At 37.4% G+C, this 71097-nt stretch overlaps 1 protein-coding gene across 1 annotated transcript; it reads left to right on the forward strand.

Moving 5' to 3' along the window:
* The first annotated feature begins 14822 nt into the window (after positions 1–14822).
* Positions 14823–49505, forward strand: RAB21 (RAB21, member RAS oncogene family). The gene is made up of 7 exons (XM_024257281.3): positions 14823–15258; positions 29564–29623; positions 30362–30469; positions 33714–33777; positions 41818–41872; positions 42354–42442; positions 45334–49505. Exons 1-7 carry the CDS (start codon positions 15094–15096, stop codon positions 45474–45476), a joined length of 684 nt encoding a protein of 227 aa, XP_024113049.1. The 5' UTR covers positions 14823–15093; the 3' UTR covers positions 45477–49505.
* The last annotated feature ends 21592 nt before the right edge of the window (positions 49506–71097 follow it).

Raw genomic sequence — 71097 nt, forward strand, 5'->3', positions numbered from 1 at the left:
GCCAGGGCAGGGGGAGGGCATTATTCTGCTTTCTACAATAACCCAACCATCAGAGTGAAAGTCTCAAGGGAAATTAAATTATATATAGTATATTTAATATATTAAATTATATATTTATTAATAAATAGATCAACAAATACATCTATTAATAAATATTATATCAATAAATATCTATTAATAAATATTATATCAATAAATACATCTATTAATAAATATATCCATAGATATCTAGTAATAAATATTCTATCACTATATCTATTAATAAATATTTTATTAATAAATATATTCATTAACAAATATATTAATAAATGTCTTTAAAATGTTGAATTATATTTATAATATAAATATATATTTATATTTCTATATAATTTAATATATGTATGTATATATTAAATTATATATATAATACATATGTATTATATATTAAATTATATATATAATACATATGTATGTATATATTAAATTATATATATTTTGTCACCCAGGCTGGAGTTCAGTGGCACACTCTCAGCTCACTGCAACTTCTGTTTCCTGGGTTCAAGCAATTCTCCTGCCTCAGCCTCCTGAGTATCTGGGGCTACAGGCCTGTGCCACTATGCCTGGCTAATTTTTGTATTTTTAGTAGAGACGGGGTTTGACCATGTTGGCTAGGCTGGTCTTGAACTCCAGAACTCAGGTATTCTGCCCACCTCAGCCTCCCCAGGTGCTGGGATTACAGGCATGAGCCACCACACCTGACTAAATAGATATATTTTTAACTGAATGAAAATGAAAATATGCCATGTTGAAATTTTTGGATGCACCTAAAACAGTGCTTAGAAATATATAGCATTAAGTACTTATAATAGGAAAGAATAAAGATCTCAAGTCAGTCATCTAATTTTCCATGTTAAGAAACTGGAGAAAGAAGAGCAAATTAAACCCAAAGCAAGCAGGAAGTAGGAAATAATAAACAGCAGAAATCCATGAAATTGAGAATTGAAAAATAGTGGAGAAAATCAATGAAACCAAAGTGGACTCTTAGAAAAATAATTAAAATTGATAAATCTCTAACTTGACTGACCAAGAAACTGAGAATTCTTGATAAATCTCTAACTTGACTGACCAAGAAACTGAGAATACTTAATAACCAATATCAAGAATAAAAGAGGTAAGATCTCTACAGACCCACAGACACTAAAGGATAATAAGGGTATGCTATGAACAACTCTAATTAGGACCAGAAGTAGACTGAGGAAAGTTTGTAATAGTGGTAAAGGAAAATAAGACAGGAAGCTGAAGCCAGAGGAATATAGGGACTGACAGCCCTGAGAATGAAGTTAGTAACCATGAATTTGTATTGATGCACAAAATTCAGGTGGCTTAGAAAATTGTTCCAGAAGTTCACTTTAAGGTTGGTGTTTTGTGATGATGCACTGGAAATATAAGGATATATGAAAATGAAATGTGCTGGTAAGAGTTTAGATACTCAATGCGGAGTCTGAACCTGATTGTGAGCAGCATGGGAGTATGAGGCAGCTAGAAGTCAGGGAGAGGGAGAGAGGCCGAGAGAGGACTGGTGGATGGACTGGGGAGGGAGGTTGCGCTTGGAAGTTCAAGGAAATGGAAGTTTGTACAAAAACCAAAAAAAAACAAAAAAAAAAAAGTGAAAATGAAGTCATAAGAATAATACCTTTAGCCATTTATTTTGCACCTACTGTGTTTCAGTCATTATTCTATACATGGGATACAATGGGAAGCAAAACAGGCAGATCTCGACTAGTTCAGGAACTTACAGCTTTAGTACTGATAAATAAGTAATTATAATACTCAATAATACATGCTAGGAAGTACTTAGAAAGGGGTATAGGAGAATGGTAAGATTTTGTTTTGTTTTGTTTTAGAGATAAGGTCTTGCTCTGTCACCCAGGCTGGAATGCAATGGCATGATCGTAGCTCACTGTGGCCTCAAACTCTTAAGCTCAAGTGATCCTTCCACCTAAGCCTTGCAGGTAGTTGGGACTACAGATGCATGCCACCATGCCTAGCTGATTTTATTTTTTTAAAAATTTTTGGTAGAGATAGTGGGGGGTCTCACTATGTTGCGCAGGCTGGTCTTAAACTCCTGGCCTCAAGTGATCCTCTTGCCTTGGCCTCCCAAAATGCTGGGATTACAGTGCAAGCTACTGCACCTGGCCTAACAACAGCTGGATTTTAATTAAAATCTTTTCCAAGTAGGAATGAGTAACCAATAGGAGAAAACATTCAAATAAGTGGTACTGAATGCTATAATTCTCAGTGTACACTAGTATTAATACTTACAAACTTCCCATCCGACTACAGCTATCCCAAAGCTCTTCAATCTCAACATCACAAATCTGTAAGAATCCTCAGCCAAATTATTTCACCAGGGCAAAGCAATTTCTTTATTAAAGAGGCTTTTAAATTTCTCTACACAGACTGATTTCTCAAGAAGATGGAAAAGTATAGTCATTCAGGCCCATCTCAAATAGACAAATATCTCTAGAATTTGCAGTTTCATATGACTAGCGGCATTTAGTTTTTAAAAATCGACATACTGCAGACAGACTCATTGAGACTGTTACCATTCTGAACTGAAAATTTTTAGTAATTAAAAAATTGCTGTTCACTTTGGGAGGCCGAGGTGGGCGGATCACCTGAGGCTGGGGGTTCGAGACCAGCCTGACCAACATGGAGAAACCCCATCTCTACTAAAAATACAAAGTTAGCCGGGCTTGGTGGTACATGCCTGTAATCCCAGCTACTTGGGAGGCTGAGGCAGGAGAATCGCTTGAACTTGGGAGGCGGAGGTTGCAGTGAGCCGAGGTTGCAGTGAGCCGAGATTGCACCATTGCACTCCAGCCCAGGCAACAAGAGTGAAAATCCGTCTCAAAAAAAAAAAAAAAAAAAATTGCTGTTATACATCCTATTACCAATCATCTCAAACATACATTTCCATCTGATATAATTAGGTAAGCTTCATGCCATGGTTATTTCAAAATACAATTTCTAAAGGCAAAATAAAATACAATTGGCCCACCATTTGTGGGTTCTGCACCTGTGGATTCAACCAACTGAGGATAGAAAATATTCAAGAAAGAAAATGTCTGTACTCCACATGTACGGACTTTTTTCCTTGTCATTATTCCTTAAACGATGTAGTATAACAACTATTTACATAGCATTTACAATGTATTAGGTATTATAAGTAATCTACAGATGACTTAAAGTATACAGGAGGTTGGGAGGCTGAGGTCGGTGGATCACCTGAAGTCAGGAGTTTGAGACCAGCCTGGCCAATGTGGTGAAACCCCGTCTCTACTAAAAATACAAAAATCAGCCAGGCATGGTGGTGAGCGCCTGTAATCCCAGCTACTCGGGAGGCTGAGGCAGAAGAATCACTCGAACCCAGGAGGCAGAGGTTACAGTGAGGCGAGATCACGCCACTGCACTCCAGCCTGGGCAACAAGAGTGAAACTCGGATGTGCATAGGGTATATGCAAATACTACACCATTTTATATAACAGAGTTGAGCATTCATGGATTTTGGTATCCATGAGGAACCCTGGAACAAATCCCCCATGAATGCCGAGGAACAACTTTACATATTTATGACTAAACAACATTTTCGGTTTTTTTACTTGCCTTCCCTTTTTAACTCTTGAGAGTGTATATTTTTAGTAGAAACTGGTGGAGAGATCTGAGAATCTGAACATTGGACTTAAATTACTTCTTTGACAAACATATGTAAAGTTTCTTGGGACACTTTTAGTTAACTTAGGGAAAAATGGCTTGTGAACTGTATCTTCTCCCCTTTTCCACCCAAGAGTCATAGGATTTTGGAATATTCTTGTTTTCTACAACTCAGAAGAAAATCTCCCCATGATTTCCTTCTTTTTAATGTTGAAGGACACCTAAATTTTGAATTATGCTGGCAGCTTTAAATGTATGCTGGCCAACTTGGTAAATTTTATTGAGCTGCTAGTGCCTCTCTGTGGCCAGTGACTACAATTACAGCTCAGTTTATTGCCAGTGAGGAGCATTTGAAAGATTGCTTCAGATGTACAAATAGTGGCTTTGGAAGCTGCAAAGGCCAGGCATGGTGGCATTCACCTGTAATCCCAGCTACTCAGGAGGCCGAAGCAGGAGAATCACTTGAGCCCAGGAGTTCTAGCCAGCCTGGACAACATAGTGAGACCTCCATCTCTATTAAGAAAAAAAAAAAAAGCTGCAAAGAACCTAGGGGAATGAGATTAGAACTGACCCAAAGCTGTGGGGACCTGGGCTACACCGGGGAGGGTAGATAGCTAAGCAGGGACTGGATTCTGATTGAAAGGAGAAAGGGGTGTGCATGCTGGGCAGATATCAAACATGATCACTACACATATTGTAATTGTTGCTGTGTTGCCTCCCACACTGGAATATGAGCTCCATGATGGCAGAGACATCTTGCCAGGCACTCAACAACAAAGGTTGTTGAATGATTGAGCAATAAAGGAATAAATGGGATTCATTCATAGAAATTACACATTAGTTGACAGCTGCTATTCTATTACCCTTATTAGAGGCTTAAAATGGAAAATGCTTTGAGTAAATTTTTTTTTTTTGAGATGGAGCCTTGCTCTGTTGCCCAAGCTGGAGTGCAGTAGTGCAACCTCGGCTCATGGCAACCTCTACCTCCTGGTTCAAGCTATTCTCCTGCCTCAGCCTTCCGAGTAGCTGGGATTACAGACACGCACAACCACGCCTGGCTATTTTTTGTATTTTTAGTGGAGATGGGATTTCACCATGTTGGCCAGGCTGGTCTCAAACTTCTGACCTCATGTGATCCACTTGCCTGGGCCTCCCAAAGTGCTGGGATTACAGACATAAGCCACCACACCCGGCTGCTTTGAGTAAATTTTATTTAACAATGCTCCATATGCCCAAGAGTATTTCTCAAACCTCATTTTCGATACACAGTATTTTATAGGCTTAGCTCCATTCATTCCTTTGTTTCAGTTAACACATACTAATTGAGCACTGCATTCCAGGAACTGGAGTTACAAAAATGTGACAGACACAGTTCTAGCCCATATCAGACAAAATCCGTGCCTTGCTGGCAAACCCCCAATTTCAGCTCCCTCCACTCTGGCAGCTGCAGGAATCGTGTTTTGTTTTGTTTTTCTTCAGGTTCCTTTCTCTCTCCTGTTGTACTCCTGTTTTTCTACACTTTAGCTCCTAATGCTCAACTTATTCTTTTTTGAAATGATGCATATTATAGTATACTAACCCAAATTCCTTGAAATTTCTTGTACTTGTAGAAAAGTGATATAGAAACAGTGCATCTGTAAGTACTAGAATTTCTCTAAGTAGTTATAAAAGTGTTTTTGAATTCTCCTTTTGTCTCTGAGGAAAAATCTAATTAGAATAAGAATGTATTTTCTGTAACAGTTGCTAAAAGGAACCAATGTTCAATGGAGGATTAAAAATGCCTTGGGGATACAAGATAATTCTACGTGGAGAAATGAAGCTGAGAAAATACTTAAATGACTATGTGAAAGACATGCATAGATAATACTGACAAAGTTGGAAATAGTTTCTTCGAGCTTTTGAGTTTCTTATTCTTTTACTACTTGTTCAGCCCTACTCTCTGTTTGCCTCCATAACTTAATATAACCAGTGGATTTATAATTATGATGGGCTGTAAAAACATATACACTTCATTAGGCTAAAGTAGGGTTTCTTGACCTTGGCAACGTTGACATTTTGCGCTGGGGCACTTGTTGTGGGGCACTGTCTTGTGCATTGTCAAATGTTTAAATGCATCTCTAGCCTCTTCCCACTAAATGCCAGTAGGCAAAATATCACCAGATATTACAAAATATTCCCTGAGGAGCATAATTACCCCTGATTAAGAACTAGTAGACTAAACCAACCATCTTTAGTTAAGTTCCTGAGCAAGTTTATTTCAACTCCTACCACTCAGTTGAAACCGTTCAAATCAAAATTTCCAATTGCTCTCTTGTAGCTAAACCAGTAGATACTTAAGATACATAAAGACCAGTTCATACTTAACTTCACCTCTCCAGACATTTCATGATTCCCTTTTTCTTAAAATGTTCTCTTCTCTCCTTGACATTAACTTTCCCAGTTTTCCTCTAATTTCTTTGTGTATCTCTTTGCAGCTCCTGTTCCTCTACCCATCTCTTAAAAGTCATTGTTCTCAAGTGCTCTGTCCTAGGCCCTCTGACCCTCTCACTTTATACACTCTCCCTGGGTGATCTCCTCTACCCCTATGGAAGCTATTTCTCTCTGTGCATTGATGATGTCTTTGTCCTTTTCTCAAGCCCGGATCGCTCTCCTAAGCTGTTGGTTCATAAAACCAATTGCTTACTAGATATTTATACTTGAGAATACCTCAGGCACTTCAAAATCAAAATGTACAAAACCAAAAAAGCACAATCAAAAAATGTTTTTTTCCTCCTGTGTTTTCTATTCCAGTGAAAGTCATCACCATTTACCAGTTGACTAAACCAAAACTGCAGGATTCATTTTTTATTCCTCCCTGTCTCTAACTTTCTCACTTTTCGTAACCATTGTTCCCCAAGTCTTGTTAACTCTACCTTCCAAGTCAGTGCTTTACAAACTTTACCATAAATAAGAATCACAAGGAGGGCTTGTGAAAGAAAAGGTTCTTCTTGGATTCAGTTCCAGCAATTCTGATTTAGTGGGGGTGGGGGATGGCAGAATTGTATTTCTAACAAGCTTCTAACTGCTGCTGTTGCCCTGAAGACTGCATTTTATGTCACACTGTCCTAAAAGACTTCTCATTGTTCCTATAGTAAAGCCCAAGCATGACTTTTAAGGTTGTATAGAATCTTATTTACCTCTTTACATTCATCTCTCACCACTCCTCTGACTTGCAATCTATATTCCAGCCTCACTTACTTTTAGTTCTCTCATCTCACCCCTGGTACTTGTCTGCCCTGAAATTTGAAAACCTATCAGTTTGCTTGTCTGATTCCTCCTCCTCCTTCAATGTTTAGGTCATTTTTTAATTCTAATAGTCTAGAAATTCAGGTAGATGAGTTTTCTTAAGAAAAAAATTTTACTTTTCTAAAATTAAACTTAATTGTTTGGTTACTATTCTACTGGGTAATATAAACCACATCTCAATGTGAGTAATCTTAATAAATTCCATCTCCCCCACATCTTGCCCAGGTTTTATCTATGTTTGAGATGACCTATGAAGTTTCAAGATGCTAGGTAGTGGGATCTCAGTTATCACCATCCAAATATGCTGGCATCCACCATCTATCCATAGTCTCTTACTTGGCCTTCAAGTGTTGCTGCATCCTTTTTGTTCCACCAGCGAAGTCCTTTAACGTAGGGTGACCAACCATCCTAGTTTGTCTGTGAATGAAGGGAAGGGTTTCCCAGGATGCAGGAAATTCAATGTTTAAATCAGGAAAGTCTTGTTCAGCTTGTAAGAAACATTTGAAGACTCTGTGTAGTGCTGGCATTGAGGAAACTGTGTAAGCCTATTTCAGGCTTTCTGTCTAGATACTCCATGAAGCCCTCTCTACTCTATGCCTCGTGGTCCATATTAGACATAAGTGAGCTTCACAAAGCTTGTTACCTTCTTGGGTTTCGTTGAGGAAGGGAGAAATATGTTTCCTTTGGTCTTGGATTCCTCAAAACTACTTGAGATGTTATCATTATGAATATATTGGGCTTCAAATAACAGACTACCCTGCTATAGTAAATTATTATATAAGTTAGATGTTTGTTTTCTCCAATACAGAATCTAGAGACAGGCAATGCAGGATTAAGAAGCCAACCCAAGACTATCTTTCTGCTCTGCTGTCCTTAGCGTGTGATTTTTACCTCATAGTTGCAATATAACTGCTGTAATTCCAAGGTTATGAATGCAAGTATTTCTTTTTTTATTTCTATAGTAGAGAAAGGTAAGGCAGAAGAGTTTGGAATGCTTGAGCAACATACAGTACCTCCCACAAGAACATTAGCGATGTCTAACTCTATTGCTTTTCCTATAATTCTCTTTCGCTAATACTTATCAGTCAAGTGATGACTCTGATGGTTTATGTATTTATGTTTTATGTTTTTTTTTTTTGTTAAAAAAAACAAAAAACAGGTGGTTTGGGCTTTGGAAAATCAAAATCCAAAAACTAACAGCTAATATCCTATCAGAATCTTCCCCTCTCCTTTTTATTTAGAGACAAGGTCTCATTCTGCTGCCCAGGCTGGAGTGTAGTTGGTGTAATCATGGCTCACTGTAACCTCAAACTCCTGGGCTCAAGCAATCCTCCTACCCCAGCCTCCTGAATCACTAGGATTACAGATTTGAGCCACCACGACTGGCCACAATCTCCCTTGATACATAGGATGCCTCATGGTACATAGAAATATTAGGGGCAAATACCCACAGGTTAAAATATCAAAATATTGTCTCACCACAATTCATGCAACAAAGTCTTTAAAAAGTTTTTGCAGGGACAAGTTTTCACTATGTTGCCCAGGCTGGTCTCAAACTCCTGCGCTCAAGCAATCCTCCTGCCTCAGCCTCCCAAAGTGCTGTGATTACATGTGTAAGCCACCATGCCTGGCCAACAACAAATGTTTATTGAGTGACCACTGTATGTTGGGCACAGTGCTAGGCCCTGAAGACACAATAGCATACCAGATATCAAGGCATCTAATAGAGCTCATAAACATGGAAACAAATAAATATTAGGAGTATGATAAAAAGTATGAAGAAATCTAAATCACTTTAGAAAGTATGCTGAGGGCAATCTCCTTGAGGAAGTGATATTCAAGGTAATATCTGAAGAATATTGAGATTGAGCTAGCCACATAAGAGGAGGCACATAAGAGGAATAGAATGGAGGCCTGTAAGCCTGGAGCATAGTGATGAAAGGGAAGAGTGGTATGAGATGAAGGAGGAAAGCAGGCAACATCTTGATTACGTGGGGAATTCCTAGGTCATGGTAAGGAACTTGAGTTTTGTTTTCACTTGTTTTTTCTAATCTCTCTGGTTACTGTTTTGAGAATAGATTGCAGTAGGTGGTGGGGCCAATTGGAGGCAGGGAGATAAGTTGGAAGGCTACTGCAGTAGCCCAGGAAAAACCTGACAGTGACTTGGACTAGAGTGGTGGTGGAAATGGAGAGTTGATGGATTCATGACAGTGGCTTGGACTAGAGTGGTGGTGGAAATGGAGAGTTGATGGATTCAAGGTCTATTTTGAAGGTAGAATTGCCTGGATGTGGGGACATGGTAATAGGAGAAGATGTAAGGAATAAGAGAAAATAAAAAGATGTTGACTGGGTCTTAACTTCAGCAAATAGATGAATGATGTGACTGTTTACTTAGATGGGAAAAACCAGGGGAGAAGCAGCTTTTGGAGGAAATTTGAAGGATCCATTTTAAGCATATTGTATTTGAGATGTCTACTTGACACCTAAGTGAAAATGGTAAGTGAGCAATTGCTTATACACATGTGGTACTCGGGAGACAGATTAGAGGTGAAAGATAATCAATTTAAAAGTTGTTAATATACAGAGGATATTTCAAGTCATGGGACTGGATGAGATCACCCAGGGAGATAATTTTACTGGAGAGACCTAAGTCTGGCATCCAACTAACATTTAAAAGTTAAGAATGGGTAAAAGACCAAGAAAAGAAATGGAAAAGAATTACGCAATGAAGGAGGAGAAAAGAAGAAGACTGCAATGAGCTGGAAGCGAATAGAGGAGCATGTGCCATGAAAAAGAGAGTGGTCAGGCTGAGTCAAATCTGCTGAAATATTAAGAAAATGAAAGATAAAGAAGTATGTCTTGATCTGACTTATCTTCTCCTGGAATGACTGGGTTAGTTGCTACTCCTATGTGGTTTCGTAGTTCCATGTACATGTTCTATAGTATCACCCACCATACTTTATTGTACTGTTTCAATTACCTGTGGCTCTCATTAGATTGTAAGCTCCATGAAGACAGAAGCCATGTCTGATTGAATTACATTTGTAGTACAGTGTCTGGCATATAGTAGAACCTGAATATATATTTTTTCAATGGTAAATGAATGAGTGAAGGATGAATGAACCAGAGATATACAAAGGCCATTGACAATCCTCCATCCCAAATGAAAAATAAGAATTATCTGACTCCTTGACTCTAGCTATTTCATCAAAATTCAACAATTGAGGTCTCTACATGGTTATATGATCATATTGGGATTCATGATTTTGGTCTTTTTTTTTTTTTTTCCTTGCAGATGGAGTCTTGCTTTATCATCCAGGCTGGAGTACAGTGGCATGAACATAGCTCACTGTAGTTTTGAACTTCTAGGCTCAAGTGGTCCTCCCACATAGCTGGGACTATACGTGCATGCCACTATGCCTACTTAATTTATTTTCTAAAATTTATTGTAGGGCCAGGCACAGCAGCTCACTTCTGTAATTCCAGCACTTTGGGAGGCTGAGGCAGGCGGATCACTTGAGCCCAGGAGTTCAAGACCGGTCTGGGCAACATAGTGAAACCCCAACTCTACAAACACAAACAAATTAGCCAGGCATGTTGGTGTATACCTGTAGTACTAGCTACTCAGGAGGATGAGGGGGGAGGATCACTTGAGCATGGGAGGTCGAGGCTGCAGTGAGCCAAGATTGTGCCACTGCACTCCAGCCTGGGCAACAGAGTGAGACTCTGCCTCAAAACAAAAAATATTGTAGAGACAGGATCTTGCTATGTTGCTCAGGATGGTCTCGAACTCCTGGCTTCAAGCGATCCTCCTGCCTCAGCCTTCCAAAGTGCTGAGATTACAGGCATGAGCCACCATGCCCAGCCCAGGACATTGGTCTTAATTCACAAACGTAATGCAAGAACAGGGGGAGAATGGAAGAGTCATTCCAAAAACTAGATCTCATATACATTATAAGCAGTCCATAAACTCAACTTTATAACCACCACAAAACTGGTGAGGTTGTTCTTTCCCTCCTACAGAAATAAAGCTGCATTTTACCTCTGTGCAACAATTTTTCCCCATTTGATATTGTGCTACATGTTCATTGTTAACTTGATTTCACCTGTATAATTATTCCTGTTTTTTATTGGGGGAAGAGGAGCTACATGAATTTGCACCCTATCATGCCTCAGTCCTCACCATTCAGGAACATGTTTTGAGTTATGCACTCACTGAAGTGTCCTCACATTTTTGCAGCTCTTCTCTAAGGAGGAACTGGAGTTCTAGATTTTTTTGTGGCAGTCCCTGTTAAGTTTATACAGACCAATCATAGTTGACTCTAAGACTGACCTAAATTCTTAAGGGCGTAGAATCTATCCCAGAATTGGCCTGAATCTCTTTCAATGCTTCGACTGTTATGGGCTACTTGTTTTCTCACAACATACTTAAGTATGTTTCCTATGGCTGCTGTAACAAATGATCACAAACTTGGTAGCTTAATACAACACACATTTATTCTCTTTTAGTTCTGGAGGTCAGGAATCAAAATTAGTTTCACTAGACTAAAATCAGCATATCTGCAGGGCTGAACCCCCTCCAGAGGCTCTAGGGGCTCCTTGTCTTTTCCAGCTCTGGTGGCAGTAAGCATTCCTTGGCTTATGGCTACATTGCTCCGTAATCTGCCTCTATGGTCACACTGCCTTCTCCTCTTCTGGGTGTGAAGCATCTCTTTCTGCTTTTCTCTTATAAGGATATCTGTGATTGCAGTTAGGGCCCATCCAGATAATCTCCCCATCTCAAGATCCTTAACTTAAATCAAAAATACCTGTTTCCCAAATAAGGTAACATCTACAGGCTCCAGAATCTAGGAGCTGATATCTTTAGGGGCCGTTATCAGCCTATCACAATTTACATCTGTATTTACCCACTCTGTGCTCAAAAGTATGCCAACCTACTTATTGTAACCCATGAAAACTTGCACTGCCTTCTTAAATGCCAACGTAAGTTAAATGTAAAAACTTATTTTAACTTCAAAAATTATTTTGGCTGAGTGTGGTGGCTTATACCTGTAATTCCAGCACTTTGGGAAGCTGAGGCTGGAGGATTGCTTGAGCCCAGGAGTTCAAGACCAGCCTGGGCAACATAGCAAGACACACGAGATACCGTGTCTACAAAAAAAATTAAAAAATTAACCAGGTATGGTGGCACACACCTGTAGTCTCAGCTACTCGGGAGGCTGAGGTGGGAGGATTGCTGGAGCCCAGGAGGTTGAGGTTGCAGTGAGCTGTGATTGTGGCACTGCACTCCAGCCTGGGCAGCAGAGTGAGATCCTGTCTCACAAAAAAATTATTTTGTTTTACAATAAAAAATTTTTTAATTGCTTTGATTTAATGATAAATGCAAAGTAATGCATTTAGTTTCTAAGATGACCAAGCTGTTAAATGATCAAATGCACACAATTTGAAAAGTTGTTGAAAGGATTGGCGGTATCGAAAAGAAGAAAGGAGAAGGCTTAAAGGAAGAACACACAGCTTTCTTCATATGTTTATAGGGAATAGGGATTCGATATATAATGTATAAATAGAAACAGAAATAATTAATTGCAGGTGAAGAGAGGCAGATTTCAATCCAATGTGAGGAAGTGCTCAGAAAGAACAATGGAAGGTGCTCTCTCAAAATGAAAGTTCTTTCCTAGTTCTGGAAGTGTCTATAAATGTGCAAAGACCCTAAGGGGAGGAATGTGGAGGAGAGAGGTAGAAAATATATCTTTAGATACAATCATGAGGATATTTTATAAAACATAGAGTCTCTTTAATGGTTGGTCCTAAACAAATCTAAAATATTATCCTTCTCCAATTCGCTTTTCAAATGATAGCCAGAGTGGTCAAATCTGATTATATCAGTCATCTTACGAAAATCCTTCATTTGCTTAAAGACCCTTTCAGTATTGATCCCCAACTTCCTCATGGTCTCTTCTGGAGTTTTTTTTCCTCCCTAAATTCTAGTCACATTTACAGTTGCTCAACTTTAGATGCTCCTTCCTATCTGAAGCCATTGAACATGATGTTATCTCTGTTTGCAGAGCTCTCCTGTCCTTCCTGACTAGGTTACTCTTACCCAAAGATAACTTCCTCCAGGGAAAGCTTCTCTAGCATGCTAAATCAGTTGGGTTCCCATATATGCTTGCAAGATACTCTGAACTGTTTCATCAAGATGAAAGCATTTATTGTATAATTGACTATGTCTGTCTTCCCTGATAAAATGTAAGCTCTGTGAGGACAGAGACATTTTATCTCGTTGATCACAGTGCCTGGCATATGGTGGGCACATTTAAATATTTGTTGAATGAATTAACCCACTCTTTTTTTTTTTGAGACGGAGTCTTCCTCTGTCGCCAGCCTAGAGTGCAGTGGCGCGATGTCGGCTCACTGCCACCTCTGCGTCCCCGGTTCAAGGGCTTCCCCTGCCTCAGCCTCCCGGGTAGCTGGGATTACAGGCTTGCGTGCCCAGCTAATTTTTTGTATTTTAGTAGAGATGGGGTTTCACCAAGTTGGCCAGGATGGTCTCGATTTCCTGACCTTGTGCTCCGCCCGCCTCGGCCTCCCAAAGTGCTGGGATTACAGGCACGAGCCACCACGCCCGGCCTCTTTTTTTTTTTTTTTTTTTTTTTTAACCTGGTTTGAAGTGTGAAAGAAGTTTGATTTTTTAAAAAATGTTTACCTGACACCAGGTTTCCAGCAAATTTTCAGAAATATTAGTATGATTTCTTGGAGGAGTATGGTTTCTTGGAGGCAGGCCGGGCGTGGTGGCTCACACCTGTAATCCCAGCACTTTGGAAGGCCGAGGCAGGTGGATCACTTGAGGTCAGAGTTCAAGACCAGCCTGGCCAACATGGTGAAACCCCGTCTCCACTAAAAATACAAAAAGTAGCAGGGCGCGGTGGTGGGCGCCTATGGTCCCAGCTTCTCGGGAGGCTGAGGCAGGAGAATCACTTGAACCAGGAGGCAGAGACTGCAGTGAGCCGAGATCACGCCACTGCACTCCAGTCTGGGCGACAGAGCGAGACTCTATCTCAAAACGAACAATAAAAACAAACAAAAAAGAATGGGGATGCAGATGAGAAAAAACAAGTAATCATCGAACAAGCCACCTCAAGGTGGAGTACCATGGAATGTCAGAGGCTTCATGAAAGACAGAAAAACTGAAGAGCACTTGGGGTTAGGAATTCAAAGGTGGGCAGGTCTCATACAGACCTTGCCCTCAACAAACCTATAGCCTAATGAGAGTCGATAAACACTTAGCAAAGTATTAATAATATCCATGGAGTGTGTAAAGCCCTGGTAAAGGAGGTATACTGGTGGTAAGAAATACCTAATTTTGTGGGGTGGGGGAATGCAAAGATGGGGGAAGGATTGGGTGGGCAGGGACGCGGTTTAAGCTGAGACTTGAAAGATGATGGAGTAGTTGACCAGGCGGTCAGAAGAACTGGGAGGCGCTATGATTCGGGATCCCACAGAGAGAGATTCAAGGGCACCTTGGCAGATATGGTTTACAGTGACCTCTGGTGTGGGAGATCATTAGCATTGTGAACATGCAAAAACGATGAAGTTCTGCCCTTCATTTCACCAGAGCTGGGCTCGCCTCAAATTCCTGGTTCCTTATTCCCGCAGGCTCCCACCAACTGAAGAGCAGAGGTGGCTCGCAAGCGGCGGGGCTCTGCCCTAGATTGCCAGTAGGCGCTCGACTCACATCCAGCTCCACCCCGGGAGATGCCCCAGAAGCCCCGCCCACGTCCAGGCACGTTCTTCTGGGGCTAGTCGCAGGGGCCGCCCTGGCCCCGGCGCTCACGTGACCCGAGGTGTGACGTAGGAGGAAGCAGACGCCATTAGAGGGAGGCAAAGAGAGATCGTTCTTCGCCTTTCCTCCGGTGCCTGACGTGGTGGGCTGGGGCCCTTCATTCTCGGACTTTCCCTCAGCCCTTCCAGGCCTCGCCCGAGGAGGGCGTGGGGACAGCTCCCGGGTCGGCGGGGCCGGGGCGGTGGGGGCTGAGCCGGCCGTGGCTGTGAAGGCGCTGCCGCGGCTGTCGGGAGGGCGGCGCGACACTCGGGCTCGGGCGGCCGGGAAGCGACGGGATGGCTGCGGCCGGCGGCGGCGGCGGCGGCGGCGGGGCGGCGGCGGCGGGCCGAGCCTACTCGTTCAAGGTGGTGCTGCTGGGGGAAGGCTGCGTGGGGAAGACGTCGCTGGTGCTGCGTTACTGCGAGAACAAGTTTAACGACAAGCACATCACCACTCTGCAGGTGCGGACCTCGGGGAGCGGGAGGGGGCGCCTCAGGGCCCCTACCCCTCCGGGGCTGGGGAAACTTTGCCGCCCCGGTCCCCTGGATCTAGGCTGGCAAATCTCAGACCTGTCATCTCCGCCTTCGGTTTACCTTTCCGAATTCGCCCTGGGGAATCACCAGGTCGGGGCAGCCTGTAGACGCGAGGACAGGCTGTTGGGAGGGAAGTGGAAGGGCCCTGAAAAGTCCCCAGTGTCCCCCGTGGTGGTTGCGCACGTTGTGGTCCCCGTCCGTGGGCTGTTTTTTCCCATTTACTGCACTTCCTGGGTCCCAGGTGTCTTAAGCGTTGCAGTCTCCAAATGTTAGCTCCTTTTCTTTCTTTCAGAATTAGGAACTTAGCTGCGCATTTGATTTTGCGAATTAGGTGATTTGTAACTTCAGCGCTTACTGATGACTAAGTGTTTATGCAAGTTCCATTTTGTCCTGAGTAACAGGAATGGCAAAAGAGCCATCTCTGGAGGTTTTTTGAAATGACCGCTTGACCAGGCGTGTTACGCAGTTTCATTGCAGCCTGCATGGGTCTGACTTGTGGGTCACTCATATTCTGCGAGGTCGATTGACCCACGCTGAAACATCAAGTGAATACTGGCCAACAATTGGTCCCCAGACTAAAAGCCGCTGCTGTTACTCAGTTTCTTTAACTGTAATAAAAGGCCGGGTTTCTTCTACAGGTACATTGGAAAGGTGTTAAAATGTTATCATTGATTGAGAGTGAAGCCAGGCCTTTGAGGGAGTTGTACTCACCCCAACTCTCCCAGAGAAATCAGTTTTGATGTATTAGAAGAAATTTATCCTACTAATTTGACTTACCAATTTGGTCAAAGGCAGTAAAGTCTAGTGGACTTTTGAGCCTGATTGTCCAGGTTCATGTCTCACCTCCGTCCATTTAACTAGCTGTGTCATACTGGGTAAGTTACTTAACCTGTCTGTGCCTGTTTCTTCTGTTAAAATGGCCATAATAGTAGTATCTAGCTCATAGGGTTGTCAGGATAAATATACAGAAAAAGCACTGATGACCTGGTCCAGTGTAAGTTGTCTGTCTTTAATTACTGCCCCAACTTGCACAATAGGTCTTAATTAGTAAATGTGTAGTATGTGAGAACATCGACACTACTTAATAGAATGCGTAATCTCCTAATTGTTGTGACATTGGATGTTTGATGCTATTATTAAACTACTGAGTCTAGAATTTACAAGACGCTCTGGCTCTGATTCCGTGTTCTATTTTTACTCCTCTGATTTTACTCGTATGTAAAGCATATCTGAAAAAGTGAGTGCCAGGAAACCATTTTTAAAAAATCCTTGTACCAGAACACTGACAAAATTTTAATAATGAATTGTTATTGTTCAGTGTCATTAGTGACAGCCTGGTGTTTTAGATCAAGAAAGTTAACTGGACAAATACCTAGGATCGTTTGGAAGTTTAGAGATTTACTTAGGTAAAGTAGTAACAATAGCTAACATTTAGTGAGTTCTTACTGTGCTGATTATTTTACTTGCTTTCTGTCATTTAATTCTTATAACACCCTATGAAGTGGATAGTTTAGTGGATAGCCCCACAACTGAGGAAAAAGGTCTAGTTGAGTAATTTTGCTGGCAGTAATATTACGAGTCAATGGTGCAGGAGTGTCCAAGCTCAAATTTGAACCCCTGTCTGACTTCAGATTTTGAGCAATTAAATCACATTACCTTGGGATATTGGTAAATAACTCATCTAGTGTTTTCCTTTATGCAAAGATCTAAGATAAAAGAAAACTATTGTAATTGAGGTCTTCACGTTTTTTTCAAAAGATAACGTGAGTCCTGCCCTGTCGCCCAGGCTGAAGTGCAGCAATTTCCACTCACTGCAACCTCCACCTCCTGGGTCAGGTGATTCTCCTGTCAACCTCCCAAATAGCTGGGATTACAGGCACGTGCCACCACACCTGGCTAATTTTTTTGTATTTTTAGTAGAAACGGGGTTTCACCATGTTGGCCAGGCAGGTCTCGAACTCCTGACCTCAGGTGATTTGCCCGCCTTGGCCTCCCGAAGTGCTGGGATTACAGGGGTGAGCCACTGCACCTGGCCATACCCTTTCAACTTAAAAATTACACTTTCATTTTAAATTTCTAAAACATTCTTGAAACTAAAAGCAGAGTAAAGGTTTTTAAATATATGAAAAGCCACTGTACTACAGAGGGGAGGACGAAGTTATAGTAGATATCCAGTATTAATATCTGAATTATATTATAGAATTTAGGATTTTGTTGTACACCAATGTATGTAAACAGCAACGTGTCTAATCTCTTTCAGAGATATCAGTTCACCTCATTTCTCTTAACAATTTTTCAGAGGAATTTGATTTATGTGACTTGTAAGACACAATTTATATTCTTTTAATTTCCAAATGGCGAGGAAATCGTGTCAGAAGATATGAGAGGAAGAGTTCACCTTTTTTCTTGTCAACAGAGTACCTATCTCTGTAAACTACTTTGTATTTTATAAAGTACATTCTCATACATTTCAAAGAATTGCAGGATTGACAGGAATTTAAGACAGTTTATGTATGGATCACTATTTTGGTCTTCTAATGTTTAGTCAAGTGATTGTCCCCCCCCTTTTTTTTTTTTTTTAACATCTTGGAGGTGAAATGAACTGGTATTATGGAAAGTGGAAAGTTCACTATGTCCTAAGGTGTCCCATTTCATTTTTAAATTTTTTTTTCTTTTTGAGACACAGTCTCACTCTCACCCAGGCTGGAGTGGAGGGGTGCGATCTCAGCTCATTGCAACCTCTGCCTCCTGGATTCAAGTGGTTCTCCTCCCTCAGCCTCCCGAGTAGCTGGGACTACAGGCTCGTGCCACCATGCCCGGCTAATTTTTGTATGTTTAGTAGAGATGGGGTTTTGCCATGTTGGCCAGGCTGGTCTCGAACTCCTGACCTCAGGTGATCCACCTGCCTCAGCCTCCCAAAGTGCTGGGATTACAGGTGTGAGCCACCACTTCCGGTCCCATTTTATTTTTAGACAGGTCTAATTTCTAATAAGTTTTTCTGTATAGAAAGCCAAAATCTGTTTCCCTGTAGTTTTCAGTCCTAATTCTCCCCTCTGAATCTTGGTGTCTCATATGACATTCCTTCTGATAGTTGAAGATAGCTATCTTGTCTTTTGGGTAAACAACTCTAGCTCCCTTAACTGGATCTCCAGTGACAGTGACATTGTTTTAGATCCTTTCACTTTTTTTTTTTTTTTTTTTTTTGGAGGCACAGTCTTGCTCTAGTGGTGATATCATAGCTGCCTGCAGCCTCCAACTCCTGGGCTCAAGTAATCCTTCCACCTCAGCCTCCAAGTAGCTGGGACCACAGGCGTGCGCCACTATGCCCGGCTAAATTTTTTTTTTTTTTTTTTTGGTAGAGTCGAGGTTTTGCTATGTTGCCCATGCTGTTCTAGAACTCTGAGCTCAAGCAATCCTCCTGCTTGGGCCTCCTGAAATGCTGAAATTACAGGTATGAGCCACTGTGCCTGGCCCTTTCACTATTTTGATATCTCTTCTAGGCACTATTTAATCATTGTCCTTCTTTCCTTAAAGTGTGATTCCTTGAGCTGTAGAAATAATTCCAGGTGTGGTGGTTTGAACTGAACAGAGAAGTGCAGGCTATCACCTCTCCTGTTGAGAATCCTTTACCAACACTGAAGTAGAAAAGATTCTCTGAGCTTTTAGGGAAGCTCTCAGAATTTCTCTTTGATAAATATTGAATTTGCTGTCAACTGAAACATCTTAGTCTTAATTGCTTCAAAAAAAAAGGGCATTATTTGTATCTCTCAAATTCTCTTTTCTTTGGTATTGTAGTTAAGCTTTTTCTTTTGTTTCTAATATACTTGACCCATTAAGGTTGGCTTTGGTAGATTTGCTCCAGTAGTTAAGCCTGTTAATGTCCTTTTTAATTTGGATTCTGTAATTCACGAAACACTGACTGGGCTCCTTTGGGCCAGGCACTGGGTTGGGTCCTGGACATGCAAAGGAGTAAGGTGTGGAATCTACTGTCTGGATTAGCTACTTTTTAACTTTGTCATCTGAAAGTTAGGTAAGAATGCCTTTAATGTTCTCAACAGGTCATTATTAAAGACTTTGAAAGAAAGCAGAGAGAGAGGGCCAAGTACAAAGCTCTGCAGCAAGTTTTACTGTAGTCCAGTGATGCATGACCAGAAGTGCAATTTTGTGTAGACATATAGAATCTTAAGGGCTTTTTCGGGCCATGCATGGGCCGCAGGCCATCCCCTCCTCCTTCCCTTGAGTAAGAAACAGTTGTTAACGGAGTGCTATGCATATTAATGATAATGGAAGACTGACTGCTATGGGCTACTACCTAGTGGACACAAATCCCTTAATAAAATGTAAACAATTACTCCAGCATTACAGTTCTCCTTTTTGCCCAAGCCACATCTGTCTTGCCCACAAGGTTATCATGAGATGCTTCGTCAAATTCTTGCAGAAGACAAGATACACTGTGTTTCTGCAGTACTCAGATCTATTAGGAGGCCATATAATGTGGTGAAAAGAGAAAGGACTTTGAAGTTACACTGGGGTTTGAATTCTTAACTCCCACTTCATAGCCATCATGATCCTGACAGGATATTCTAATGCCTGTAAGCAAGCTCCTTTTCTGTAAAATGGGAGTACCTTACTCATAGGACTTTGTGTGGATTAGATAGACAGCCGTCATATGTAAAGCTACTAGCACAGAGCCTGGCACATGTTTGATTAATAAATGTTTGCTGTTTGCTGTTAAATGAATAAATGATGCTGGATTTATGTTTTTCTTTCATGGTAATTCAGTCAAAAAAGGTAATGGGATTATTTTCACGTGAATTATTTTGAGAACTCATGCTGTCTTTGAGGGGTCATTACATTTTAAAATTGCTTATAGATTAAATATTTTTAAAATAAAGCAAATCCATTCTAGTGTTTTCACTGAGATCTACATTTCCGGAATTCACTTTCTTTTTTTTGTTTTTTGTTTTTTGTTTTTTTTTTAATTGTGACGTTTGCCATACTTTGGTGTTTTAGTGTGGCTCTCTTTTTCCAGAGCTGCTCCAAGGTTACTGATAGTTACGGAGTAATCCTGTAGGTAAGCTCTCTTAACTTGTATAGAGTCCCCAAGCTCTCGTGTGATTTCCTCGCTGATTTGAGGCTTTGATAAACTTGGCAAAAATAAGAAAGACAATTGGAATGAGGGAGTTACTACTGTTTCTCTGGAATTTACGAAAGCAATACTGTTGAATCTATGCAGTTAAATTCAAGAAATATTTTATACTTGGTATATGTCAAACATTGTATTAGCTGGGGAATATAAAGATGAGCAAGGTACTTTAACTATCAGTTACTTTTCTTGACTTTATTCTTAAAGGATTGTGCCATTTTGGTTTTAACCACTTCCTCAATTTGGTGTGCCCTCTTTATATCTGTGCTCCTGGGTTATGTACCCCTTTTTTTTTCCCTTATTGAAGGTGCTTATTGAAGATGAATCAAGATCAACAGTCCCCTTTCTTTTTAGAGTCCCAACTGTAGAATTCTGCCTGTCTCCTGAAGTCTAGGATAGGTGCCTGGGTGATTAACAAAGTAGTGCTGTAAGGTTGGCTAGGCAGGTAGTATCTTAACAGTTGGGCAAATGAGGAAACTAAGACTTGGGTTTGGCTGGGTGCGGTGGCTCGCACCTATAATCCCATGCTTTGGGAGGATGAGGTGGGAGGATTGCTTGAGGACACACGTTCAAAACCAGCATGGGTAATGTAGCAAGACTCCATCTCTAGTTTAAAAAAAAAAAAAAATAGCTGGGCATGGTGGTGCACACTCATATTCCTGGGTACTCAGGAGGCTGAGGCTGGTGGATCAGTTGAGCCTAAGAGATTGAGGCTGCAGTGAGCTATGATTGTGCCACTTCACTCCAGCTGGGTGACAGAGTGAGACCCTGTCTCTTAAAAAATAAAAAAGACTTGAATTAAATTTCCAGGGTCCCACAAATAGAAATGGTGTACCAGCTGGGCATAGTGGCTCAGTAATCCCAGCACTTTGAGAAGTGCAGGCAGGAGGATAGCTTGAGCCCAGGAGTTTAAGACCAACCTGGGCAACATAGTGAGACCCTGTTTTTAAAAAATAAAAATGGCCGGGCATGGTGGCTCATACCTGTAAGCCCAGCACTTTGGGAGGCTGAGGTGGGTGGATCACCTGAGGTCAGGAGTTCAAGAACAGCCTGGCCAACATGGTGAAACCTCGTCTCTACAAAAATACAAAAATGAGTCAGGCATGATGGTGGGTACCTGTAATCCCAGCTACTCAGGAGGCTAAGGAAGGAGAATTACTTGAACCTGGGAGGCAGAGATTGCAGTGAGCCAAGATTGTACCATTGCGCTCCAGCCTGGGCGACAGAGCAAGACTCCATCTCAAAAAAATAAAAATAAATAAATTTAAAAAATGGTATGCCTTTTTTGGCCTAGTCTACTACTTCTTAAAAGTAAATTTATTTTATTTTATTTTTGAGACACTCGGCTTTTATTTATTTTTTAAACACATCTTAACCTGAGCAACACTTGGCATTCAGGTTGTAGCAGTGGTTTTACATTTTGCATCATAGTCTTAGTCTAGGAATCTTGGTTTCTTTGTTTGCATAAAGAATATTTTGAGTGTTCAAAGTATCTTCTAAGTATCCTTGAAAACCATATTACTGTTGATTTAAGTGATTTATTATAATATCTTCATACAGTATAATAATTGAAGTTCTTTTTAAAATCTTTTTCCGCTTAGTATTTTATTAGTATTTTATAGAAGTTTGGGTGGTTTTACTTAAGAAATGAGTTTTTGTGAATGTGGACACAAATTTCTATATCTGACTGCCATTTTCTGCTTTGTTCTTTGAGTTACTCTTTAAACATGATTCTTTGACTTTCCTTTTGAAAGTCTTTATTTGGACTCCTAAACTAATTATGATCCTTGTTTTTAGAAACTAAGAAGAAATGTGGAAATATTCAAGCACCTAGCTTAGGTTTTTATTTTTTTTTCCTAAGATGGAGTATCGCCCATTCGCCCAAGCTGGAGAGGAATGGCATGATCTCAGTTCACTGCAACCTCTGCCCCCTGGGTTCAGGCAATTTTCCTGCTTCAGCCTCTTGAGTAGCTGGGATTACAGGCGCCCACCATCATGCCTAGCTAATTTTGTATTTTTAGTAGAGATGGGGTTTCACCTTGTTGGTCGGGCTGGTCTCGAACTCCTGACCTCAGGTGATCCACCCACTTCAGCCTCCCAAAGTGTTGGGATTACAGGCGTGAGCCACCGCTCCCGGCCTAGCTTAGTTTTTTGATAGCTAATTTTTATTGCCTTGTTAGAGAGGGCTAATTTTATAAATTAACCTGCCTGAATTCTGTCATCTCTTCAGTCTGGAAGTGGTAACGCTTTATTCATTTTTTTAATTTTATTTTAAAAATTAACAAATAATTGTACATTATTCTTTAAATACTTAAGTCTGCACCAGTTTTAGCAACTAGCAAGAATATTTATTTTGCACGCGTGCACACACACACGCGCGCGCACACACACACACACACACACACACACACTTATACACTCCCCAACAGCAGGCCCCCAATTAATGAAGTCTGTTGAATTTAGTTGATACTAGATAAAGCCAGGAAAGTATTTGTTCACAATGTAGTTACTATGTTGCTTTCAACAGATACCTTATAATTATCAAATACTACTTTAGGTGGTTTGCTTTGACAGAATGGTAGTTAGCAAGCACAGCAAATAGTCCGGCTAACAGAGAACCAAAAAATTGATTAAACAAGTTATGAAAAGACTTTAACTTGGCAGATACATTTTTTCCCTATTATTTCTCTCATAATCCTTTTTTTTTAAGTTTTTAAATTTTTAATTTTTTCTTCCTCCCTGTGATTACCTGTCGATTTTTTTTAAAATAGCATTTTCTTTTTTTGTCTTCCACTATGATTTCCAGTAAGCTGTTGGGTAAACAAGAATCAGGTATTAATACAAGTTACAGATAACAACATGAGCTAATAAGATTGTTAATTTTGTAATATCACTAAAGCGTAGAAGATGAAATAATTGAGATTAGAAGATGTACTGGTGAAATAACTCCGGATTTGAAGGAGGTAGGGTGGAGAATGTGCCATTACTTACGTGGATCCTTGCTAGTAATACTTTGTACCTACCCTGAGAATATTTGGGGAGGTTAGGGTCCAAGAACACTTACTGTCCAAGTGGAGGAGTGCCAGGTTAAGAAATGTGTGTATGTTCTAGAATAGTTAGCTTTGTGCAATGGAAAAACCATTGTGGAGTCAGACAGGTTTCCACCCACTGCAGCATCCAGCTGAGTTATCTGACCTTCCGTGAGTCACTGTATTTTTTTAAAAAATATCAGGTCCACAGCTGTAAAGTAAGGATAAATATCTACTTCACAGAATTGTTGAAAATTAAATGAAAAAGCCCAAGCACAGTGCTTGGCACATAGTATGATTTTTCTCCCCTTCCTATAGTCCTAGAACCTTTTGAATTGGCTATTGTTTAATGTCACTTTCGCTCCTTCCGTTTGTGGACTGGGAGTTCTTTACTGAGATGTTGCCAGGCATTTATAAATCTCTTGGAAGTACGTGGGAATTGTTTTTAGTATGTGCGTATGAGTGGTGTTTTGGGGAGTGAGTAGGTTCATGGCTTTCTTCATATTCTTAAAGAAGTTTGTAATTACTTCTCGCACCCTCACTACCATGTAAGAATTAAGAACCACTGCTCCAGAGTAATTATTATAACTACAGTGGTATATTGGTAGTCTGGCCAAATTAAGTGTGCCTGGTAGAGGTGGTTAAAAAAGAAAAGACAAATTTCAGCCTTTCGATTGTTTGCTGCTGTCTTTTTTTATAAATTTTTATTTTTATTTCAATAGTTTTTGGGGTATAGGTGTTTTTTTGTTACATGGATAAGTTCTTTAGTGGTGATTTCTGAGATTTTGGTGCACCTGAGCAGTGTACACCATATTCAATATGTAGTCTTTTATCCCATACCCTCCTCCAAACCTTCCTCCTTGAGTACCCAAAGTCCATTGTATCATTCTTACACCTTTGCAGGATCCTCATAACTTAGCTCTCACTTATAAGTGAGAATGTACAATATTTGGTTTTCCATTCTTGAGCTACTTCCCTTAGAATAATGGCCTCCAGCTCCATCCAAGTTGCTGTAAAAGACATTATTTCATTGCTTTTTATGGCTAAGTAGTATTCTATGGTGTATATATACAGCATTTTCTTTATTCACTTGTTGGTTGATGGACACTCAGTTTGGTTCCATATCTTTGCAATTGTGAATTGTGGTGCAGTAAACGTGTGTGCATGTGTCTTTTTCATATGACGACTTCTTTTCCTTTGGGTAGATACTCAGTAGTGGGATTGCTGGATCAAATGATAGTTCTATAATGCTTTTAGTTCTTTAAATAGTCTCCATACTGTTTTCTATAGTGGTTGTTCTAGTTTACGTTCCCACCAGCAGTGTAAAAGTGTTCCCCTTTCATCACATCCACACCAACATCTATTGTTACTTTGACTGATTATGGTCATTCTTGCAGGAGTAAGGGTTATCTCATTTTGATTTTAATTTGCATTTGCCTGATAATTAGTCATGTTGAGCATTTTTTCATATGTTTGTTGGCTGTTTGTATATCTTCTTTTGAGAATTGTCTTTTCATGTCCTTTGCCCATTTTTTGATGGGATTATTTGTTTTTTTCTTGCTGATATGTTTGAGTTCCTTGTAGATTCTGGATATTAGTCTTTTGTTGGATGCTTAGTTTACGAACATTTTCTCCCACTCTGGGTTGTCTGTTTACTCTGCTAAATATTTATTTTGCTGTGCAGAAGCGTTTCAGTTTAATTAGGTCCCATTTATTCATTTTTGTTTTTGTTGCATTTGCTTTTGGGGTGTTAGTCATGAATTCTTTGTCTAAGCCAATGTCTAGAAGAGTTTTTCCAATGTTATCCTCTAGAATTTTTATGGTTTCAGGTCTTAGATTTAAGTCTTTGATCCATCTTGAGTTGATTTTTGTATAAGGTGAGAGATGAGGATCCAATTTCATTCTTCTACATGTGGCTTGCCAGTTTTCCCAGCACCTTTTGTTAAATAGGCTGTCTTTTCCCAAATTTCTGTTTTTATATGCTTTGTCGAAGATCAGGTGGGTGTAAGTATTTGGCTTTATTTCTGGGTTCTGTATTGTTCCATTGGTCTACGTGCCTATTTTTATACCTGTTTGCTGCTAGCTTGATGTTTCAGCTTTCTTCTTAAATATATTCATAATTTTATTTTTTAAAAAAGTTTTCTAAAGTTTTTTAAAAAGAGTTCTCCCTTGAAGAAAATGTCTATAAAATATTAAAAACTTAGGATTTATATCAAATGAGATGATTTACCAAACAGAATCTTTCCATAGAGCAGGGCTTAAGTTTTTCATTATGAAGGAAAAAAATATTTACTAGGGATCCTTTGATAATATGCTTTACTAGTGCATCGTATATATGAGTTAAAATAATTTGATTAAGAAGGAAACTTAGGAGCATATCTCCTACTAAATTGAGTTATACCTGCATTGATTTACCTGGGCATATTGTAGATGTGCTTATCTATAATAACAGTATTTGATTGTCAATTATGGGCAGGGTACTATGACTTCCCCCCACTTCTTCCACAAGAGAGGAAGTGTCAGAGAGCTCAGATCTCAGTCTGGGAAGTATCGTAGCATAGTAGTTATAATTAATATCTGGAGCCAAACTGCCTGGGATTTCAAGTGGCACTGTGTCCCTTACTGTGTGACTTGGGCAAGATATTTACCCTCCTTATGCCTCATTTTCCACTTCTGTAATACATGGATAACAATTATCTCTGACTCACAGGGTGTTATTGGCACCTGAGAATTAAGTGAATTAATGTTTGAGAAGCTCTTAGAACACTGCCCATTTCATTGTAAGTGCTGTAGAAATGTTAAATAAAAATATGTAGTCTAGTTAACAGAACACTTATACCCATGAAAAGATAATTTATAGTGTAAGACAGTATAAGCTGCAGTAAATGCAGAGTCAATTCCCCAAAATTCTTCAGGATAGAAAAATTTGTGTGCATTGCATGCATGAGTATAAGAGAACATGAAATTTCAAGGAAAAAGAGCCGTATTTGGATAGGTGAAATTCAGATAGAGAACAGAGAATAGGCCCAAATTAGAGGGGAATTTTATGGACAGAAGAATTGAAGAGGATGCAAAAAAGCCACATAAGTTGGAGAATAAGTAAAGAAATATCGGAAGCTATCCTAAGAAGATAGATGTGGACACATTGTGGAAGTCTTTGGATATAAAGATAAGGCTTTGAGACTTTTAATTGTAAATGTGGGCTCCCCAACTTTTATAAAGAAGCAGCTTATGAATGATTTTGTGAAGAGTGCATAGCACAGTACTTGGCAGAAAATAAACATTTAATAAATGTTAGCTAGTATTAGCAGCAGTAGTAGAAATGACTGTGTAGTGTTTTTACTGCATGGATGGGCTATTTTTGTGAATTTTTAACTACTTACCTATTAATGAACACAGATAATTTGATTGTGTTTGTTTTTCTGTATAATCAATGTTGTCATGTGTACCCTTTCCGTACAAGTGTTTCTGTGTATCCAAAGTTCCTTAAGGGAGACTTACTGCTGTCCTTTAAATTTGCCGTGGGAGAGTGGTGGGAAATTTCAGAGGGGGTGGTAGAAAAGAAATGAGGCAGCTTTACCAACTCTGATGCACTCCCTTCTTCTGAGAAATCTCCACAACACTCATGACCAAAAGGTTATATTAGCTGCCAGCAGGGATGTTCAAGCATACTTATTAAAAATGATAACCTGTTAGGGAACCCTTCGATGAGTTGTAAGTTGTTGTTGTGTTTTTTTGTTTGTTTGTTTTGTTTTTGTTTTTGTTTTAACCAGGGAAGCTTTGGGAAGATAATATGGCATGCAGAGCGGGGTGTGAGGTGAACCAGAGGTATTTATGTTATGACGTAGTAAGAGACTGGTGGTCATAGACCCCAGAGGAAATGTGAAGACAAGGCTTGGTGCATTTTGGAGGCATATAGACTGACAAGGGCTTAAGAAGATATTTCTAAGTTTCTAAACTTCAATGAGAAGGCGAATGTGATCAAAATACTAAAGTCAGAATGAAAATCCAATTTTGGGGAGAAGATTGGTTCAGTCTTTCTTACATGTGTTTGAAAAAAGGCACTTAAATTGACCTACCCATTAAATATTCGGATAGGATTCAGATTTTGTTTTTTTTCCATGTGGCATTGATATTGAAACCATGAAAATGATTGAGTTCAAATAAATTACACAGCTAGTATGTGGCAAAGCTGAGATTCAAATCCACAGGTTCTGCTCCAAAGTTCATATAATCTTAGCTCCTATGCTAGGATGAATGGGAGAAGTCATTTATTGTCATAACATGTATTTGGTCTTCTCATTTTTCAGGTTACTTTGCTGTTTTGGCATTTGATTTATTTTTCTTCTTTTCTGTATAATTTTTATTTTATTTACAAAAATATCTTGAGGCTAGCTTGGGCCTTGAAAGCAGACATACATGAGTTTGAACCCAGCTCTGCCATTTATATTTATCTGTAGACTCCTTAGTTAATCACTACATCCAGTGGCCTTTTCTTAGTTCTGATTTTCTGTGGTGTGCCCATAGCAAAAAGACCTTCCTGAAATTGAGGTAAAAGAAACCTCAATTGTTTCTTTCCTTCAGTAATTCACCATCCTGACCTTTTATCTGTTTCACCTTCTTTGCACTTTCTTCTATATAAATACACCTAAATGTGACTATCTCTATAGAGGTCTAAACTCAGCTCTCTATTCCTTTTTCTTTAAACATGTCAGCTGACTCTGGATTCTGGATATATTTCGTCTTCAGTAACTCTCGAGTCTCTTCTTTCTTTCCTATCTTCATGGCCTTAGTTCAGATCTCCTTTTTTATATTTTTCTCCAATTTTGTAATAGTGTTCTTTCTACCTATCTTTTCTAGTCCAACCTCCCTTCCTATCCCAGGGTCATTCTCTTAAAATATAGATCTGTTTCCCCATTCCTTGAAACCATTCAGTGATTCTCCCTTGTCAGTAGTCCTGTTTCTTCAAACAGTTGTTCTTTAGGATGAATTTGGTATTTTTCCAGGAAAAAAAGGTTCAGTGCTATACAGAAGAAAATCAGGGAAAAAGAGTTCAAATGAGTTTGGGAAATGCTTGTATAAATACAGTCAGCTAGCCTTCCTTTTGGCAGCATCCTAATGTGTTAATGTGCATTGTTGGTGTACAAAAATCAATAAATAGCATTTCCAAAGTATACCTGACATGTGTGTATGTGTCTAAATACATGTCTGGTGTCTTAGAACAGGTTTTATTGAGACCCACAAGGTAAAGTCCATCTATGCAGTCTCATCTCTGGTATTGACCATACCCACTTGGAGTTCACTGCGGTATGGGGTCATGTGTTTGAGGCTTCAGTGGCTTCACTCATCTATCAGGAACAATCCCTACTGCTCCTAAAGGGGAGATCATTACCTTCTCTCTGAAGCCTTCTTTGACTCATTCAGACAACTGTTATACTTCCTTTCTCAGTACTATCTTTACAGTGTATTTGGCAAGACCCTCCATTTTAGCACCACATGGAATCGTAATTCTCTTTATTTTTATTTCTCTAATAGAATATAAAGGGTAGAACCATGCCCTTTCATTTCTCTGACATTAATACTTAGGATAATTATTGAATATATGTTAAACAGTTGAGTTATGAAGTAATTGTGTAACCATTTTGAATAATATTGATGGTTGTACATTAAGTAAACCACCAGTAAACATTTATTTTATCTTGGAAATCTCTTAGACTCTTTCTTTCTGTGAGTAGATAAGGTAGCATCATATTAAATGCTCTAGGGAAAATTTTGTTCCACATAAAGAAAAATATTAAGAAAAAAATACTTATTTTCTGTGTGTTTTGTATAACCTATTTTCAGAAAACAAGATTTTTTTTTAGATAAAAATGTAAATAATGTCTTATCTTTAATGAAACAATTTGATCATTAATTTAAAACTTGGTGATTACTTTTTCTCCCAGATAACTTTTACATTGAGGTGATTGAGTCATCTATAGTTGTTAGGATAATAGTTGTTAGGATAAAGAACCTTATTTTATATGAAACATTGTTTAATGTATATTTCTCTTTTTAGGCATCATTCTTAACAAAGAAGTTAAATATTGGTGGGAAAAGAGTAAACCTTGCCATATGGGTAAGTGAACTTTTGCAACTATTATGCATGGAGGCTTCTTCCTTTTTTCTTTTTTTTAAAGTTAATTGGAGCTTAGCCAACACTTTTTTTTTTAATTAAAAAGAATCTTAAAATCTGGTTGAGAATTATATCTGGAATATAATTGTATATTTGAATATTGCTGTCATAACTTTTCAGTTGGAGAAGGGTCAACTCAGAAGGGTTCCACTTCAGAGGGAGGACAGGGTGGGTGGACAGCTTGCCTGGCCTTTTTTTCCCCACCCTGTGTCTCCATATTCCACAGCCTTCTAAGGGAATGGCTGGTGGAGAGTACAGTGAGGATAATGCAGCGGATACTTGTTGACTGGTGATCTTGATGAATGTGCCGTTTCCCTGTCTCTCCCAGTGTGGGAACTTAAACTTAGGGCAGAGCCTATTCCTGGCTTATAATACTGTGTTGGCTGTTTTGACCCTCTGGCAACTGAAACTGGTATTTTAATGGGGGTGGGGAAGTTGCTGAGGAGGAGGAAGGTTGGGAGGGAAAAAGTAACTTTTGTATATCACTAAGACATTACATATTGGTCAAAACTTAAAAATTTTTTGTGTGGCCTGTTTTGCTGTTTTGTTTCTGTTAGTAGGGTTTTGTGGTTGTCTGTGACTTTATGCCATATTTTCCGTTTAATCAAAAAGTTCACCATAGTTGCAATCGCAGATTTGTATTTTTCTTCTGATCTAATAAGCATTTGTTGCTTTCTTTAGGATACGGCAGGTCAAGAGAGATTCCATGCATTGGGTCCAATTTACTACAGAGATTCAAATGGAGCTATTTTAGTTTATGACATAACAGATGAAGATTCTTTTCAGAAGGTATTCTATTCATGGGTAGATGTCTTAGAAGAACAATAGTAATTTTTCAAGTTTCCATTAATATACCTTTGTTCACTAATGTGATTAGTTTTGTTTTTAAAAATAAAGTATATAATTTGTGCATAACTGGTGACCACTTACATTTTATTTTTCTTTTCACCTACAACATGGAGGTATACTCACGTTTAATGAAATATTTAATTCTTATGAATTAATTTACGTTAGAATAATTAATGGCTTATTACATGGCTTTCTCAAATAATTAGGGAAGGGAAATATTTGAAGTTGAGCTTCAGAAAAATATGGGGGCTTTTGTTTTTCCCTCTTAAGGAAAAATCACACATATTTCCTTAATTCCATACGCATTGGGCTCTTAAACTTGGTGTGGCTGGACGTGTTCCTTTATTGTGAAGAGAAAAAAGGAGGAACAAAATCACATTTAAGCTTTCTCCTTGCCAAATATAATAAAAGTTTTGAAAGGACAGTCTTAAAGTTGTCTCATTAGTTTACTTCCCTTCAAATACACACCACATATGTATGACTCTTAAAGTTGTTTGGGACCAAAAATGAGTTACCATTTAATTACCTTTGAATTTTCATCACAATCAGATGGGTTACTTATTTGACCATTCCTCCTAAAGCTATTCTTGGAATATGTCAACAATGTGTAACTACAGGGAGTAATGCCAAGGAAGAAGCTTTTCTTGCCTTGAGTTACAGGCTTGTTCTTGGTAAAATTACTTAACTTGTTTGTTTTGTTTTTTCTCTTTATTTTTTTTCCCAGTTAAATCTGATAGAGCAGATATACAAGTTAGCCCTTGGGTTATTAATGATATATGGAAAAACTTAATTCAAGAAGTAGAAAATGAAACAATAGGTACCTTGTAGATTTAATGATTTTTAAAAGTTGTTTTGGTGCTGCTGTTTGTTATCTCCCTCTGGCTTTTTGCATGAAAAGACATAGTTTAAGTATTTTATTAAGAGAAGATTGAGGCCAGGCACAGTGGCTCACGCCTGTAATCCCAGCACTTTGGGAGGTCGAGGACAGCGGGTCACTTGAGGTTGGGAGTTAGAGACCAGCCCAACCAACATGGTGAAATCCCATCTCTACTAAAAATACAAAAAAATTAGCTGGGTGTGGTGGCACATGCCTATAATCTTAGCTACTTGGGAAGCTGAGGCAGGAGAATTGCTTAAACTGGGGAGGCAGAGGTTGCAGTGAGCCTAGATTGCGCCACTGGACTCCAGCCTGGGTGACAGAACGAGACTCCATCTCAAAAAAAAAAAAAAGAAGATCGAGTCATTTAGGTTGAAAAGTGACCAGTTGTCTACTGCTATGTAACAAAACCCCCAAAATTTTTGACTTAAAACAATAATTTATTATTTCTCATGATTTTGTGGGTTGACCAGGCAGGTCTACTGCTCTTTGTGATGTTACTGGAGTCACTCATAGAGCTGCACCGAACTGGGAATTTGGCTGGGGCTGGAATATCTAAGAAGGCCTAGTTCTCCATCTGGCCTCTCACTATATCTGGTGTCTTATCGTCCAGTACTCTCTCTATGTGCTCTGTCATTATTCTGTATTCTACCTTAAGCTTTTTGTATGACAACTGGATCCTAAGAGTGAAAAGTAGAAGCTACCAGGCGTTCTTAAAACTTAGCTCTGGGATTGGCACAGCATTACTTCTGCCACATTCTCTTGTCAAAGCAGGTTACAAGGCCAGCCCAAATTCAGAGGGTGGGGAATTTAACTCTACCACTTAATGGGAAGATTGGCAAAGAATTTGTGACTATCTCTAACTCACCAAAAATGTATGGGGGTAAAGAATAGATAGAGTTCTTGTGGAGGGGTATCTAATTTGAAATGACTAACAAGATTTTTTTTAAAAAATTGATCAGATTAGTAGGTTGTGATACTATATGCATATGGAAGGGAGGAATACATAATTGGATTCTGCTATGTTTCTTTTGAGGTAATGAAGATGTATATTTTATGCCAATTGTATTGGCATAAAATTTTAAGTCAAATTTTTCTTATGTGAAATCAATGAAGTGGAAGTTAAATGCTTTGAAAACTTTATACATATATGTGAATGAAACAAAAAGGTGGGGCTATGCTGAGAAAACTGTCACTCAGTGCTGTTATAAAGATAATGTGGTGATGATAACTACCTTTGCTTTTATAAGGATTTTGGGTTGCCAAAGATAGTTCCTCTGCATTCTGTAGAGAATAGGAATGTGGAAGTGTTAACATTTGTACGCCATAAGACCAGATGCACAGTAAGTGGTTACCACATAGCTAATGTAATTTTTGGAATTTACAGATATATGTGTATCAGTGTGATTCGATTACATCCAGATTAAATTTCATTGCAAAGAATGAAGGCAGGTGTCCAAGTTTGCCTTTTATTCTGTTATTATAATCAACATTTAAAATCATGAGTTCAAAAGATTAATCTACTTAATTCCAGTTTACTGCCAACCGTGTCTGCTACTATTCTTCATTCATACTGGAGAATCAGTTCATAACTGGAGTTACTGTATATCATTGGTTCTCTACCGGGGATGACAATGCCTGGAGACATCTTTGGTTGTCACAACTGGCGGATGCTCTTGGCATCTAGTGGGTAGGAAGTCAGGGATGTTACTAAACATCATACATTGCACAGAGCAGTGCCTCACAACAAAGAATTATCTGTACTAAAATGTCAGTATTGCCAAGGTTGCAAATCCCTGTCATACACTAAATGATGGAATTATTTTAGCACTCTTAATTTTTTTTGGTGCTTATATACATTTTTTTTTTTTTTGTCTTTAAGTGTGTGACACTGAAGCTCCTTTGCCCTCTATTTAGGAATCAATTAGGGTATAAAAGACTGTTTTAAACCCATGTGTTACTAAGTCCAAAGTGACACTGTTATCTATATTGTTAAAGCATCTGTTATCAAGCTAGAGTTGATATGCTTTTGCTCTAGTGAATAGCTTTGCTTGGATCTGTGGAAGACTGATGCAAATTTATAATTAGAGTTGCTTCTGTATATTTTTCAATTGTATGTTTATATGTATATAGTTTGCAATACAACCTGGCAATAAATGATTCTTCAGTGAATCATTTCTAGTAATAACTAAATAATATAGACTCTTAAAATTCTGAGGTATTTTGACAGTGTTGAGTTTTCTGGGTGTTGTGATAGTAGTAATTCCAACAGGATTTGTTTTAATATGTGCTCTTTTGTATATACAGGTAAAAAACTGGGTCAAAGAATTACGGAAAATGTTGGGAAATGAAATCTGTTTATGTATAGTTGGTAAGCATCATTACCTTTTTTTTAAAAAAGTCCTCCGTTTCCTTAATGTTTTATTGAAGACATTATAAACAAGTAATTTTTGTTTTAAAGTTATATGAGAAAGGAAGAATGGCATATTAATATAAATATTTTAGAATAATTTAGGATTTAGCCTGGTGTGGTGGCTCACGCCTGTAATTCCAGCGCCTTGGGAGGCCAAAGTGGGTGGATCACCTGAGGTCAGGAGTTCAAGACCAGCCTGGTCAACATGGCGAAACCCTGTCTCTATGAAAACACAAAAAAATAAATAAATAAAGCCAGACATGGTGGCGTATGCCTGTAGTCCCAGCTACTTGGGAGACTAAAGTGGGAGAATCGCTTGAATCTGGGAGGCAGAGGGTGCAGTGAGCCAAGGTCGCACCATTGCACTCCAGCTTGGGTGATACAGTGAGATTCCATCTCAAAAAAAAAAAAAAGAATAGGCTGGGCACAGTGGCTCACGCCTGTGATCCCAGCACTTTGGGATGCTGAGGCAGGCAGATCATCTGAGGTCAGGAGTTCGAAACCAGCCTGGCCAACATGGTGAAACCCCGCTCCACTAAAAATACAAAAATAGCTGGGCGTGGTGATGGGCATCTATAATCCCAGCTACTTGGGAGGCAGAGGCAGGAGAATGGCTTGAACCCAGAAGGTGGAGGTTGCAGTGAGCCAAGATCGCACCATTGCACTCCAGCTTGGGCGACAGAGCTAGACTCTGTCTTTAAAAAAAAAAAAAAAAAAAAAAAGAATAATTTAGGATTTAGAAGTGATTTTCCAGGAGAGAGATTCAAACTCTAAGGAATGCCTTGGGGAGCAAATTGGAAACTAAACAATTGGGGCTTCAAGTTTCTCAGCCTTGCTTCAGTTTGACCTTTCTTTTTCACTGTATGATTTTGCTTAGAAAAAAAGTTTAGTAACTACTTTAAAATAAAATTAAGGAAATGACTTAGGCCTGTGTTCTTATTCCGTACATTTACCTACACATTTTTGAGTAATGGTCAGATTTGACCATAAGGATACAAGTAGATCATGATCCCAGGGAGGAGGAATATTCCTAATGGGTATAAAGGAACTCTGCAACTCACTTTTGGACTTCTGGAATTTCTCTTTGGTTCCCTTTTTCTTTAGATTATTATTTCTATGATATCACAAGTATTGAACAATAAAAGTATACTAGACACTGTGCTGTATACTCACAGACATTATCTCATGTAATCCTCATAATCCTATGAGGGTTTTATAGAGGAAGGTGAGTCCTGGAGATAATAACTTGCCCAGTGTCAGGTAGCTTTCAGAGATCGGATTTGAAATGAAGTCATTCTGACTCTTAGGTTACTAATCCTTACGATGTATAGCCTCATGCTGTTTTCTCGCTTTCTTTCTACATACCTGATAATATTAAAAGCAATACGGGAGAAGCCAGAGTAGGATCATTTCAGTGGAAGACAAAGGTAGTATCTGGGGAAATGAAAGAATGGAATGGTCAGTTTGGGGAAATTCTGCTTTTAGCCTTAATAATTTTTTTTTTCTTGAGACGGAGTCTCGCTGTGTCACCCAGGCTGGAATGCAGTGGCGTGATCTCAGCTCACTGCAACCTCCGCCTCCTGGGTTCAAGCGATTCTTCTCCCTCAGCCTCCCAAGCAGCTGGGACTACAGGCATGCACCATCACGCCCAGCTAATTTTTGTATTTTTAGTAGAGACAGGGTTTCACCATATTGGCCAGGCTGTTCTCAAACTCCTGACCTCGTGATCCACCCGCTTCAGCCTCCCAAAGTGCTAGGATTACAGGCGTGAGCCACTGCACCCGGCCAATAATTTTTTTTAACGTGAGTTTACATTTCTTATCTCTTGCCACCGTTACATTGGTAACCTTATAGTCCCAGATCAGGGGCAAGTCTTGGGGGAAAAAAGCAAGATGATTTCCCCTGCGTTTTGGTCTAGATGCTAGATGTTAGGCTAGGCAGGAATATTTCAGACTGGAACACTGAAGTAGTAGGCTACTTGGAGGTTTGGAACCAAAGCTACAGCTAATCATTACTGAGTTTTGTGTAACTTTGTGTGGTATATGGACTTACTAGGAGTGGAAGTGGCCACAGTAGATGAATGACTGAAGATTTAATATTTTGGGATTCTGATCATCTTTCTGAAGATAGAAATTACTAACATATACATAAAGTCAAGGAAACCCCAAGAGCTTGTTACTTGACCGAGGTCACAAAGTAACATTTAAAAAATCATCTAAGTTAAATAAGCTCATGAATAGTTTAAAGTGTGTTTGTTTGTTTTTTTTAATGTTCAATGAAGTACCTTATATGTTGCCCCTCTCTAAAAGTTGAAGGCATAACATTAAATTGAACCTCAGGGAAGATACTTTCACTGGAGCATCAGAGAGAGTGGTTGCCAGATAGTGAATTGGTTTCTTTAAAGATTTTATATATAAAGTGTATATTTTTAATGTTCATATTATAAGAAGTTTTAGGAATATTGGATCTGGTAGCCTACTGCCTCAGGTAGGGTCAAATACCCCATTTAATATTATATATTGTTTATTAATTATTAGTGTGAAGTATAGAAAGCTCTCACTTTCTTCTGTTGACAAGTGTGACATGGAATTTTACTTGGAATTCAGAGTTGGGAGAATTCTGAGAACTCAGGGACTGATTTGAGTAATAATAAAACTCCAGTCTCCCGCTTAAAAAAAAAAAAAAGAATTCTGAGAGCTTCTTTACCACTTTTCCCAAACTTATTAGGGTAACTTAAAGGATTAAAAAAAAAAAGTTTTTTGTATCGTTACAGATACACTAAATAAAAATCTCTGTGGATGGGACTAAGAATTAATTCCCTCTTTCACCCCACCTTTCTTTCTTCTACAAGTATTTTTGAGTGGCTTCTTTGTACCAGGCACTGTGTGCTGTTAATTCTGATTTAGTGTACATACACGCTGGTGTTGGAGAACAACCTATTTTTTCTGACACAGTGCAATAAACGAATTTTTCTTCACATTTAGCTGCAATCATACTCCCTGTATCCTTCACTTAACTGATTTTTAAAGTGAGTTTTTCATTGTATGTACAGAAAAGTGTACAAATCTTCAATAACATAATTTTCACAAAATGAAAATCGCACAGTGTAAGCAGTACCTAAGGACCCTGAGTTGTGTTGCTTTTTCATCCCAGCACTCACAGTTGTTTTCCCCTCACCATTCCTCACCCCCGTTACTATCCTTTTTACTTCATGAGTTAGTTTTGTTTTGAATTTTATATAAATGGAATCATATAATATTAACTCTTTTTGTGTCTGGCTTTTTTGACTTTATGTGCCTATGATTCCTCTATGTTGTATATAGTTGTAGTTCATTTTATTCTGATTGCTAAAACTTTAATCTATGAATACTCCACAGTTTATCCGTTTTGCTATTGATGGACATTTGCATTGTTTTTCCCACTTCTTGATTTTTATCCTCTGTTGTAGTAGTTCAGTGTTTATTCTCTCTTCTGTTTTATTAGTAACTTTGAAATAATAATACTACTTCTCAGGGTTATGATGAAGGTTATATAATGATTTGAAAAATACTTGGCATAGAGGTAAACATTTGACAAGAATTTATTCTTTTCTCTTTACATAAGATAACCTTTCAAGCATTTGAAGACTACTTAAACAGCTCACTTTAAGTCTCAAATTCTCTAGATCAGCTGTTTTTTTATGTGGCCTACCTTCCAGACATTCTGATCATCTTGATCATTTTCTCTCCTAGGTTTATTTTATTGTGTCAGTATGTCTCCCACACTTGGAAATAAACCATAGAATCCAAATGTTGTTGAGCTAGTATGTTCTTATAGACCCTGTCTGTCTCCTCACACTGGCCTTCTATCAGGATTGCCTGAGACTGCTTAGATTTTTTAGCAGACATGTCAACTAGTCTCTTTTACATAGGTTATAGTTATCCAAAATCTCAAGTCCTTTTTTATAAGTATTGCTATTCAGCCAGGTGTTTCCCAGCTTGTTCTCATGTAACTATTTAAAGCTAAGTAGAAATTTCAGTTTGTCATGTTTTTGAATCTTTATGTTTGATATATAGTCTACTAGCATTTTCATGTGTAAATTGAATACTTAACCTCCTAGGTCCTTATCTAAGTCCCTGATATCCATGTGCTAACCAGTAATAGAGAACCACATGTTTCAATAGCAGAGACTTTTTCCTCTAGGTTGTCATTAATCCATTGATAGACACTCTTGGCTGTGGTTGATAGTATTCTGCATCTAGTCTATCCTTAATATTTGTATGTTTCTTGAACAAATATTTATTATCAATCGTAGTCACCATTTATTGAGTGCCAGGCACTGTTTTAAGAACTACACATTTTTTATTTCATTTAAGCCTCCTGACAATGCTGAGGGGAAGACCATTTCATTTTACAGATGAAAAAATGTGCTTAGAGACCTTGAAACTTCCCAAAGTCACATAGCTTGTTAGAAGTAGACCTGGGATTTTAACTCAGATCTGCCTGCCACTTCAAGCCCATATCCTTAATAAACACTTCATTGCTTACTATGTGCCAGGCTTTGGGAATAGTGTAGTGAATAAATAAACAAAATAGATATGATTCTTGTCCTCCCAGAGTTTCTTGTGTGGAAAAAGAGAGGAAAACAAGCTATTATTATATGTTATAGTAAATGCTATGGAAGGAAAATGCAGAATGGAATGCTATGAGAGCACAAAAGCAAACAAACTAGATTTGGGGTGCAAGGGGGAGATAAGGGAAAATTTCCTAGACCAAGTGTTGGATAAACTAAGTTAGCTAGATGAAGCCAGTAGGATGATGGTAGAGTGTGTTACCTGCAAGGCGCGGTGGCTCACCCCTGTAATCCCAGTACTTTGAGAGGCTGAGGCAGGCGGATCATTTGAGGTCAGGAGTAAGTTTGTGTTACCTATCGTGGACTTTAATTCTCTTATAACAATATTGACTCCATTTGATTATTCACTGTGATGAATGTCATTAATATTAATAACTGTTCTTTACTGAGCATATAGTATATGCTAGGCCTTTTACATATATCTTATTTTCACATCAACCCTGCAAGGTTTGTTAGCAACACATGCACACAGTGAGACTAACAGAGGTTAACTAATTTGTCCAAAATATTACAGTTATGGCCAGGCGTGGTGACTCTGGCCTTTAATCCGAGCATTTTGGGAGACTAAGGTGGGCAGACTGCTTGAGTCCAGGAGTTTGAGACCAGCCTGGGCAACATGGCAAAACCCCATCTCTGCAAAAAAATGCAAAAATTAGCCAGATGTGGTGGTGTGTGCCTGTAGTCCCAGCTACTCGGGGCTGAGGCAGGAGAATCGCTTGAGCCCAGGAGGTGGAGGCTGCAGAGAGCCATGTTCACGCCACTGCATTCCAACCTGAGTGACAGAGCAAGACCCTGTCTCAAAAAAAGGTAAAACAAAAAAACTTACAGTTATGGAGTAAGCAAGGACTTAAAAACAAGTTTTATCACATTTGAAAGCTTTTTGAAAGCTTCTTTCCACTGTGCCCCACAACCATCCAGTCTAAGCATAATATGATTCTAGTTTTATATCATTATTAGGCCATTTGCCCTTAGCAGTGGACATGCCCCTTCTATGTTCTTAATTCAAATATGTATTTTTAAGGAAGATCTGCTTAACTTAGAGGGTAGCTTTTTCCCTCCCTTTCCAATAGTCTCAGCCTATTTGTTTATGTTTTTAATTCTCTATAGTACTATACTTTTAAGTAGGTGCTTACTTTGGTTATTGTCCTTGTTTTCAGGTGTTTAAGCCTATCAGAAAGTTCCGTATGTAGCTGCACAGTAGTATTGAAGCAGATATGAGTCTCAAAGCCTTACTCCTTAGCTGTCTTGCTTTTGAAAAAATATAGAAACTAAAAGGGTTTTTGAGCTTTGGAAAGAGGTCAGTCACTAGCCAGTCAGGTTTCTGCAATGTATTCTGTGCTGTCAATCCATTGTGAACACTGATTATTCAAAGAAATAATAGTTATTTAGATTTAAAATGTTTTAAGTTTAAAATAATAGGCTATTAAGATAGATAGCTATTTATTAATGGCCTGATTTATTAAAATTAGTCATTTAACTTATTATTAAATAATAAAGCAGTGTCTGAATAATTTCTCCTAAATGTTCATTTGAGGCAGTAAGGTGATTGCCTACTTTTCCTCTCTTCACTCTTTTTATAGGTATTGATGATATTGATGGAATTTGGAAAATGAGCCATTAAATACCTAGAAAAAAATTCCGTAGGGTTTTAGGTAATTGAAGCAAAATTAATATTGCTACTTTTAGTAGGAGACTATCTTATTTTACCTTTATGAGGCAGAATCTTGTTCCTGTTTGTTGGAGCCACTGGCCACCAGGTGGTGCTTTTTGCATTCTTTACAGAATAACACGACGGTTTTTCCTCTGGTTACTGTCAGACATTGTCATATTTAGCTAATTAAAATTTCCAATGACAAATATAATGTAGGAAGTTAGAACTAATATGAAACTTCTTGCTGTGGTAGATAGCTGTTCAAATAAGGAAGAGTTTGTTACTGAATTTGTTGGTATCCACTGAGTTTTAGTATTGTCTACTTCCCTCTCTCTGATTCTTAGGCTATGGTGGCAGATAGTTTCTTGCAGTTGCCAGCAACTAGGTTCTCAGATTATTCGAGGTCCTCAATATATAGAACCTTTGGACTTGTCCACCTCAGTGCTAAACATTTTATCTTTTATTGGGAGCTTATTTCAATGCCTTATCTGAAATTTATCTGAAGTTGTCTCCAAGAATCTATATGGTTCCAAGAAAAAGAGTAACCTTATTTGTAAGATTTCTCTTTTCTCCCTAAAAGCCATAATAGAAGAATAAAAATGTTTGTTTGAAGTGTCCTTCCGTAGGGTATTTTTCCTTATCGTTATCTACTGTTTTTATTACCTTTAGCACTCTGTGTGTCCAGCCAACTCATCTTAAGTTCAAGGAATCAGTATTTTGCAGTTTCTTCATTTTTGTTCTGGTGGCTTTTTTTAAAAGTATGATCTCAGTTTGGTTCTGTTGTTTAAGGAGAGCTAACCTTATAATTTAAATCTGCATGATATACATATATTAAGTTTTAATAACTCACTAAAATTGTTTTTTAAACAAAGAATACAGTTTTTCCGGCCGGGCGCGGTGGCTCAAGCCTGTGATCCTAGCACTTTGGGAGGCCGAGGCAGGCGGATCACGAGGTCAGGAGTTCAAGACCATCCTAGCTAACACGGTGAAACCCCGTCTCTACTAAAAATACAAAAAATTAGCCAGGCGTGGTGATGGGCGCCTGTAGTCCCAGCTACTCAGGAGGCTGAGGCAGGAGAATGGTGTGAACCCGGGAGGCGGAGCTTGCAGTGAGCCAAGATGGTGCCACTGCACTCCAGCCTGGGTGACAGAGCAAGACTCCGTCTCAAAAAAAAAAAAAAAAGAATACAGTTTTTCCCCTTATGATTGTGGAGTACTTAAAAATCTGTACACTTTAATTTTTACTTTAACCGGCTTATATCATCCAGGAAACCAAAATACTCGTAGGATCCAAGAGGCTTGCTTAATGTATTTTCGTAACCACTAAAATAGCCAAACTTGATTATTGACCGGCTCTAAGTTAATGGGAACTGTAGAAAATTTTGCTCTTACTTTTGATCATTTACACTTGCCTAAGAATCATAGGTTTATCTCTAGGTCTCTGGTATCCCTCAAAATCAAAAAAGAGTGCCTGTCTCTTTGGAAAAGTTGTTTTCTTTGTCAGAGCCTGCAGATTCAGGAAAGGTATGAATTGAGTCATTTGAAGGAGGATGAGGCATGATCAACCCTCAGACCACAAGGCTTAACGTTATAATTTCAAGACATTTAGAACTCTGGTGGGGATTTGCATTATTTTTGCCAGTAATTAAAATGGCAATTTTATATTTAGAATTGGCTTAATTTTGTTATGAAAATAAATCAGTATAAAGATAAATATTTACTTTTTTCAAAATAGGTAATAAAATAGACTTGGAAAAGGAGAGACATGTTTCCATTCAAGAAGCAGAGTCGTAAGTACTGTGATCCTCCCATTCCCCATCACTCCGTAGTAGAAATCTTCCTCTTTATACATTTTGCTTTACTATTTAGGTATTACTCAAATCTCTTAACATGGATTGAGGTGTTGGGTTCAGTGAAGCATGTTTACATGGTAATTTCTGGGCTTGTGGCAATAAAGCCATTATAACCTTTTTGACTTCAGTAAAAAATACGAGTGATATAAAACAAAACTGTCATGATCAAATAGGCAGTAAGCTATAAAAACTTTTAAACTATTTGAGTCCCAAATTAATCTATAAAAATTTCGAGGCTTGTTATATTTGTGTTATTTAAAATTTGATTTACTGTATAGAGAAGTTAAATAGCTATATAAACTTAATTTCACTAAACTTGAGTAAATTAATATGTCACTAAAACTGTTACTATGAAAAAGCAGTTAAGACAATCATGAATAATATTTTACATCAATCACCAATGTTACTTTTTTTTAAGGTATGCAGAATCTGTGGGAGCAAAACATTATCATACTTCAGCCAAACAGAACAAAGGAATTGAGGAACTCTTTCTTGACCTTTGTAAAAGTAGGTATATTCAGATTTAGTTTGTTTAGAAATGGTTTTTGGTTTTTATTTTTTAAAAAATAATATGTATTTTACACCAGTGTTACTTTTCAAAGAATTGGTTCTTTTTAAACTATTGACTATTGGTAATATTTCTGAAGTGCTGTAACTATTTTTTTTAATGCTTAAATACCTACTTTAACCCTGTTTCAAGCGGTAATTAATGGTTATGAAATCATAAGTATGGTATGGGCTAAATGTATATTATAATATATGCATAAGTATTAAAAGTGGAAGGGGAATTTACATATTAAAACAGATTTAAGACCTGTAACAACCTGCTGCAATGAATGGACCTTATTTGGACACCGATTTGTCAAACTAGTGAAAAAGAGTGTTTGTGAAACAAGATATTTGATGATATTAAGATACTATTAATTTTTTAGGTGTGATTATGGTATTGTGGTTATGCTTTATAAAAGGAGTTCTTATCTTTTAAAGACACATTAAAATAATTTAGGAATAAACTTACGGGTCTGAGATTTGACTCAAAATAATGGTAGGGATGCTTAGGGTTATAGATGAAATTGGGTGATGGATTTTCATTATGCTGTATTTTCTACTTTATGTTTGAAATTTTCCATATTAAAAAGTTTATGGTTTTAAAGAAAAAGGAAAATAAATTTACATATACTCTGAAAGTCATTTCTCATATTACCAATAAAATGCATATCTGAGTTTATGGCCTTTAGACTCTTGAGAATTTGATGAAATCATGGTTTTTCTCTCTAGAAAAGAATATTGATGTGTGTGTGTGTGTGTGTGTGTGTATACACACACATTTTGGAATAAATTAGCTTTATAAAACCCTCAAGTCATTCATAATTCTTCTAGAATAGTGATTATCTAAGTGATGTCCCCTGATCAGCAGCATCAATATCACTTGAAAATATGTCAGAAATGCAAATTCTTGGGCTCTCCAACCCTGCCGAATCAGACTTTCTAGGGATGGTGCCCAGAATCTGTATTTTAACAAATGCTTCATGTGATTCCAATGCACACTAAAATATAAGAGCCAATGCTGTACATAACAACTTGGGGATCTTATTAAATACATATTTTGATTTAATAGGTGTGGAATAGATTGAGGTCCTCATTTCTACAAGCACCCAAGTGGTGGTGATGCTAGTCCTCAGGATATCCTCCTTCCTTGCCTCCCTCCCTCCCTCCCTCCCTCTCTCCCTCTCTTCCTTCTGATAATGCTTTTAAATAACAATACACTAAGTCAGTGGCTTACAAATGTTATAAATATCACATCTTCAAAACTATTTTTGCATGCTCCACATGTTTGTTTAGAAATTATATAACATGTACAAGTACTAATATATTATGTACATTTTAAAACATACCTAAAAATAGAAATTTTGAAAAGTTAAAAATAAGTAGATACAGAATTTATAATGTTTTCTTATTTCATCTTGTTGGGTTGTCCCACATACCTCAACTTGTAAAGCATTAATCAAGAGCAGTCTTTAATTTAAGAGCCCTTTTCTGTTTTAAGGACACCCTCTTTTCTTCCTTCATCTTGTCAAATACGTGTTTTGTAAATATTTTCTCCCAGTCTGTGTTGTGTATTCCCATTTTTCTTACCTGTGTCTCTTAAAGTGCAGTTTTAAGTTTCAGTGAGGTCCAGTTTATCTATTTTTCTTTTATGATTCATGTTTTATGTCTTACATGAGAACTCTTTGTGTAAGCCAAAGTCACAAAAATTTTCTCCAATGAAGATTTTTCTCCTGTGTTTTCTTCTGGAAATCTTGTTTCATGTTTTACATTTAAGTGTATAATTCATTTTTTGTTGTTTTTTGCATAAGATGTTAAGGTATGGGTTAAAATTTTTTTTTTTTACAATAGATGTCCAGTTCTATTAATAGTACTGTTTCTTGAAAATATTATTCTTTCTTCATTGAATAACCTTGGCAACCATGTCAAAAATCAAGAGACCATATCTACAGGGTCTGTTTCTGGACTGTGTTTTTTTGTTCCACTGATCTATTTCTCCTATCATCGTCTCACTGTTTTGATTAGTGTAGCTTTATACTAGTTCATGCAGTCAGGTAGTGTGAGTCTTTCCGCTGTGTTCTTTGAAGTTCCCTCATCTTAAACTCCATTATTCTTCAGATATCGCTGTGGTCAGGGACAGTGGCTTACACCTATAAGCCCAGTGCTTTATGAGGCTAAGGCCATAGGATTGCTTGAGCCCAGGAGTTTGAGACCAGCCTGGGCAACATAGTGAGACCCCCATCTCTAGCAAAAAAAAAAAAAAAAAAATCAGCCAGGCATGGTGTTGCATACCTGTAATTCCAGCTACTCAGGAGACTGAGGCAGGAGGATCAATTGAGCCCAGGAGTTAGGGGCTGCAGTGAGTGAGTGATGATCACACCACTGCACATCCAGCCTGGGTATCAAAGCGAGACCCTGTCTCTCAAAACTAAAAATAAAAGGAATCATTTACTTTAAAGTATTACATTTCTAGTTGAAGAATAAATCCTGCCCCCTAAATATTACTTGGAATAATTTGAACTTCTTTGACATATTTCTAAGTGTGTTTGGAAAATCTTAAGGATTATACTTGTACACAGACAATTGTTCAGAGCAAAAGAATTTTTTCTTTGTTGATGTCACTGTGGCCATTATAACACTGGATAAATAAGCTTACTACTTGATACTAGTTTTTGACACTAGTTTTTTAAAACATGCAGGTGAAGCTGTTTTAGCTGACACAATGTTCATTATATTTAGTTTCTTTGTTGGTCGAAAGTCAGAAATAGCTATCATAGTGTTACACTGAAATTTTAGAAAGAGAAAACGCAAAGATTGTGGTCCTAATAATGTTTGCTTTCTCTTTGTCTTAGGGATGATAGAAACAGCACAAGTGGATGAGAGAGCAAAAGGCAATGGCTCTAGTCAGCCGGGAACTGCAAGGCGAGGTGTACAGATTATTGATGATGAACCTCAAGCCCAGACCAGTGGTGGAGGGTGCTGTTCTTCTGGATAACTGTTCACGCCTAAGAAATTAAAAGACAGAACAAAACTGTGGATCATTGCCCTCAACATGAAGACTGCCATATTCCAAGTCACATTATTTTACCAATGGAATTATAGAATTAACAGTATTTTAAATTACGTTTATAACACTGCAGAGACCTTAAGTGCTAAACTTAGTGGAATTTGTGACCAGAGAATTGGCATTTTCTACAAATGTTAACAAAGCAATTACCAATGGCCTTTTTACATATTTTTTTCTTTAATGAGGAATAATATGCATGTAGAAAAGACCTACTTAAAGGCTTCATTTATATTCTTTCAAATCAAATCTTTATTTAATAACTTATATATGTTGTTGGAATGGTTACATTTTTGCAGCCCTTTGTATTTTGTGGTAGTTTGAATTGTATCACTTCTAAACAGCAAACTTTTTGTTTCTGTTTTTGTTTTTAATTAGCAGATATCTGAAGTACTATTTTTGCAGGGTTTGCACAGGCCCGTAACTGTCTACTACTTTGATATAATCTGTATACATCCTGTATGCTGAGCTGGTAAAATACATTGTAAATTACATATTAAATATTTTATCTGCTTTTACAAGCGCAAGGTGCAAAAATATATACAGTAGTTTCATTGATGATTGTAAAGTGAATTAACATTTGGTGATTATGCCTAAGCTTTTTTGACTAATATAAAGATCATAGCTCCCTTCACTTCTGTCTTAACTTGAACATGGCGTGTTTAAATTTTCATACATACTTTACTTGAATTATTGCTTGTTGTCACATATTTTTGCCTCTGTGAGTTCATCTGATGGTTGAGCAGTAGCATTTGCCTTTTGGGTTTTTTGTTTGTTATTATAGAAGAGATGACTTCTGCTGATTTTGCTTTAGAATGGTTACCTTAGAAGAATTTGGGTGGCTCATGTTGAATTTCACTTCTGCAATAGCTTTAGTTTTCTCATAGTCTTTATAAGAGATGGGTTCAGTGGTATGAGCAGAGGAAGAGATCCCAGATAGTAGCTAGTTACCAAGACTCATTCATATAGCACGTAGTTTATGTTCCTGAGGCAGCACTTTTAGATCCTTTGGGAGCAAGTTCTATTTGTTCATTGCTTGCCAGAGATGAACACAGAATGTTCTGTTTCATTTTATAAGAACTATCCTGAGTTTCTGTGGATGGAAACATTACATGTAATGCAGATATAGTGAACACTGGAAAGATTTATTAAAGAATTATATTTGTGTATACTTTATAAATTAGTCCCTCATTAGATTTTTTTTCTTAAGCATAAGACTAAACTTAAATGTGTTAATTTTAGTAGAATCAGGCACTGCTCACAGAAGGAACACAGATTGTAGAAATTAACATAAATTGTTCTTGTTCTAATATATATATTTTTTCATTTCTGTCATGCTTGGAAAACTAGTAAATATTATGTCTAAGATAAAATGGAATGGCCCCTGGATTTACTTCTTATAAGAAGCAGTAGTATGTAATAAAGCTGTTAGCATGAACAATTAAGAGGCTATAAAGAGATTATAGTTACAAAAGAAATACTGCCATATTTTAAAGTTAATAACTTAAACCTTCTCAAATGGGTTAAAAGTTGAATGAATTGACACCCTGATGTTACGATGTTGGAATTTTAACTTAAACTAGGAGGCATTCTGTGAGCCTTAACTTTACCTTCTTTAATTATTGTCCTTGCTAAACTCAACACAGACCTTTGTGTTATGTGTTTTTGAGGAAGTTGGGGTGGGAAGAGTCAGAGAGATAAGCTAAAATTGTCTTCTTTTATGGGGTAATTGTACTCTGTAGTCTCTTGGTTTCCTGTGAAGTTAGTATTTATGTGGGGGTGGGGGAAGGCAGCAAGAATCATGGGTATCACAGGGTACTTTGTTTTTGCCCTCCTGGCTCTTTCAGACAGAGTGAAGAAAGCTTTTCCATTCTTACTGTTGTAGAAGTAGATAGGAAATAAGCTTTTCCAATTGCAGTGAAATACGTTTTAAAAACTAGAGTAGCTGGGCGCAGAGGCATGCATTTGTAGGGCCAGCTACTTGGGAGAGTGAGGCAGGAGGATCACTTGAGGCCAGGATTTCAAATCCAGCCTAGGTAACGCTGAGACCTCCATCTCTAAAAGAGACAAAAACTACTTAGAGATGAAATTGAGCTTTATTTTTAAAAATGTTCTAAAGCCTGATAATTGGAGAGCTATACTTCAGCTTTTCATCCTACTTTAATGAAACAGCCAGATAGGAACCTCTACTCCAGAATTGCCAGATAATTATTGGTGGGTCATAACCATTCTCCATATATTTTTTTTCTTTTCTCTCCTTTGGTTTCTGTGTTATCTTTCTTAACCTCATGTATTTCTTTATCCTTTTTAGTGGGGGCCTGTAATTCAGGCTAATTCAATAGCAACAATAGACAACATGATATGGCTGCTGTCACTTTAAAACCCAAAAGGTCTTTGGGTAGGAATAGAGTAGTGAAAGAGGACCAGTCAACTTCAGTATATATACAAAAGAAAGACAAAGAGATGATAAACCAAGGCTGAGGAAATTTTTCTGATGCTTTCTTCATTTCTCTAACATATCTTTTGCATTCTTTTTCTAATAATTGTGCTATTAGGCGGAAGACACAAGTTACCACGTTGTGTATTAAAAGCAGTGGGTAGGTTGAGCCAGTATTTTTTCAACTAGTAAGCATATAGAGTTAACTTATATAATTAAAAATTGGTTTAAGATAGTGAGTAAAAATACCTGAATATTATGTTAAAAGTATACAATCATTGTTTCTGTGATGATGATGGGTATTCTGCTTCTTGTTTTTCATTGTAATTACAGGGGAAGATTGTTTTTAAAAATGTATATTGCCATGCTTTTGGGGTGAGCAGTAATATGAAAAGAAAAAAGCATTATGTTATTGTATGAAATATAAGTGTTCAGATTTGTTTTGTCTGGGGTGTTGCCTAAGAATACCCTAAAGCTATGGCTGTTACTGCATTGAAATCTTCTTTTTTTAATAGTAGCCATATGTTATTAGTGGAGTACTTTATATTTGACATTAAAGTAAAGAAGAAGAGTAGTACTTCACTCTTAGATTTTTGGTAATGAAAGATAAAATTGGAAAAACAGGGAAAGAGCGTAGGGAGGAGTAGAATGGAAGTCAAGTAAATAAAAAACTACAACCTGACAGTTTTTTAAATCACTTTGAAAAGTACATTACTTTTATCAAAGAGTTTCTAATTAAGGCAAACTATGCATTATGCCAAATATTAAGAACATTTTAAAAATGGATTGTGATACTGTTTATTTCTTTAATTATATAATTTGCAATTTTCTCTATTATAAGTGCTACCAGGATTCTAGATAGTTGATCTTACATATTCAGATAATATAGTTTACTCTTATAATTACCTGTTACGTTATCTCTAAAAGTAGTTTGATCTGTGCCTTTAACTTTTAGAATTCATCTTTTGACTTGTTTGCCACTGTAGAGTTTTCAGTTTTCTCTGTAGATTCAGTGTGACAAAGAGGGAATATATAATTTGTGACCATTTAAGATGCAGATATTTTCTGGAAAAGGATATAGATAGTAGTAGTGACCAGCAGGAGCCTCATAATAATGTCTAAAGATATAAAGACTGAGTAGATCCCTAAGTACTCTTCTCTAAATTATAAAATGCATTACCTAGGCTTTAATGGTTAAAAGCTGGGATTCATTGAACCGCATCTACTTGATTTCATAATATGCATTGATTTTAGTATGTTGCTGTTCTGTTACCTGTAATCAACTATAACAGAGTAATATATTTGGTGTTCTGGACCAAAATTCGTGCTACACATATGTCTGACTTTGATGGCCTTTACCTTTTCAAGAAAACAGTTGCAATTTTGAGCAAAATTTTCCTAGTTGTAATATTTTAATAGTGTCATGTAATGGAAAAAATTTAGAAATACTCCTAAGAGAGTTTTCAATTTCAAGCAGAAATGCTTCTCTTCTAAATAAATACCACCTAACTGATAGACCTTTAGCAGTTCTTGTGCTATCTAGGATTTATACATTTTTGCTTTTCTGGAAAACTGCTTTGGCGTGTTAACCTTTCTACTGCAACATTCTCTCTTCAGTAGATATATGAGTAAACATGATGAGTTAATGTTACACAGCATACCCAGTTAGGACTCTTATTCTTAAAGCATCTTACTCTCTTTAGAAGTCTGGACATATTTCCAAATGCATCATATTAAAGCCACAGGTCAAGAGGAGGTGGAGTTGCCTACTTCAATGGCCTTTATTCCCACTATACCAGTTCTCACTCTTGATTTTGATACTTCCTGGCAACTGTATCATCTCTTCACTATCAAGTATTTAAGAAAAAGCTAAGATGATTTCTTTACATTTGAACATAGATCAATGAGAGAAAGGTGGGGGATAGCAAGGATAAAGTATCAATGTTGAAAAGTAGAAGTGGTATCTGCTAAACTCTAGCTTTAGTAGCAAGCTATTTTAAGGAAATCATCATATGTAGTACTTCCTAGAAATATAAAAGTTCCTCATTTTGTATTTAATTATGTAAGAAAATGTTCCAGGAAAAGAATAAAAAATATATATTGGCAAAGTGCCCTTTGGTAGTGCTCCCAAATGGTAGTAACTATTGGTCTCTAGTATATACTCCTCAAATATCTTTTTGCTATGTATTAATATATCTATATGTTTACATATAGAAGTACATAGTGTTGTGGGTTTTAAATTTTCACATAAATTGTGTCTTATCCATGTGTTTTGCCATTTGCCTTTTCTCTTGCCAACATGTCTAGGAGCTCTTTGGTAAATACAGACTTTTTCATTTTATTTACTCCCACATTTCTATGGATGTGTCTTGCCTTTTTCTTTTTTTTTTTTTTTCTTTTTTTAAATAGCCTCTGACTCCATGAAACCTGAAAAGGAATCTGGTCTGTTAGGTGGATTTCATTAGTATCCAAATTTATTTATTTATTTATTTCATTTTTTTGAGACAGTCTTGCTCTGTCACCCAGGGTGGAGTGTGGTGGCTCAATGATAGTTGACTGCATCCTTGAACTCATGGACTCAAGCAATCCTCTTGCCTCAGCCTTCTGAGTAGCTGGGACTACAAGTGTAAGCCACCATGCCTGGCTAATTTTTGTATTTTTCATTTTGAGTAGAGATGGGAGGTCTTGCTCTGTTGCCCAGGCTGGTCTTGAACTCCTGGCCTCAACCAGTCCTCCCACTTCAGCCTCCCAAAGTACTGAGATTACAGATGTGAGCCACTATGCCCAGTCAGTATCATAGAATTTAAATGCAAGCCAAAGCTTAGACAGAATCAGGGTCTGCTTTAAGCATGTGAATCAGGAAACTAGAAGGCCTCTTATAATTTATTTGGAGTTCGTTACTTTTGGCTGACGGTTGACTGCTTAGTATATAAAATCTAGGGTTAACTTTAGCAGATTCTTTTCTCAGAATACATTTTTATTGGAGGGAAGAAGGAAAAAGAGGAAAGGTATAACTGATGGGGAAAAGTACAAGATAAACTAAAACAAGTCTTTATACAACTCTGACAGCAACTCCCATAACACAGGACATGATGCTACCAAAAATTCAAACTTGTGTTTGATCTGTGCCTTTAATATAGAGTAAAAACAAAAGTTCTTTTTTAGATCTCCCTTCCCTCATCATCCCACATCCCTTTTTAGAGGTAACCATTGTTAACAGTTCGGTTTGTGTCTTTATTATGCAGTTTTATATTTATATTTGGACTTTGTAAATTTTCCATTCCCTGAATGGAACTTCTACCCTGTATCAAATTCCACCCTCAACTGACCAATTTACCGAGGCAAACTAGAATCATACTTCTTTTTCTGGAAGTTTTTTTTGAGACAGGGTCTTGCTTTGCCACACAGACTAAAATGCAGTAGCATGATCATAGCTCATTGCAGCCTCAAACTCCTGGGCTTAAGCAATCCTCCCACCTCAGACTTCGAAGTAGCTGGTATTACAGGTGCATAACACCACCACCCACGCCTGGCTAATTGTTTTGTTTTTTGTGGAGATGGCTCTCGCTTTGTTGCCCAGGCTGGTTTTTGAACTAGTTTCAAAGTGATCCTCCTGCCTTGGCCTCTCAGAGTACTAGGATAACAGTCATGAGCCACCATGCCCACCCTAGAATCATACTTTTTTAAAGCAAGTTAAATCCTGAGCAGTAATAGTTCTGGAACTAGAAGTTAACTACTTACTGGACTTTTAAGATGTAAGTTTATCATACATCAAGCTTAAAAACTTGTAGCATTCTGGGAAAGTCAAGTCAAACTCTTGAATGCTATCCTCTGTGGAAATAGGGTTGGGAGAGAGCAATGTACAAGTCCAAGCTCCTTAATACACATATAACTCTGGGTTGGGCTCATCCTCTTGGTGTATTTTCCTACTTGGGGAGCATTACAGTGTCCAACAATTTATAGGAGCTTCTCTGCACTGTCAAGATTGTAGCTTAGCATATGTGTGCTATGGACACAAGGTTAAACGTGTGCCCCAGAACAAATGAATTTATTCATGTTTGACTTTAAATGAAAATTCAGAAAGCAGGTTAAGCATATATGTGAGTTTAATAATTGTTTCTGTATTGTCTTTTAAAAAATTTTAAAACATTCAGCTTTTTATGACTTTGGTTAGTTTCACTGATTTGTTGAGTGCTTTCTGTATGCCCAGTGCACAAACTGCTGTGTGCCCAGTGTATGTACACGGGAGAACCAGATAGCCAAAGTGCCTTGCTTTATCGTTGGAACCTAGAGATGAGGAGCTGATACCTGTTGCCCATAGTCCAAGATACAAGTAATTTATCTGGGGGTATAAGGTCACCTGTGCACACATGTTCACATCCTGTATTTGATCAGATATGTACCTGCCAAACTTTTGGAGTGAGGTAATTAGAATGACAGGAGTTGAAGCTGACAGTGAATTTGAGGTAAAGCTGGAAAGAATGTTTTTGAATTTTGCAAATAATACATTTTCAAGCCAGATTAAAATTGAATAACTTAACTTTCTAGCTTCAAGGGGGTAATTAAGTGATCCTCTAACCCAAATTGCTTTTCCAAATTTTATGGTAGCAGTGAATAAACTGATGCCTCCTGCTTATTTAGACAGCTGCCATTTTTGTTTGGTTTGGTTTGGTTTTGCAGTGATTTTTTTAACCTAGAAAAAATACAATTTAAAAAGCAATCATATTGTTTTCTTTGCCTTTGACAGAGTGGCCTTGTCACCACACAGTAAGCCAGAATACAATCCATTCCTGAGTCATAGTAGGATAATTTGTGTAATTCTAAATGCACTCTCCAGTTTAAGAGTGTGAGTCCCTTTTTTTTCTATCTGAAATTGAAGATATAGGTCAGAAAGATAGTTTAATGAATATGAATTTTCTAAACATCTTTTCAGTGTCTTTTAAGGATATTTTTGATATTACAATATAATAAAGTTAAATCATCTAGTCCTCCTGGCCCTTCTGGGGAGAAAATAGAGCGAAATCATCTGTTTAAACACACACACACACTCACACACACACACAAACTATCCCATTAGTTGGTTATAAACAAGTAACTTTACTTGCATTCTTACTAGTTCACAAAAGGTGAGTAAATTTAGTGATCTAATGAGTTCTTCAAAACATAAAAGTCCCATAAAGGAAAAGCTAGAGGACGTGAGAGGAGTAATTCATCCCCATCAAAAGATTTTAGCCAAAAGTAGTGGCATAAGAAATTTATTTATGTGAAAGACATAATTTTGGGTGAACTTTCTTGAAGGTGGTCAGAAAGGGCATTGTTAAAGGAAGGAGATGGTAGATTTTGGGTTCTAGGTTCTAGGCTAATAATTTACTACTTATCTTTGGTATGTTGCTTTGAGGCTGACATTTGCTGCTCTGCTAAGACTAAAGCTGGCCCTTTCCAATCAAAAGTGTTAAAAGCTGGCTAGGAGCCATGGCTCATGCCTGTAATCCCAGCACTTTGGGAGGCTGAGGTGGGTGGATGGATCCCTTAAACCCAGGAATTCAAGACCAGCATGGACAACATGGCGAAACCCCATCTCTATCCAAAAATATGCAAAAATTAGCCAGGTGTGGTGGTGTGTGCCTGTAGTCTCAGCTACTCAGGAGGCTGAGATGGGAGGATTGCTTGAGCCTGGGAGTTAGAGGATGCAATGAGCTGAGGTTGCACCACTGCACTCCAGCCTGGACGACAGAGTGAGGCCCTGTCTCAAAAAAAAGAAAGAAAAAGTTAAAAGTTGTGGCACGGTGGCTCACGCCTGTAATCCCAGCACTTTGGGAGGCTGAGGCAGGTGGAACACCTGAGGTCAGGAGTTCGAGACCAGCCTGGCCAACATGGTGAAACCCTGTCTCTACTAAAAAAACAAACAAAACCATATATATTTTTTATATATAAATATAAATATATATAATATATAAATATATTATATAAATTTATATATATTATATATTTATATATATTATATATATTATATATTATATATATTTTTGTATATTATATATTATAATAATTATATATAATATATAATATATATAATATATATAATTATATGTTATATATTATATATTATATTTATATATTATATATTATATATTATATTTTATATATATTTATATATATTTTATATAATATATTATATATTCATATATAATATATAATATATATTTATATAATATATATAATACATATTTTATATAATATATATTTATATTATATAAATATATATTATATAATATATATTTATATATTATATATTTTTATATTATATATTTATATATTATATATTTATATATTATATACATATATTATATATTTATATATTATATATTATATATAATATATATTTATATATAATATATATTTTATATATTACATATATTTATATATAATATATATTTTATATATTATATATAATATATATTTTATATTATATATAATATATATTTTACATATATTATATACACATTTATATATTATATTATATATTATATATATTTATATATTATATATTATACATATACTATATTATATATTATATATATATTATATTATATATTATATATATTAGTATATTTTATATATATTTATATATTATATATATATTTTTATATACATTTATATATAGATAGATATTTTTGAGACAGAGTCTCGCTCTGTCGCCCAGACTGGAGTGCAGTGGCACAATCTCGGCTCACTGCAAGCTCCGCCTCCCGAGTTCACACCATTCTCCTGCCTCAGCCTCCCGAGCAGCTGGGACTACAGGCACCCGCCACCACGCCTGGCTAATTTTTTGTATTTTTTTGGTAGAGATGGGGTTTCACCGTGTTAGCCAGGATGGTCTCGATCTCCTGACCTTGTTATCCGCCCACCTTGGCCTCCCAAAGTGCTGGGATTACAAGCGTGAGCCACCGCGTCCGGCTATATTTATAAATTTATATATATTTCACAAATATATTTATATATATATCAAATTAGCCAGGCGTGGTGGTGAGCGCCTGTAATCCCAGCTACTTGGGAGGCTGAGGCAGGAGAATTGCTTGAACCCAGGAGACGGAGGTTGCAGTGAGCGGACATGGTGCCACTGGATTCCAGCCTCGGTGACAGAGTGAGACTCCGTCTCAAAAAAAAAGTTAAAAGTTGTTAACTGGATGTCGAATTATTTTCATAGTAATCACCATGTGTAAGCAATTCTCATCTGTGGAATGTTTGACAGGGATAAGATTATTAAAAATTGGGGGGAATTTTCTTAAATATGGAAGTAAGAGCTAAAGCTTAAGAGTTCAATGTTGATTGAGACCACTAGTCTGGCAAGTGACTTTTATTTGTCCTTTTCTATTGATAATGAATTCTAGGAATATGGATGGATTTCATTAGAGAAATAAAAATGGGCAAGATTTGTGATTCAGAATATTAAAAGTTAAGAATCCATGAATATTGTCAAATATTGTCCCCCTCATGTTGTACCTAATATGTGTGTAGTTTTTAAGTGAAATCATACATAATTTCAAGGAAACTGCTAGAGACAATGTTGAGTATCACCAAGAACATTTAAGTAAACCTGTTGACTAAAAACTTTAGTTTGGCTTACAATTTCATATGTAAATCCAAGAAAAAATATTGTCAAAGCATCATGGTATTTGTAGTGGTGCTTAAAAAAGAAGCAGCAGCAGCTGTTCTAAGCCAAGCACTGCTTGAAAACAAAACAAAACAGAACAAAACCTTATATTTAATAAAATGGAGAAATTTGGGAATGTCCCTAGCGTAATAATGCCTTCTACTGACATTATTTAAAGTCAGCTTAAACATCATTAGGGAAGACTAAGACTGTTTCTATGACCTCTAGTCACAAATTTAACTAATTTAAGGTTAACTAATACCTCTTTCAGAGTTGGCCAAAAGAAGAAAAAAAAAGCCTTTATTTGTGATCAGTAAATTATAAATTACAAAGAAGCTTCCAGCTACCTGGTATTTGCATGAAGAATTCTAAATTTTTTAAATGCCATAATTTTTGGTAATGCTGTCCTTGAATTCACTTACATCTCTGCTCTGGTTTTTTGAAGCTCATTAGGATGATGCCTGTCATCTCTTGGAAACACTGGAACTAGAGAACTGGAGGTGTTCACCTCTTTTTTTGCTACACTATTGAAAACTGAGTAGAATTTCGTGTCCAAAAATCCTTAGTCTGTGATGGAATTTTTTAAAGTATATGTGAAGTTTTTTACTTCTTCAGTTTTTCAAGATAATTTTGCTGTTTTTGCTTTTTATTTATTTGCAACTAGAAATTGCATGTGCCAGTTACTTAATTTAGTACATCTAATGGGAGATTCAAAGCAAACCATTAAAACTACTATATAAACTCAAATGAAATCTTATGACATTCTAATGTACATACTCGCCAAGAAATGCTACAAGGAGCCTCTCTGCAAATGCCTGATGGGGCACTCTGAGAATTAAACAGGAAATGGACAGGAAAAGAGGCAAAGCGTAGAATAGCTTCTGTGGTATACACACAGACAATATAAAATCCAAGAAATATAAGGTCCAAGGAGGAATTGGTTATTGAAGTAGAGAAAGAACCTCATCATGAGATTTGGGAATAGCTTTAGAGTTACTCTTGGGATAGTGTCTCATGGCCCTGTGAGGGAACTCTACAAATTTTATCCATTTTGCTGGGCAGTTTTAAGTGCTACTTTTTGTCTGTACTTTCCTTAATTTTCATATTATTTCTAGCTTTTACTTCATCTTATGAAAGATTAACTTAGAGGTTAGAATGCTTACATTTGCAAATAGCCTGAGGAAAAAATCATGCTTTATCAAAGTGGAACTTCTGATTTTCTGTAATATTAAGATGGACATGTGTCTGGCTTATCCTTCCTATCTAGGAAACTGGTGTCATTTGGAAATATGTTAATATAAGATCCCTGAGTATAAAGTAAGACTTATTATCTTGCATAGTTTGTGGCATTTAATCTTCTATTTCAGTGGTTGGGTTGGATCTATTTAATTTTAAGCTTTACTGGTCATTTGTCCCCCTCATGTTGTACCTAATATGTGTGTAGTTTTTAAGTGAAATCATACATAATTTCAAGGAAACTGCTAGAGACAATGTTGAGTATCACCAAGAACATTTAAGTAAACCTGTTGACTAAAAACTTTAGTTTGGCTTACAATTTCATATGTAAATCCAAGAAAAAGGACTTGTAAGCTAAAAGGCCTGTTTCGTTTGGAAAAAAAGTATATAACATTTTAAAGATTTGTGAGAGGAAAAAAGCATTAGATGGGATAGAATGGATTAATCTCTTTTTAGAAGTAAATTAGTTTTGGTTTCATTTGTGGGTGGTATTGACAAAAGTGGTAGAAATAAATAAATTGAGCAGATTCAGAATTTAATAGACACTTCGTGTTTCCATTTTCATAATGGGGGTTAGTCATAAACCATTCTATGTGGAGCATTTTACAGGGGCTCTGAAAGATATACAAAGTGTACTACTATAATTAATGTCCTCAAGGAACTTAAAATCCTAGGGAAGATTTATATAACAGAGGTAAGAGAATTTGGACCCATTAAAAATGGAAGAAAAGGTAAAGTTAGTATTTGTAGATGATAATGCAAAGCTTAAAAGAGTCAACTGAAAGTCTCTTAAAATGAATACAGTCACTGGGTATAAAATTCATCACAGAAATAAAAAGCTTTCATTTATAAAAACAACAGCCAGTTAGAAGATATAACAGAAGAAAAGGCTCCATTTAAAGTAAGACCAAAGGAGAGAAGATACCTAGGAATAAGCAAGTTATATGTGTGACCACAAAACCAAAACTTTGTATTTCACCTGAAAATAAATTCAAACACATGGAGATGCATATCATATTCTTGGATAGGAAGACAACATACACATTCCAGTTCTCTAAATTGAATGCAATCCCAGTAAAAATATAAGGATTAAAAAAAAAAAAAACTAGATCGCTGATTCCAAAGTTTCTTTGAGAAAAAAAAAAAAACAAAAAAAAAGCAAGACTAGCCAGGAAAACTGAAAAAACGATGAGGAAAGACTGGCCTTATGAAATATTTAAACAAGAGAGCTCCAATAATTAAAACAGTCTGGAACTGGCATATGACTAGACAGATCATTCAAACAGAAGGAAAATGAACCCAGATACGGGAATTTAGTGGAGGAGAAAGTTGACGTTTCAACTCAGTTGGGAAAATATGGTTTATTCATTAAAGGTAGTAGGACACTTAGGTAGCTATAGAGAACAAAGCTGGATTCATACCTCATAAACCAAAATGAATTTCAGTTTAAATATGAAAACTGAAATGTTGAAAGTACCTGAAGAGTTTGTCAGAGAATTTTTAAAGATTTTAGTGTGGTAAAGGCTTTCCTGAATTTGATATAAAATTTGGAATAGAATTTACAATAAGAAATGATAATGTTTTCACTATAAATTTGTAACAATAAATTATTATTATTATTATTTTTTTTGAGACGGAGTCTCACTCTATTGCCCAGGCTAGAGGGCAGTGGCACGATCTTGGCTCACTGCAACCTCTGCCTCCCAGGTTCAAGCAATTATTCCTACCTTAGCCTCCCAAGTAGCTGGAACTACAGGTGCGCACCACCACACCTGGCTAATTTTTGTATTTTTAGTAGAGACGGGGTTTCACAATGTTGGCCAGTCTGGTCTCGAATTCCTGACCTCAGGTGATCTGCCCACCTTGGCCTGCCAAAGTACTGGGATTATAGGTGTGAGGCACCACACCCAACATATAACAATAAATTATATCACTATATAAAATAAATTCCTCACAGCAAAAAACCACCATAAGCATAGTCTAAAGAAAAATGACAAATTTGGAAAAAATATTTTCAAATCATATCATGCATTGCTTAATTTATAAAGAACACCTAGAAATGAAAAAGTCCAACAATCCAAAAAGAAAAAGGTGCAAAATTGTAAACAGTTTTCACAGAAAAGAATAAAATGGTGCAAGCCGGAAAAAAAGTTCGACTTTACTACTAAGAGAAGTCTAAGACAAAACTATACTGAGATACCAGTTTTTTGACCTGTTAATAAAAAAAAATTTTTTAGTTTTATAAAATATTGTAATATTCTAGATATTATTGGTAAGAATGGAGGGAACAAGTATTTTTGCTGATAGAGGGGTAAACTGGAACAACCACTAAGGATGACAGTGAATTCTGGATTTATTCACCCAATGTACTCTTCAAGTTGCAGAGGCTGACAAATTATTAAACTGTTACCCAGAACTTTTTATGCAGATGGGGGGCAGTCTGAATGCTAATTAAGTTTTCTCAACTATATGCTCTCTCCTCATGATTTGAAAGGCAAAAGTGAGGCAGAGGCCAAGTTTTGAAGTTCTTGAATGTTACAAGGTAGTGAAAAACGTTTCCATGCAGCGGTGATCAAGTGTCCATCGTTCAGCTTCCTGAATATGGAGAGGCTGTGGTGGTGGCAGCAGCTTCTTAATCTGACATTCCAACCCCTAGATTGTGGTGTTACATCTTCTTTCTCCAGCTTCCCAGGAGTGAGAGGTTGTAGTGGCTGGCCTCTGGTCCCCAGCAGGGCTCCATGATGACCAGAGGTTGTAGTTCCCCCAGTGGATCATGTTTGTGTCACTGTGGGATTCATTCCCATAGGCTCAACCTAGATTCCTAAACCTTGCTCCTTCAACCCTTCCAGTAACTTTATAAGCACCAAATTCCATTTAAAAAGTGCCTTCCTGTTTAAAATATCTATAATGGCTTCTGTTTCCTGCATTGAAAACTGACTGATCTGGAGGGCAATTTGGCAACAGCAATCAAAATTGTCTTTTCTTTTGACCTAGCAGTTTCACTTCTTGGAATATATCCTGTAAATATGCTTATGTATGAAGGAAATGAGTTTGTACAACATTTTTCAATGCAGTATTGTTTGTAAATTGACATCAGTAGGGGAATAGTAAAATCAATTATTATGCATGTATATAATAGAATTTTAGGTAGCTATAAAAAAGAGAATGAGAAAGCTTTGTATATTTAAAAGAAACCATCAACAGGAATATTAAGTTTTTAAAAAAAGCCAGGGCAGAACAGTCTGTATACTGTATATTTTAAAATTGAACAAGTATAGTAGACAAAATTAATTGAAGTATAGTAAAGATAAAATTAATTGCACAGGCCAGGCACAGTGGTTCACACCTGGAATCCCAGCACTTTGGGAGGCCAAGATGGGCGGATCATTTGAGGTCAGGAGTTCAGGACCAGCCTGGCAAATACGGTGAAATCCCATCTCTACTAAAAATACAAAAATTAGCCGGGTGTGGTGGCAAGCAACTATAATCCTAACTACTTGGGAGGCTGAGGCAGGAGAATTGCTTGAACCCGGGAGGCGGAGGTTGCAGTGAGCCAAGATCATGCCCCTGTACTCCAGCCTGAGCAACAGAGTGAGACCCCATCTCAAAAAAAAAAAATTAATTGCACATGAAGTGTACAAGTTCGATCTGTGAAAGCACCATCACGGTGAAGATAATTAACACATCCATCATTCCACAAAATTTCCTTACACTTTCTTGTAATCCCTTCTCCCTCCCATTCCTGCTTTCTTTAAACTATAGATTAGTTTGAATTTTCTATAATTTTATATAAATAAAATCATATAACATGTATACTTTTGAGTCTGGCTTCTTTCATTCTGCATGACTATATTAAGGTTCACTCATGTTGTTTGTATCGATAGTTCCTTCCTTTTCCTTGCCAAGTAATATTCCTTTGTATGGATTAACTACATTTTGTGTATTTATTCACTTGTTGATAGACAGTTGTATTATTTCCCATTTGGGGCTATTACAAACAAAGCTACAGTAAACTTTTATGTGCCCACATCTTTATAAAGACAGATGCTTTTACTTCTCTTTATTAATCAGGCGAATGGCTGGATTATTTGGTAGATATATGTTTAACTTTTTGACAAACAGCCAGACTGTTTTCCTAAGTAGTTGTACCATTTTACATTTCCACCAGCAGTATATGAGTGTTTCAGTTCCTCCACGTTCTCATCAACACTTAGTATGATCAGTCTTTTCAATTACAATCATTCTAATAGATGCATTTATCATTGTGGTTTTAATTTGCATTTTCCTAATGATATATTACATTAAGCATTTTTTAAATGTGCTTCTTTGACTTCTGTATATCTTCTCAGTGACATGTCTGTTCAAATATTTGTGCATTTATTAGGCTTTTTAAAATTTAGTTTTGAGAGTTCTTTATATAGTTTAGGTATAAGTCCTTTATCACATATATGATTTGCAAATATTTCTTTCTTGTCTGGCTTGTCTTTTTATTCTCTCAGTGTCTTTCTTTCTTTCTTTTTGTGAGACAGAGTTTTGCCCATGGAGTGCAGTGGCCACTATCTCTCCTCACTGGAATTTCTGCCTCCCGAGTTCAAGCGATTCTCCTGCCTCAGCCTCCTGAGTAGCTGGGATTATAGGCACCTGCCACTACACCTGGCTAATTTATGTATTTTCTCTAGAGATGGGGTTTCACCATATTGGCCAGGCTGGTCTCGAACTCCTGGGCTCAAATGATCCACCTGCCTTGGCCTCCTGAAGTGTTGGGATTACAAGCGTGAGCCACAGCACCTGGCTCTTGAGTGTCTTTTGAAGAACAAAAGTTTTTAATTCAGTTGAAGTCCACCTAAATCTTTTTCTTTCTGAATTGTGTTTTGGTGGTGTTTCTAAGAAATTTCTGCTTAGCTCATGGTCACAAAGATTTTCTCCTATGTATTCTAAAAGTTTTATCATTTTAGGTTTTACATTTAGGTTTATGATTCATTTGGAATTACTTTTTGTATATGGTACAAGGTAAGAATTGCAGTCCATTTTTTTTGTTCCAGCACTAGTTGTTGAAAAGGCTATCCTTTCTCCATTGCATTGCTTTGCACTTTTTTTTTTTTTTTTTTTTTTTTTTTGAGACAGAGTCTTGCTCTATCGCCCATGTTGGAATGCAGTGGTGCAATCTTGGCTCACTGCAGCCTCCATCCGCCTCCTGGGTTCAAGCGATCCTCCCTCCTCAGCCTACTGAATAGCTGGGACTACAAGCATGCACCACCATGCCTGGCTATTTTTTTTATTTTTTATAGAGACAAGGTCTCTCTATGTTGCCCAGGCTGGTCTCAAACTCCTGGGCTCAAGTGATTCACCTGCCTCAACCTCCCAAAGTAGTCACATTATGGGTGTGAACCACTGTGCCAAGCCTGCTTTTACACCTTTAAAAAAATGAGTTGTTTGTCTTTGAGTGGTTATATTTTGAACACTATTCTGTTCCACTGATTTGTCTATTTTGATGCCAATACCACACTGTGCTGATTACTGTAGCTTTATAGTCTTAACATCAAATTGTGCTAACCCTCCACCTTTGTTCTTTTCCAAATTGTTTTTTATTATTATTGTAGGTTCTTTGCGTTTTCATATGAATTTTAGAATCAGTTTGTTAATTTTTATAAAATAAAAAAACCAGGCATAGTGGCTCATATCTGAGCCATGGTGCTGAGAAATTGAGTGTGATAGGGGAAAGGGTGGGAAGCAAACTTCTATTAATAACTGGATACCTGTTTGTATTTTTTTTTTTTTTTTGGGGATGGAATCTAACTCTGTCGCCCAGGCTGGAATGCAGTGGTGCAATCTCGGTTCACTGCAACTCACTTGAACTCCCAGATTTAAATGATACTCTTGCCTCAGTCTCCTGAGTAGCTGGAATTACAGGCACCTGCCACCATGCCTGGCTAATTTTTGTATTTTTAGTAGAGATGGGGTTTCACCATGTTGGTCAGTCTGGTCTCGAACTCCTGACCTCGTGATCCGCCCACCTTGGCCTCCCAAAGTGCTGGGATTACAGGCATGAGCCACCGTGCCTGGTCCTGTTTGTATTTTTTTTTAAGTAGAAGCCATGCAATATATTGTCTATTCCATAAAAATAAATAAATAAATATATATATATAAATAAATAAATAAAATAAAACTTAAAGAAAGATTAGGTGTAAACAGCGTATACTAAAAAACTGAGTATTTTTGCAAAGAAAACGAAAAATGGGATAAAGGAAATGACAAAGTAATAAATTAACAAAGATAAATTTAATCATTTAAGAATACTTGGTATTTGCAATGGACTTTGAAAGAAGAGAAACATGGATCAAGGGTAACATTTTAAGAGGAGTAACACTTTAAGAGGAGGATATATGCAAAGACATAGAAATGGGAAACAGCAAATTTTAACTAGCAAATTAATTTGGCTGGGTCACTGGGCTTGGTAAGGGAAATAAAAAGGAAAGATGAGCAGGTGCTTTGCAGGAGAATCAAGACTAACCTAAATGGCAATTTCATATGGTTCAACCCGACACCTCAGGCATATATTTACCTTCAACTTTCTTAATTTGGCCAACAGATATTTAATAAGTGCCTGTTATTCATCAGGTCGAGTGCTAGGTGCTGCATGTGTTCACAGCGGTAAACTGAATGGATATGATCCCTGTCCTAATAGAGCTTTTAGTCTAGTGGGCATTTCTGGGCCTCAGGAAAATGAGCAACCTTTATGTTCCTTTTTGTTCCAAAATTCTGGCTATATATTCAGTCTGACATTCTCTGAAAATCCCTAACCCTTTGTCTATTCTTACTTTCGTCTATGTAAAATTCAAGGTATTCTTTAAACTCTTTGAACTCCCTCTTCCTCACCTTTCTCTCTTCTCGATATACAGTAGGGATTGAGACTGTGGACTTAAAGGCCAGATTCCTGGGTTTGAAATATTACTTATATTTTTCTGTGTGATGTGGACAATTAACTTTCTGTGTCTCAGTTTCTTCACTTATAAAATGGGGATAATAATGTACCTCATAAGGTTTCTCATAATAAATGAGTTATTACAGATAAAGTGCTTAGAATACTCTGACACATGGTAAATTTTAAATAAATATTAGCAATTATTGCTATTAGCAGAAGATCTTGCTTATATCATTCTTTCCCTCCAGGGTTAACACTCTCTACTACCTGTATCCCACCCCTTTCTACCTGGTGGTCTTTTTATAGATTATCCTATTTTCCCCACAGTATACTGAACAAACAGTCTCTTTACTGGCCCTTTTTCTAGAATTATAAACATGATCAAGTTCCTTCCACAAAATTCATCTTTGTGAACCTCTCTTCTTCTTTCCTATGAAAGTTCACACTGTTGTTTCCATGTTCTCCTATTCTCTTCTCAACCTACCACAATTTTTGACTTGATCCTATAACTCCACTAAATTGCTTTTACCTAGGTCAATTACAACGTTCTTCATGATAATTCTTGTGTCATCCCATTGAACCCCATAACTTCCTGTTCACCCTTCTTAAAATTATAATTTCTTCAACACTTCCTATTCCCTCTTACATAGTGTACTTTTTAGTCATTCTTTCATGTCTGTTTTCCCTGGTTGGAAGATAAAATCAGGAAGTGATATGTACAGGAGGCGGGGAGATACTGGGTAGAAGGGGGCGGTTCCTTGGCAAAGACCCCACCCTCAAGTCTGGAAACCCATGGCCCTAAATGGGAACAGGCATTTCTGTTTTCAGGCCCAAATGTTGCCTTTTGGTCTGCCACACCCCCCTCTCCTGTACCCAGATAAACCCTAAACCCTGGGCTCCATGAGCAGAAGAACAGAGGAGTCAGAAGGGCAGTGCAGCAAAGAAGGAGAGATGAGAAGGAGTGTCTGAACATTGAGAGGAGTTCGGCTGGGGACGGTTGGAGAGATCGGTGACGGGATGGCCAAACTCTAGAGGAAGGTCATCTTCCCACTCCATTCCCTTTCCAGCTCCCCAGTTATCCTGCTGAGAGCTACCTCCATCTGGCAATAAAATACCCCACATTTACCATCCTTCAATTTGTCTGTGTGACCTGATTCTTCCTGGATGCTGGACAAGAACCCAGGTATCAAGAGGGCACTGAGCTGGTTAACACTTAGGCTGTCTGTGGAGAGCACAGCTAGAAGAACACCATAACACGCCCACTGGGACTTCAGGAATTGCAGGCACTCACCGCTAGATGCTACCATGTGGCCCGAGCCAAAAGCACTCTCATTGGCTCCTGCACCTGCCCATCTACATGCTCCCCCTTCTTGCAAGGGGTTTGAGCACGACAAGCCACAACCCTGTCACACATCCTGCGAAGGGGGTCAGGGAACTCTCCTGTTTCAGGACAGTGATTTTGTCCACGTTGTTCACTGCTGTATCCTTAGCATCTAGAATAATGTCTGGCACATCCTAGACTGTCACAAAATATTTGCTGAATAAATACTGAATTGTGATGATCTGTTTTCTTGTCTTCTAAATCAGAGCGGGAACTCTTTTGAAGACTGGAACTGCTGTTCTTATCTCTTTATTAGTCCTGTTGGCTCAGTGTCTGGCTGCAGGTAAATGTGACAGTGATGAGTGCATGGGGAGTCATTATGGTACCAGTATTTTTTTATTTCAATAGTGTTTGGGGTACAAGTGCTTTTGGGTGCAGGGATAAGTTCTTTAGTGGTGAATTCTGAGATTTTAGTGCGCCACTCACCTGAGCAGTGTACACTGTACTCAATATGTAGTCTTTTATCCCTCACCCCTCTTCCAACCTCCCACCTCAAGTCCCCAAAGTCCGTCATATCACTCTGCATGTGTTTGCATCCTCATAGTTTAGCTCCCACTTATAAATGAGAACCTACGGTATTTGGCTTTTCACTCCTGAGTTACTTCACTTGGTACCAGCATTTTTGTAAATGCTTCTGGATGATACTCAAAGGCCTGAGAAAGTAGTTTTTAAATTCTACTCTACTTTTTAGATCTCCAAAGAGGTGATATTAGGATTTTGCAAACAATGGTGATTTAAGTTGCCTAAAAAAACTGTTTATCCCTTTAAATTCTATTATTTATTGAGATTTCTTTGAAATAATTCTATGCTAAAGTAAGTTTGAAATTATAGGTTTAAATTAAAGACAGGGGAAGGAAAGAAGTACAAAGAAAGAACAGAAGGCATAGTTCTCAACACCGAGTGCACACTAGAATCATTTAGGAGAGTTTCTATACTGATATCAGGACGGCACTCCCCCAGTATTATTTAGGGCTAGGGGCTGAGCATAGACATATATATATATATATATATAAACTCTTTAGATGATTCTAATGTGCAACCAGGGTTGAGAACCACTGGAATAGGTAATTCTTCAGGAATAGGGCAGGCTACAAGGGAAAAATGAAAGCAAATGCAGTGAGAGAGGCAGACTGTCCCCAACAATTGCTTAAGGTCCTCTTTAGTAATACGGGACCATAAACAGTCTCTGTTATTGTTATTTTCTAGTTGTGACCAGTAATTGGATCCAGACACTTGAGGGGACATAAGAGCGAGACCAAGTACTTAATGGTTAGTTTATGGGATACTAATAACAACTAAAAAAGTAAAAAAAAATTCTTCCTTGAAGCTTTCTAAAAGGTTAATTATCAACCAGTTCTTTCAATCCTTCAATTACTTTCTGAGAGTAAATTAGAAAGAGGGGCATGAATTCTATTAGGAGATTGTGGTACCACTGTAGATTAATTCTTATTAAACAGTATCTTGTTGTTCATTTTTCACCACAAAGAGGCTAACTTAATCCTTATTCTGAGCTTGGACATTGAGCAATTCTGGATAATTGCATGTAGAATGATAACCTTTATAACAGGCACAATTCAATGCAAAGAAAAATTTGTTCTTGGAATGCAATTTAAAATTCATAAAGCGAAACTTAATATCTTAGAAAGAGAGTATATGAGTTTCATGGTATAGTATTATTATTCCTAAGGGAAATTTCCAATATTCTGTGATTCAATATAGCCACAGGATAAATATATTTTACTGGCACTACCTCAGGCATGCTAACAACTTAGCCACATTTGACCCATTTGAAGATAAGTATGGTTAATCAAAGGTTATATAATTTTGGTCACAGACACCTTGTTTTGTTAATATTCAATACATTTCAACTGCAAAAACTCTCCATATAAAAAGGACAAAAAATTCTTTGTAAAGAGTAAGGCTATTTTCATGGGACATATTGGAAGTATTTTTTTCCTTCAAATTAACTGTTTTTGGTGAGTAAATTTGATGAAATGGTTTATACAAGAATTGCCTTTTAAGTTCCAAAACAAAAGCGTTAAACACAAGTTGACTTTAACAGAAATGGATGTTGCATTATTTCTTTTGCAAGCGCCTGTACGTTTTATTTTGTAAGGATTTATGTTCCCTGATATGCTTTATCTCATGCTTGACTGATTACAAGTGTGAAGGAGGGTTAAATGTATTTGCCGCTGGCAATTTAGCATTAATTGTAATACGCCGTAATCCAAATTACAATCTGTCGTTTCCAGTCAAATTGTGAAACACTGTAATTGTATTTTAGAGTTCTACTGCCATTGATTATAGCTACCTCATTTGTGTTTTAATATACCATGACGAATTTGTGAATGGAAATACAATCTTGTAACAAGCCAGGAAACAAGTATTGTTCTTTCTTTCTATTATAACGGCAATAGAATTATTTCTTAACAAATGTAAAGAGAAGGTGATGATAAGACAGTAAAGAGAATTCATTTAAAAATGAAAAAGACCCAAAAAGATTTCAATTTTCTAGCAATGTATAAATATAAGCCATGAATTTTCTGAAAACATTTTGAAACAAAATATTACAAAAATATTTTTAAAATTAACTTTATTTTTGAAATCTATTCATACTCATACAAATTACTCTAGTTCATTCATTTGACAGCCATATAATATTCTGCAGCTTGTTTATTTCCATTCTTTCCTTGATGGTCATTCAGATTGTTTATAAGATTTTATTATTACAAATAATGCTTCAGTGGATATTCTTGTACATTACCCTTCATGGATATAGAAGACTCACTAGGGAATATACTTAGAAGTGGTAATTCTGGGTTGTAGAGTATACACATCCTCTGTTTTACTTGATGTTGCCAATTTGTTCCTCAAAATTGTTATACCAACGTATACTTCTGTTAGAGGTAGATAGGTAGGTATGAGCAGGGCAGGAGAGGGCTCTCCCCCCACCCACTGGAAATGCTGGGTGATGGTTTGGCAATTATCATATTTCCTCTCTAAAAATAATAATTCGGCAGCCAGGGAGAGACAATCCTCTGATGGTCCACACCTGTTAACATTAAAATTGTTAATTGAATGCAGGTCCCAGGGAGAAATAGCTTATTGGGGATGCGGGTTAAGAGACAAAATGGTAAAGTATGAAGTTCCACGGGCACCTGCCACCTTAAAAAGGAAAAAAGCCTCAGATGGGCATGGGCATAACTCCCTAAATACATTGTGGCATGCTCAATTCCAAAGGGTAAGGAAAGCACAGCATGCGGGAAGCCCACCCTAGGTGAAGAATTTTGGGAAAGAGACAAGCCTAGGAAGTCCTAGCATCAAGGTTACAGGCCCTTTTTTTCCTGCTGTCTTCTCCTCTCTCTTGGACCTTCAGGTGCCCGCGTGGGTCTCTCCCAACAGAATTTTCCTTTCTTTCCTGTTCTAAAGCCTTTTAAAATAAACTTCCACTCCTGCTCTGAAACTTGCCTGGGTCTCTTTTTCTGCTTTATGTCCTTCAGTTGAATTCTTTCTTCTGAGGAGGCAAGGACTGAAGTTGCTATGGACCGGGTAGGTATATGGCACCAGTAACTGGAGGTCTCTTGGATCTCTTCCACTGCTAACACTTCAATCGGAAGTATAATTCACTTCTCTACATCCTTGCTTTAGTCAGATTTAAAAATTTTGCCTATTTGATGGATGCAAATGGCATCTAATTTGGGGTTTAATTTTTTTTTGCCTAGTTACTAATGAGTATGAACATATTTTCATACATTTATTGGCCATTTGGATCTCCTGTGAATTGCCTATTTATATTTTTCCCATTTTTTTCATTAAATTGTTTATCTTTTTAATTGTGAGAGTCTGTTATACAAACTCATTGGTTATGTGTATTTCAATTGCATATCTATTCATTCAAATCATCTATTGTGCTTACTACTCTCTGCCAGGCACCGATTTAGATGCTGGGGACACAGCAATTACAGAAAACAAACGAACAGACAAAATCTCTGCCTGTATGCAATCTTTAATCTCAATGAAGTGACAAACTGTAAGCAAATAGAAATACAATATGTCAGATAAGTGGTATGAAGAAAAATCAACCAGATTAAAGGCAATTCCAAGTGGTAAAGTTTCCCCTGAATACAGTAAGAGAATTAGCTACTCTATCTGAGGGAAGAGGCTTGTAGGCAGAAGGAACAGCAAGTTTCAAGGCAAGAGTTGGGACCATACCTGACATATTTGAGGAACAATGTGGTTTTCAACCAGAAAACAAGAGGAAGAGTGATAGGAGATGAATTTGGAGACAGAGATCATTTAAGGCCATAGTAAGAATCTAGGGCTTTATTTAAGTAGAATGGGAAGTCTTTGGAGATTTTTGAGCAAAGGCATTACAATATTTGTCAAACATTTTAAAAGGACCACTCTGGCCATATGTGGAAAATAGACTTTAGGTAGGCAAACCTGAAAACAAAGCAGCAACAGCTGTAGTACAGGTGAGAGATTACGGTGCCTTGGATTAGGATGGTGGTGATAGAAGCGGTGATTCCGAATCTATTTGGTAGTAGAGATGAGATTTTCTGATTAGAGGATTAGGATTAGGACATGAGAGAAACAGAAATTTAGGATGACTACAAGGTTTTTGGCCTGAGCAATGGAGTGAATGTTAGCTCTGGAAATAAACCTTATTTCATCAATTCGAAGACATACATATGTTCTTAGAAGTTAGGAGGCACCTTCTGATTATAAATCACTATCGTTGAGATAGTAATGTAATTTCATTGACTATTTATAAATTGGTCATAGTTGCTATATTGTCATCATTTCAACTGAATTGTGTATATTATTGGTATTACACATGTTGATTTTAATTGCCACTAAGTAGATTTTTAAAACTACACTATGATTTATCAGTGAAAGTAAAATTCACTTGCTGTTTAGAAAGGCTCAAACAAATCAATGAAGCAAAAAATCAACATCATTGAACAGATATTTACTCTTAGAGGATCAATCATAATTCCATATTTTTCCACAAAGCAACAACCAGGGACTTTACAGTGATCTCAGAGATCAAGATACCCACAAGTGGATGAAGCTATGTGCTGAAATATGTGCACTGAGATACGTGCCCAATTGCCTATCACATGCCAAGTCATACAACTGAAGGTGGGAGAAATTAACAAATTGCCTGGGGCAGATGAGGGAAATGTCAAAATAACATAAAGGTGGTGTAATTGATTTACTCATCATGCAGAATTATCATTAAGGCATTAAGTTATTAATTGGCAGCATTTTTTCCTTTTCTAGTTTTGAGTAAAGTAATGGTGAGCTTTAACAACTAATGACTTCTTACATTTGATAAGATGCAGTACACTTAGGAAATTTCAGAATGTACAGATAGTCAAGTCATAGGACTAGATGAGATTCCCTTAGAAAGAAATGTAGTTAGAAAAGAGCACTAGAGATTCACTGGGAAACTCCAGCATTTGGACATTGGGAAAAGGAGTGCATCTGCTGAAGATACTAAAGGAATGGGTAGTTGGGTGGGAAGAAAAATGGGAGAGTGGGGTGCTCTGGGAAGCCAAAAGAAGACAGTGTTTCAAGGAGAAAGGAATAATCAGTTGAACCAAATGTTATTGATAGGTTGAGTAACATGAGGATTGAGAACTGGCCACTTAATTTGGCAATATGGAAGTTATTGATGAATTTGACAAAAGTGAAACAAAGGCTGGGTTGGGAGAGAGCATGGCAAATTCAAGGTTTCTGTATCTGAGAAACCAGATCTTCTGGACTTACCACTTTTAAATTTTACTAATCAAGATCTCTCAGAGTCGAAATAGGCCCCAGAGATCATAACCATTAATATTCTATATCTGAATTAGTCTGGAATCTTTGATTTGCTCTGAATCTAACCACTCCAGAGTTTTCCTGGGTCCACTGCTG

This window comes from Pongo abelii, chromosome 10 (genome assembly GCF_028885655.2).
Source record: "Pongo abelii isolate AG06213 chromosome 10, NHGRI_mPonAbe1-v2.0_pri, whole genome shotgun sequence".
Classification (NCBI taxonomy): Eukaryota; Metazoa; Chordata; class Mammalia; order Primates; family Hominidae; genus Pongo; species Pongo abelii.

What these genes read in the sequence shown, in the direction of transcription:
- RAB21 (XM_024257281.3), top strand. Translation starts at nt 15,094, where the DNA reads ATGGCTGCGGCCGGCGGCGGCGGCGGCGGCGGCGGGGCGGCGGCGGCG. An exon ending in ATGAAGATTCTTTTCAGAAG is followed by an intron (nt 30,470 to 33,713) that starts GTATTCTATTCA and finishes TTGTATATACAG; the next exon opens with GTAAAAAACTGGGTCAAAGA. An exon ending in CTTTCTTGACCTTTGTAAAA is followed by an intron (nt 42,443 to 45,333) that starts GTAGGTATATTC and finishes TCTTTGTCTTAG; the next exon opens with GGATGATAGAAACAGCACAA.